Consider the following 72,089-nt stretch of genomic DNA (forward strand, 5'->3'; position numbering starts at 1 on the left):
ACCCGAATGGTGATTGGCTTCGGGAGCATTACTAGGGGTATTGTGTGCTGTCGGGTGAAGGTGGAAGACAGAAAGTTGCCCTCGGCCCAGGAATCCATGCAAGCCTCAGTGATGTGTGGAGTTGATCCATAAGGCAGAGTCACCTTAAAGGGTGATTTGAAGGACACATCTGCTGTGTCTAGCCAGCCTCCTCAGATAGCCACTAGACGAGTTCATTTCCCTGCCACCTGGGGCACTTGTTGGTATTATGACCTGCCTGCCCACAAACAAAGCAGATTGACCTCGGACGAACGAAACATGACCTGCGTTCTGATTGAGAAACCTCCATGGCCTTCACTGGCTCTGTGGTCAGAGCTGGAGACTCCAAAGGATTGATAAAACTTGGAGCCACCCGAATCCTTTGTCTACACTGCGCTTCCTCCATTCTTCGTTCAACATGCTGAAGATTGATGCAAGTGGACACCGTTATCAAGTCCTCCAGTGTAGTGGGAATCTCCCTAGAGCAGAGGTCCCCAACTCCAGTCCTCAAGGCCCACCAACAGGTCATGTTTTCAGGATTTCCTTTGCATTGCACAGGTGATGCAATTATTACCTGGGCAAGACTAAGGAAATCCTGAAAACATGACATGTTGGTGGGCCTTGAGGACTGGAGTTGGGGACCCCTGCCCTAGAGGACAGGGCATGTTTTACGTGGTCAGAAAGACCCCGCCAGAACACGGGAATCAGGACTTTATCTGGCCACTCCAGCTTGGATGCTAAAGTCCGAATCTGGAGAGCAAATTGGCTGAGCAAAGAAAAGTCCTGGGTTAACGTCAGGTGTTGAAGCACGATGTCATGAGTCACTTGAAGACCCAGAAAGACCTGTTTCAGGGCATTGTAGGGATTTCACTCACTCAGGTGCGACGGCTGACACTTAGGAGGCACGTTCCTTTAAAATTTCACAGGGTTTATTACTTCATAAACCACATGGCAAAATAACAGCAAACAAATAGCCTTTAGTTCAGGAAAAGAAAACAAAGTGTCCGGTCCACCAGGCTCAGTCCTGGAGCCTTAGCACACTCAGGAGGGTTTCACCTCCACACATATCTGCTGTGTTAAGCATTAGCCTGTCTTATATAGTAACCCATCACATGATTAGCCATGTGGTCTGACATCACCACAGGTCCTGAAACACATATATATACATGGTTATGTACAACAAAGAAATACTCCAGGCTACATTACAGCAACAAGGCACTTATGTGGCACATACCTCCCATCGACTACACACCCTTTTGCCATGCTACAGCATCCAGAAAATAAGAGGCACTCTGAAGCAGCTGGTCATTACGCTCCCACAGCAGCGTAGCCCACTCCAACGCTCTGCCCGTCAATAGAGATACTGTGGCCCATTCAGACAGGAAACATGAGACCAACTGAATAGCGCACTGGTTCACGAATCCCCTGCAAGCCTTGCTATTCCCGAGAACTTATCAGGGGAGGGACACGTGGGAAAGACAGGACAGATGTTGCAGCAGCCCTGGTAGCGGCCTCGCTGGCAGCTTGTGCCACAACTGCGGTAAAATCCACTGCTGAAGTTGTCCTCTCAAGAGCAGACAACCTGCCCTCCAGCTGCTGGATGTACCGCTGTAGACGCTGCTCATCCACCATTGCTAGCCAGACCCTGGTGCTAGTATACTGTTAGGGTTGGCGGATTGCACTAAATAAATTTAATAAAGAAGTGCAATGGCAACCCGGGGTCCACCGTGCAGAGGTGTAAAACAGCAGCTAATGTGAACAATAGCGGAACACACAGCAAGCGATTGCTAGCTCGCACTGAGTTCCACATCACTCAGTGAACAGTACACGAAGCTGTGTCACTCACACACAGTAACAGAAAAGATGCTCTGCTATAGAGCTGTATCACTCGCACACAGTAACGAGAAAGATGCTTTGCTATAGAGCTGTGTCAGTCTCACACAGTAATGGAATAGAAATGACGCTAGATACGATCACTGTTAAAGGGAACCTGTCACCTGAATTCGGCGGGACAGGTTTGCGGTCATATGGGCGGGGTTTTCGGGTGTTTGATTCACCCTTTCCTTACCCGCTGGCCGCATTATTGGGTTGAAGTTCATGCTGTGTCCTCCAAAGTACACGCCTTGCGCAGGCATGTACTTCGGAGGACACAGCATGAACTTCAACCCAATATTGCAGCCAGCATGCAGCCAGCCCATATGACCGCAAACCTGTCCCGCCAAATTCAGGTGACAGGTTCCCTTTAACCTCACAGGAGATCGAAGCCTGAACAAGGGGTATATAGTAAACAGTGGTCACACAGCCAGAAAAACAACTCAGCCAATTTCTCTCCGGAGGTGCCGGAATTCTAATGGCTTACCGTAGACCCTGAGCACATGCTGACATAGACCACACTGTTGCAATGTCAAAAACACCCTTGTAAAATGGTTGATACTAGCGCACCGGCTTGCGTCTCTGAGAGCCTTTTATACGTAAGCTCAAGTCCAGTAGGACAGGACCTTTCCCGTGGTCCAACCCTTAGCTGCCACATCAGCAGAGCAGCTGATGACCAACCACCAATGAGATGTCGCCATATTACAAACATGCTCAGTAGGGTGATTTCTGGACTTAATCTCCAGAGCGTTCGCTCGTCCCTGGCTACCGCTGGTTATGATAGACTTGGCTGAAGAGCCAACAGTAACCAGATGAATAGCATGAGCCTGAGCAAGACACTGGGACCAATGTTTATGATCAGCAGCGGCCAAAGCTGGATGGGAGGCTGCAGATGCAGGCAAGGCTTGGGATCTACCCCATGCAGCGGGAGAACCCTGGTACCTAACAGGTGGCCTGTAGGTAACTATTTTTAACAGCAAACTGGTGTCAATAACTTTGCTAACACACTGCAACAAAATTTAAATGAAGGCCAGAAATGGCAGAATTTTGAGTGCACTTATATGTGAACAAAAACCAGCAATTCAGGAATTTATTTTTTGGAGGGGTTTATGCCGTTCCGTGTGTGGTAAAATTGATAAGGCAGTTTTATTTTTCGGGTTAGTACGATTACAGCAATAACTCATTTATATTTTTTTGTTTTGGAACTTTTATACAATAAAAACTGTTTATAGAAAAGATAATTATTTTTGCATCGCTTTATTGTGAGAGCTATACATTTTTTATTTTTCCGCTGATGGAGCTGTATGATTTTTTTTTTGTGGGACAAAGTTACGTTTTCAGCAGTACCATGTTTATTTATATCTGTCTTTTTTATCACGTTTCATGCCATTTTTAGTTTGGCAGAATGATGATATAAGCATTGTTTTTGCCATGTTTGTTATTAAATTTTTTTATGGTGTTCACTAACGGGGTTAACTAGTAGGACAGTTTATAGGTCGGGTCATTGCGGACATTGTGATACCAAATATGTGTACTTTTATTGTTTTTTCATTCAAATATTTATTTAGAGATAGAATATCTTTTTGTTTTTTTATTATTACCTTTTTTAAAAAAAAATATTTTTACAATTATTTAAATTTTTTTTTTTTACTTTTTTTTTTACTTTTTTGCTTTGTCCCAATATGGGATTATCATTTTTTGCAGGCTGATCGCGTCTACAGCATCCCCATACTGTATAAACTGTCAGCTCTGCACTGACAGACAACCTTGGTCATCATGCACTGGGTATGATCAGTAAGTTTGCTAGGTCTGGTGAACCAGATGTCTCATGATGACATTGGGTCACCATGGCAACGATCAGGAGCCCGTGTCACGCTGCGAGATCTCTGATCCAAAGGCAGAGGGGCTGTCAGCCCTCTGCCAGCTCCCGGAATGCTGCGATCGTGTTCAATCGCAGCATTTCTGGGGTTAAAGTGCCGGGAGAGGTCTATGACCGCTCCTGGTACTTAGTGCTGGGTATCAGCTGTCAGTATCAGCTGACACTCGGCAGCAATTGCCCACCCCTGTGGCCCCACCCCTTCTACTAAGCCCCACCCACTTAAAGGGAAAGTGCCATAGGCTGTACAGAAACGCCCAAAAAGCCACAAATTATGGACTATATATGGCAAGCTTCATTATTTTCATTTTTTATGCCAGAAAACTGGCATAGCCACATTTCTAATCCCCCTCCTCCTGTCTAAATGAACAGTTTGCAGTTCACAGCAAAACTACTGAAATGGGCAGCCTGGTTTAGCAAACCGGCATATTCTTCATTTGGTGTGGGTTACAGAAATGTGACTTCACTAAGACGTATATTTACAAGCTAGTAAAAATGCTCATGTTTTATATTTCATTATGCAAAAATGTGCTTAGTTGTCAGCCAGGTCCGAACGAAAGTGCTTGCCTCACACTTAGTTTTGGAACTTTTCCTAGAAATTTACTCTGCAACTATTTTTGGGTTTCTGGTTTTCAGCTGGCTTTAAGAGTGGTGATATTAATAAAATTAATTACTTAAAGCTCCTGCTTAGTAGCAATTTTATTAATTCCAGCTTTTACACTTTACTCTCCTCTACTGCCCTATTGAGATCCACTTGTGTGTGAAATTTATCATCAGTTTCAGAAAACAATGAAATGACATTTCTAGCGAGAGTCAGACTGCTATATATGTGTGTGTGAGTATATATAATATATATTAACACATATATATTAAAAATATGTTTTTTCTGAAATGCTGTCAGTACTACTTTAATGTTTCCTTTTGTCGTATTTACAAATGTTTTATAATGTGCGTGTGTGTGTGTGCGTGTGTGTATATATATATATATATATACATGTATATATATAAATTATAGAGCATCTATAAATAAGGCAAAAGGAAAAAATATTAATGTAGTGCTGACAGCATTTCAGAGAAAACATCATTTTAAAATCCGTCAGGGGACCATGCGTTTTGAATGACTCGGGAGAGACCTGTCTGTCTAGTCGGGGTGGGAGAAGTCGCCAGGGAGCTGCCGCTTGAACGAGTCATCCGAGGCACATAGTCCCCAGATGGCTTTTCAAAATGCAGTAGGTGTTCTCGGAAACAATGGAGTGATTCACAATAAGACATGCACGGCAGAGATAGTGCAGGCAGTGACTGATTCATGCTGCCTGTATTTCGTGCAGCAAGGATTCCCTGTGGGTTTCCTTTCAGCCAGAAAAAGTAAAAAACACATACATAAATGTTATTTTCTGAGAAGAAATATACTAATAAATATGAATTTGCAACATATTTAGCATTTTACATCAGGCACATTTTCACTATAATTTTCTAAATTGATCATAACACAAAAGCTATTATTTGTGCATGCATTTCATTGAAAAATGTTAAAATGAATCTGTCAGCAGTTTTTTTAATGTAATCTGAGAGCAACATTTAGACTGCCAGCTATGAAAGGTCAAACTACTGACTGGTCTGATACCCCTGCTGAAACCATGGTACAAGTGAGTTTTCTGGGAGTTTTACATGTCATCTGAGTAGGGTTGAGCGAAACGGGTCGAACATTTTCAAAAGTCGCCGACTTTTGGCGAAGTCGAGTTTCATGAAACCCGATCCGACCCCTGTGCGTTGTCGGCCATGCGGTACGCGACTTTCGCGCCAAAGTCGCGTTTCAATGACGCGAAAAGCGCCATTTCTCAGCCAATGAAGGTGAACGCAGAGTGTGGGCAGCGTGATGACATAGGTCCTGGTCCCCACCATCTTAGAGAAGGGCATTGCAGTGATTGGCTTGCTGTCTGCGGCGTCACAGGGGCTATAAAGAGGCGTTCCCGCCGACCGCCATCTTACTACTGCTGATCTGAGCTTAGGGAGAGGTTGCTGCCGCTTCGTCAGAAGCAGGGATAGCGTTAGGCAGGGTCCATTAACCACCAGGGACAGTGGAAGCTACATTTTTTTTTTCTCAGCGCTGTAGCTCATTGGGCTGCCCTAGAAGGCTCCCTGATAGCTGCATTGCTGTGTGTACGCCGCTGTGCAAACCAACTGCTTTTTTCAAAGCACAAATCCTCTTGTTCCTTCCTTTCTGCACAGCTATCTTGTTTGTTTGTCCACACTTTTTATTTAATTTGTGCATCAGTCCACTCCTTATTGCTGCTTGCCATACCTGGCTGAGATTACTGCAGGGAGATAGTAATTGAAGGACAGTTCCTTTTTTTTTTTTTTTTTTTGTGGGAGATTAAGATTGGCATTTCTGCTAGAGTGCCATCCCTGTGTGTGCCATCTCTCAGTCAGTGGGCCATAGAAAGCCTATTTATTTTTTTGCTTGATTTGGGTTCTAAAATCTACCTGAAAAAATCACTACATCAATCAGTGGGAGAAAAATATTGGCCTCAGGGCTTGTGTGCCACTCCTGACTCCTGTGTGTGCCATCTCTGTCAGTGGGCCATAGAAAGCCTATTTATTTTTTTGCTTGATTTGGGTTCTAAAATCTACCTGAAAAAATCACTACATCAATCAGTGGGAGAAAAATATTGGCCTCAGGGCTTGTGTGCCACTCCTGACTCCTGTGTGTGCCATCTCTCACTCAGTGGCGCATAGAAAGCCTTTTTTTATTTTTTTTTAATTTGGTTACTAAATTGTCATTGAAAAAATCATTTTATTTTATTTGGTTTCTAAATTATTCCTGAAAAAATCATTTTATTTTATATTGTTTATAAAGTCTCCCTGAAAAAAAAAAATAGGTGGGAGATTAATATTGCCCTTTCTGCTTGTGTGCCAGTCTTGACTCCTGGGTGTGCCATCTCTCTCTCTCTCTCTCTCTCTCTCTCAAATTGTGGGCCATAGAAAGCCTATTAATTTTTTTGCTTGATTTGGGTTCCAAAATCTACCTGAAAAAATCACAACTTCAATCAGTGGGAGAAAAATATTGGCCTCTGGGCTTGTGGGCAAACTCCTGACTCCTGTGTGTGCCATCTCTCAGTCAGTGGGCCATAGAAAGCCTATTTATTTTTTTGCTTGATTTGGGTTCTAAAATCTACCTGAAAAAATCACTACGTCAATCAGTGGGAGAATAATATTGGCCTCAGGGCTTGTGTGCCACTCCTGACTCCTGTGTGTGCCATCTCTCAGTCAGTGGGCCATAGAAAGCCTATTTATTTTTTTGCTTGATTTGGGTTCTAAAATCTACCTGAAAAAATCACTACATCAATCAGTGGGATAAAAATATTGGCCTCAGGGCTTGTGTGCCACTCCTGACTCCTGTGTGTGCCATCTCTCACTCAGTGGGGCATAGAAAGCCTTTTTTTATTTTTTTTATTTGGTTTCTAAATTGTCATTGAAAAAATCATTTTATTTTATTTGGTTTCTAAATTATTCCTGAAAAAATCATTTTATTTTATTTTGTTTATAAAGTCTCCCTGAAAAAAAAAAAATAGGTGGGAGATTAATATTGCCCTTTCTGCTTGTGTGCCAGTCTTGACTCCTGGGTGTGCCATCTCTCTCTCTCTCAAATTGTGGGCCATAGAAAGCCTATTAATTTTTTTGCTTGATTTGGGTTCCAAAATCTACCTGAAAAAATCACAACATTAATCAGTGGGAGAAAAATATTGGCCTCTGGGCTTGTGGGCCACTCCTGACTCCTGTGTGTGCCATCTCTCAGTCAGTGGGCCATAGAAAGCCTATTTATTTTTTTGCTTGATTTTGGTTCTAAAATCTACCTGTAAAAATCACTACATCAATCAGTGGGAGAAAAATATTGGCCTCAGGGCTTGTGTGCCACTCCTGACTCCTGTGTGTGCCATCTCTCAGTCAGTGGGCCATAGAAAGCCTATTTATTTTTTTGCTTGATTTGGGTTCTAAAATCTACCTGAAAAAATCACTACATCAATCAGTGTGAGAAAAATATTGGCCTCAGGGCTTGTGTGCCACTCCTGACTCCTGTGTGTGCCATCTCTCACTCAGTGGGGCATAGAAAGCCTTTTTTTATTTTTTTTTATTTGGTTTCTAAATTGTCATTGAAAAAATCATTTTATTTTATTTGGTTTCTAAATTATTCCTGAAAAAATCATTTTATTTTATTTTGTTTATAAAGTCTCCCTGAAGAAAAAAAATAGGAGGGAGATTAATATTGCCCTTTCTGCTTGTGTGCCAGTCTTGACTCCTGGGTGTGCCATCTCTCTCTCTCTCTCTCAAATTGTGGGCCATAGAAAGCCTATTAATTTTTTTGCTTGATTTGGGTTCCAAATTCTACCTGAAAAAATTACAACATCAATCAGTGGGAGAAAAATATTGGCCTCTGGGCTTGTGGGCCACTCCTGACTCCTGTGTGTGCCATCTCTCAGTCAGTGGGCCATAGAAAGCCTATTTATTTTTTTGCTTGATTTGGGTTCTAAAATCTACCTGTAAAAATCACTACATCAATCAGTGGGAGAAAAATATTGGCCTCAGGGCTTGTGTGCCACTCCTGACTCCTGTGTGTGCCATCTCTCAGTCAGTGGGCCATAGAAAGCCTATTTATTTTTTTGCTTGATTTGGGTTCTAAAATCTACCTGAAAAAATCACTACATCAATCAGTGGGATAAAAATATTGGCCTCAGGGCTTGTGTGCCACTCCTGACTCCTGTGTGTGCCATCTCTCACTCAGTGGGGCATAGAAAGCCTTTTTTTATTTTTTTTTATTTGGTTTCTAAATTGTCATTGAAAAAATCATTTTATTTTATTTGGTTTCTAAATTATTCCTGAAAAAATCATTTTATTTTATTTTGTTTATAAAGTCTACTTGAAAAAAAAAATAGGTGGGAGATTAATATTGCCCTTTCTGCTTGTGTGCCAGTCTTGACTCCTTGGTGTGCCATCTCTCTCTCTCTCTCTCTCTCTCTCTCAAATTGTGGGCCATAGAAAGCCTATTAATTTTTTTGGCTTGATTTGGGTTCCAAAATGTACCTGAAAAAATCACAACATCAATCAGTGGGAGAAAAATATTGGCCTCTGGGCTTGTGGGCCACTCCTGACTCCTGTGTGTGCCATCTCTCACTCAGTGGGGCATAGAAAGCCTTTTTTTTTTTTTTTTTTATTTGATTTCTAAATTGTCATTGAAAAAATCATTTTATTTTATTTGGTTTCTAAATTATTCCTGAAAAAATCATTTTATTTTATTTTGTTTATAAAGTCTCCCTGAAAAAAAAAAATAGGTGGGAGATTAATATTGCCCTTTCTGCTTGTGTGCCAGTCTTGACTCCTGGGTGTGCCATCTCTCTCTCTCTCTCTCTCTCTCTCTCTCTCTCTCTCTCTCAAATTGTGGGCCATAGAAAGCCTTTTTTTATTTTTTTTTATTTGGTTTCTAAATTGTCCCTGAAAAATCATTTTATTTTATTTGGTTTCTAAATTCTTCCTGAAAAAATCATTTTATTTTATTTTGTTTATAAAGTCTCCCTGAAAAAAAAAAACAGTGGGAGATTTATATTGACATTTGTGCTTGAGTGACAGTCCTGCGTGTGTGGCATCTCTGTGATTTGGTGCCACAGAAAACAGAGTGTGTAACATTGTGCCTGATTTTCCTTGTGGTCTCACCAACCTGTAAAGGGATATTGAAATCAAACTGAAGTTATAGCTCACCGTGTAAGTTGTTTGACAGCAACAAATAAAGTTACTTTGGTTAAGTTTTTAAAACAATGAGGAAGTCTGGTGCATGAGGTCGTGGCCGTGGGCGTTCATTGTCAGCTGGTAATGATGGTAGTGGTAGTGGAGCATCAGGTGGTCGTGGGAAAAAAAATATTCCACCTAAGTCTGGAGCTGTGGAGCCAGGTTCGTCGTCTGGCTACACAAGGCCTCGAACGCTCTCTTTTCTGGGAGTAGGAAAACCGCTTTTAAAGCCGGAGCAGCAACAGCAAGTTTTGGCTTACCTTGCAGACTCAGCCTCTAGCTCTTTTGCCTCCTCTTCTGAAACTGGTAAATGTAAAAGCAGCGCGTCGTTTGTGGATGTTCACGGTCAGGGACAAGTCGCTTCCTTGTCCTCTTCAGCAAAAACAACAACAAGAGAGAAGGATGCAGCAGGCGACACAATGGGTTACTCCATGGAGCTCTTTACACATACCGTCCCTGGCTTAGAAAGTGAAGCAGTTAACAGGCCATGCCCATTACAAGTAGATTCTGACATGGAGTGCACTGATGCACAGCCACAGCCAGACTACTATGCTGGTCCTTTGACTCAGACCACAACATTGCCCTCTCAGGGTACTGATCCACAATCAGACCCTGATGAGACTATGTTGCCCCATCATGAACGCTATACCACCGACCGACATGGTGACACAGACGAAGTTGCACACGAGGTAGAAGAGGAGGTAATAGATGATCCTGTTGTTGACCCCGATTGGCAGCCATTGGGGGAACAGGGTGCAGGCGGCAGTAGTTCAGAAGCGGAGGAGGAGGGGCCGCAGCAGGCATCAACATCGCAACAGGTTCCATCTGCCAGGCCCGTATCTGGCCCAAAACGCGTGGCAAAGCAAAAAACTGTAGGAGGACAGCGTGTCCATCCGGTTAAAGCTCAGTCTGCAATTCCTGAAAAGGGATCCGATGCTAGGAAGAGTGCAGTCTGGCATTTTTTTAAACAACATCCAATTGATCAGCGCAAAGTCATCTGTCAAAAATGTTCAACTAGCTTAAGTCAGAATCTGAAAAGTCTCAATACAAGTTGCATGCATAGACATTTAACCACCATGCATTTGCAAGCCTGGACTAACTACCAAACATCCCTTAAGGTTGTAGCACCCTCGGCCAATGAAGCTAGTCAGCAACGCAACATCCCTTCCGTCACTGTAAGGCCACCATTTTCCGCACCACCGGTAGTATCTGTGCAGGTTTCTTTGCCAGCCCAAAGCAGTCAGGGTCAGGGAATCACCAGTTTTGCAGGAGGAAATACTGCATCTAGGGCACCGGCGGAAACAATACCGTCTCCAACAGTCTCTCAGTCTGCCATGGCCACCGGCACACCCGCTGGTTCCACGATCTCCAGCTCTCCAGTCCAGCTCACCCTACATGAGACTCTGGTTAGAAAAAGGAAGTACTTATCCTCGCATCCGCGTACACAGGGTTTGAACGCCCACATAGCTAGACTAATCTCGTTAGAGATGATGCCCTACCGGTTAGTTGAAAGCGAAGCTTTCAAAGCCCGGATGGAGTACGCTGAACCACGCTACGAGCTACCCAGTCGACACTTTTTTTCCAGAAAAGCCATCCCAGCCCTGCACCAGCATGTTAAACAGCGCATCATCCATGCACTCAGGCAATCTGTGAGTACAAAGGTGCACCTGACTACAGATGCATGGACCAGTAGGCATGGCCAGGGACGTTACGTGTCCATCACGGCACACTGGGTGAATGTGGTGGATGCAGGGTCCACAGGGGACATCAATTTCGGGATAGTTGTGCTTAGCCCACGGTCTAGGAAACAGTTGGCTGTAGGCGTTCGCACCCCCTCCTCCTCCTCCTCGTCCTCCTGCAGAAGCGAGAGCTCTTCCACAGACCGCAGTCGCCAAACCACTCCATCGTCAGCTGTCACTGTTGCACACCAGTTGTCCCATTATGGGGCAGCTACTGGCAAGCGTCAGCAGGCTGTATTGGCTATGAAGTGTTTGGGCGACAACAGACACACCGCGGAAGTTCTGTCCGAGTTCTTGCAGGAAGAAACGCAGTCGTGGCTGGGCACAGTAGATCTTGAGGCAGGCAAGGTAGTGAGTGATAATGGAAGGAATTTCATGGCTGCCATCTCCCTTTCCCAACTGAAACACATTCCTTGCCTGGCTCACACCTTAAACCTGGTGGTGCAGTGCTTATTGAAAACTTATCCTGGTTTCTCCGACCTGCTCCTCAAAGTGCGTGGACTTTGCTCACATATCCGCCGTTCGCCTGTACACTCCAGCCGTATGCAGACCTATCAGCGGTCTTTGAACCTTCCCCAGTATCGCCTAATCATAGACGTTGCAACAAGGTGGAACTCAACACTGCACATGCTTCAGAGACTGTGCGAACAGAGGCGGGCTGTTATGTTTTTGTGGGAGGATACACATACACGGGCAGGCAGTAGGATGGCAGACATGGAGTTTTCGGGTGTGCAGTGGTCGAAGATTCAAGACATGTGTCAAGTCCTTCAGTGTTTTGAGGAATGCACACGGCTGGTTAGTGCAGACAACGCCATAATAAGCATGAGCATCCCCCTAATGCGTCTGCTGATGCAAAGTTTGATGCACATAAAGGATCAGGAGTCTGCACCAGAGGAAGAGGAAAGCCTTGATGACAGTCAGCTATTGTCTGGTCAGGGCAGTGTACAGGACGAGGTAGCGGGCGAAGAGGAGGTGGAGGACGAGGAGGATGATGGGGATGAGTATATTTTTAATGAGGAAGCTTTCCCGGGGGCACTGGAAATTGGTGGCGTGGCAAGGCCGGGTTCTGGTTTTTTGAGGGACACAAGTGACGTAGATTTGCCTGCAACTGCACCTCAACCAAGCACAACCGCAGATTTGACAACTGGAACTTTGGCCCACATGGCGGATTATGCCTTGCATATCCTCAAAAGGGACACACGCATTACTAAAATGATGAACGATGACGATTACTGGTTGGCCTGCCTCCTTGATCCTCGCTATAAAGGCAAATTGCAAAATATTATGCCACATGAGAACTTGGAACTAATATTAGCAACAAAACAATCAACTCTTGTTGACCGTTTGCTTCAGGCATTCCCAGCACACAGCGCCCGTGATCGTTCTCACACGAGCTCCAGGGGGCAGCAGACCAGGAGTGTTAGGGGTGAACACATCAGAAGTGGCGTTGGACAGAGGGGTTTTCTGACCAGGTTGTGGAGTGATTTTGCTATGACCGCAGACAGGACAGGTACTGCTGCATCAATTGAAAGTGACAGGAGACAACATTTGTCCAGTATGGTTACAAACTATTTTTCATCCCTTATCGATGTTCTCCCTCAACCGTCATTCCCATTTGATTACTGGGCATCAAAATTAGACACCTGGCCAGAATTGGCTGAATATGCATTGCAGAAGCTTGCTTGCCCGGCAGCTAGTGTCCTATCAGAAAGAGTATTCAGTGCTGCAGGTTCAATATTAACCGAAAAAAGGACTCGTCTGGCTACACAAAATGTTGATGATCTAACATTCATTAAAATGAACCACAACTGGATTTCGAATTCTTTTGCCCCACCTTGCCCGGGCGACACCTAGCTTTCCTATGAAAAGCTCTTGCCTGTGGACTACTGTGAATGACTTTTCAAATGTCTTAATTTGCAGCAGCTGATTGTCCAGCATACGACATGTTTACACCTCCCTAAATGGCCAAACTCCCCACACGGGGCCGTGGTATCGCGACTTGGCGCAAGCACCCGTGAGAGTGCTGTTTGTCTGAAGAGGTGGGTGTGCCCGCTTTTGGTCGACAGCACTGCCACTGGGTCCCTCATAGTACAATAAACTGTCTCTGGCGGTGGTGGTGCGCACCCAACGTCAGACACACTGTTGTAACATGAGGGGCCCTGGGCCTGTACCGCCGTCCACAAGAGAGTTCACCCACCCCCAGGTCAAACATTGCTCTGCCACTTCCACAATTATCTCTCACACTTCCACCAATGTTTAGACTATGCGCTGACATCCTTCCATTCCTGCCACTGACAATACCATTGTGTTGACATGTATAATGGTACTTAACCAAAGTAAAAACTTTGCGCCAAATTAGTAGGTCAGAAACAACGCAGAGGATCCCACCCCTGTACCTAAAGATTGCACCCTTTAGTGTTTTCGCTGGATTTTAATGTGAGACATTCACATTTATGTATTGTTTTGGACTACTAACTGGCAGACACTCATTACAATCATCCTCCGCTGACCAGGCCACTGCTGGCCGTGTTCACATGGAACCAATTTATAATTGCCTACAGCCATATGTTATTATGTTAGGCCTTTGATGCCTGTCTGCGGTCACTTCTTCCACTAAGCCTCCACTGACCACACCACTGCTGCCCGTGTTCCCCTGGAACCAATTTAAAATTGCCTACAGCCAGCCCAATTTTTTTATGTTAGGCCTTCGAAGCCTGTCTGCGGTCCGTTCTTTCTACTACTACTACACTGACCAGGCCACTGCTGCCCGTGTTCCCCTGGAACCAATTTAAAATTGCCTACAGCCATCTGTTATTATGTTAGGCCTTCGATGCCTGTCTGCGGTCACTCCTTCCACTAGGCCTCCACTGACCACACCACTGCTTCCCGTGTACCCCTGGAAACAATTTAAAATTGCCTACAGCCAGCCCAATTTTTTTATGTTAGGCCTTCGAAGCCTGTCTGTGGTCCGTTCTTTCAACTACTACTACACTGACCAGGCCACTGCTGCCCGTGTTCCCCTGGAACCAATTTAAAATTGCCTACAGCCAGCCCAATTTTTTTATGTTAGGCCTTCGAAGCCTGTCTGCGGTCCGTTCTTTCTACTACTACTACACTGACCAGGCCACTGCTGCCCGTGTTCCCCTGGAACCAATTTAAAATTGCCTACAGCCATCTGTTATTATGTTAGGCCTTCGATGCCTGTCTGCGGTCACTCCTTCCACTAGGCCTCCACTGACCACACCACTGCTGCCCGTGTACCCCTGGAACCAATTTAAAATTGCCTACAGCCAGCCCAATTTTTTTATGTTAGGCCTTCGAAGCCTGTCTGCGGTCCGTTCTTTCAACTACTACTACACTGACCAGGCCACTGCTGCCCGTGTTCCCCTGGAACCAATTTAAAATTGCCTACAGCCAGCCCAATTTTTTTATGTTAGGCCTTCGAAGCCTGTCTGCGGTCCTTTCTTTCTACTGCTACTACACTGACCAGGCCACTGCTGCCCGTGTTCCCCTGGAACCAATTTAAAATTGCCTACAGCCATCTGTTATTATGTTAGGCCTTCGATGCCTGTCTGCGGTCACTCCTTCCACTAGGCCTCCACTGACCACACCACTGCTGCCCGTGTACCCCTGGAACCAATTTAAAATTGCCTACAGCCAGCCCAATTTTTTTATGTTAGGCCTTCGAAGCCTGTCTGCGGTCCGTTCTTTCAACTACTACTACACTGACCAGGCCACTGCTGCCCGTGTTCCCCTGGAACCAATTTAAAATTGCCTACAGCCAGCCCAATTTTTTTATGTTAGGCCTTTGAAGCCTGTCTGCGGTCCGTTCTTTCTACTACTACTACACTGACCAGGCCACTGCTGCCCGTGTTCCCCTGGAACCAATTTAAAATTGCCTACAGCCATCTGTTATTATGTTAGGCCTTCGATGCCTGTCTGCGGTCACTCCTTCCACTAGGCCTCCACTGACCACACCACTGCTGCCCGTGTTCCCCTGGAACCAATTTAAAATTGCCTACAGCCAGCCCAATTTTTTTATGTTAGGCCTTCGAAGCCTGTCTGCGGTCCGTTCTTTCTACTACTACTACACTGACCAGGCCACTGCTGCCCGTGTTCCCCTGGAACCAATTTAAAATTGCCTACAGCCATCTGTTATTATGTTAGGCCTTCGATGCCTGTCTGCGGTCACTCCTTCCACTAGGCCTCCACTGACCACACCACTGCTTCCCGTGTACCCCTGGAACCAATTTAAAATTGCCTACAGCCAGCCCAATTTTTTTATGTTAGGCCTTCGAAGCCTGTCTGTGGTCCGTTCTTTCAACTACTACTACACTGACCAGGCCACTGCTGCCCGTGTTCCCCTGGAACCAATTTAAAATTGCCTACAGCCAGCCCAATTTTTTATGTTAGGCCTTCGAAGCCTGTCTGCGGTCCGTTCTTTCTACTACTACTACACTGACCAGGCCACTGCTGCCCGTGTTCCCCTGGAACCAATTTAAAATTGCCTACAGCCATCTGTTATTATGTTAGGCCTTCGATGCCTGTCTGCGGTCACTCCTTCCACTAGGCCTCCACTGACCACACCACTGCTGCCCGTGTACCCCTGGAACCAATTTAAAATTGCCTACAGCCAGCCCAATTTTTTTATGTTAGGCCTTCGAAGCCTGTCTGCGGTCCGTTCTTTCAACTACTACTACACTGACCAGGCCACTGCTGCCCGTGTTCCCCTGGAACCAATTTAAAATTGCCTACAGCCATCTGTTATTATGTTAGGCCTTCGATGCCTGTCTGCGGTCACTCCTTCCACTAGGCCTCCACTGACCACACCACTGCTGCCCGTGTACCCCTGGAACCAATTTAAAATTGCCTACAGCCAGCCCAATTTTTTTATGTTAGGCCTTCGAAGCCTGTCTGCGGTCCGTTCTTTCAACTACTACTACACTGACCAGGCCACTGCTGCCCGTGTTCCCCTGGAACCAATTTAAAATTGCCTACAGCCAGCCCAATTTTTTTATGTTAGGCCTTCGAAGCCTGTCTGCGGTCCTTTCTTTCTACTACTACTACACTGACCAGGCCACTGCTGCCCGTGTTCCCCTGGAACCAATTTAAAATTGCCTACAGCCATCTGTTATTATGTTAGGCCTTCGATGCCTGTCTGCGGTCACTCCTTCCACTAGGCCTCCACTGACCACACCACTGCTGCCCGTGTTCCCCTGGAACCAATTTAAAATTGCCTACAGCCAGCCCAATTTTTTTATGTTAGGCCTTAGAAGCCTCTCTGCGGTCCGTTCTTTCTACTACTACTACACTGACCAGGCCACTGCTGCCCGTGTTCCCCTGGAACCAATTTAAAATTGCCTACAGCCATCTGTTATTATGTTAGGCCTTCGATGCCTGTCTGCGGTCACTCCTTCCACTAGGCCTCCACTGACCACACCACTGCTGCCCGTGTACCCCTGGAACCAATTTAAAATTGCCTACAGCCAGCCCAATTTTTTTATGTTAGGCCTTCGAAGCCTCTCCGCGGTCCGTTCTTTCTACTACTACTACACTGACCAGGCCACTGCTGCCCGTGTTCCCCTGGAACCAATTATAAAGTGCCTACAGCCCAATTTTTTTATGTTAGGCCTTCGAAGCCTGTCTGCGGTCCTTCCTTCCAATAGTTCTCCACTGACCAGACCAATGCTGGCCGTGTACCCCTGGAACCCAGCTGAAAGTGCATGGAGCCTCCTTTTTTTCTTTGCTTTATATTTAGAAAGCCCAGATGAACTACGCTGTACCACAGTTCAAGCTACCCAGTCGACATTTCTTTTGCGAGAAAAGCCATCCCAGCCCTCCAGCGGCATGAAAAAGTCATAGCACTCAGGCAATCAAACACTAGAAAGGTGCACCTGACAAGAGACGCATGGACCAGTAGGCATGTCCACAAAAAGAAACGTGTCCATTACGGCGCACTGGGTTAATGTGTTGGATGCATGGTCCACAGGGGACAGCCTACAAAGTCTGTCTGCAGTCCCTAATTCAAATTTTCCTCCGCTAACCACACCACTGCTGCCCGTGTACCCCTGGAACCAATTTTAAAGTGTCTACAGCCTAATTTTGTTATGTTAGGCCTACTACGCCTGTCTGCGGTCCCTCCTTCCAATACTTGTCCACTGACCAGACCACTGCTGCCCGTGGACCCCTGGAACCTATTTTTAATAGCATAGAGCATCCTTTTTTTAATAGTAGGCGTACAAAGTCTGTCTGCGGTCCACTATTGAAATTGTCCTCCACTGCTCAGAGCAATGCTGCCTGTGTACCCCTGTAACTTTTTTAAGCTGCAGTGAGCCACATTTTTGGTTTAAGGCCTACTACCTGTGTCTGTCTGCGCCACTCAATTCAGCTGTGTTCCTTTGAAAAAAGTTGAGCGTCAATAGTCTTGTTTTCAGCCTCTAGGAATTTTAAAACTGCATTGGGGGTACAACTTTGGTAGGGCCTACTAATGGTGTCTGCCGCCCCAAGGTGTGCCCCAGGTTTCGTCCACATTGCTTCGGTCTTCCAACTCTCGTTTAGTAGTTGTAGAAAACTACACTGCATTAGGCCTACAAATTGGGTATGGGGTGTAGAGAGATGGTGTGTTCCACTCCAAGGTGTTCCCCAGGTTTCCTCTCCATTGCTTCGATCTTCATGCTCTCGTTTAGTAGTTGTTGGAAACTACGCAGCATTAGGCCTACAAATTGGGTATGGGGTGTAGAGAGATGGTGTGTTGCACTCCAAGGTGTTCCCCAGGTTTCCCCTCCATTGCTTCGATCTTAATGCTCTCGTTTAGTAGTTGTTGGAAACTACACTGCATTAGGCCTACAAATTGGGTATGGGGTGTAGAGAGATGGTGTGTTGCACTCCAAGGTGTTCCCCAGGTTTCCCCTCCATTGCTTCGATCTTAATGCTCTCGTTTAGTAGTTGTTGGAAACTACACTGCATGAGGCCTACAAATTGGGTATGGGGTGTAGAGAGATGGTGTGTTACACTCCAAGGTGTTCTCCAGGTTGCCTTTCCTGAGCTTCTATCTTCAGGCTCTCGTTTAGTAGTTGTTGGGAACTACACTGCATTAGGCCTACAAAATGGGTATGGGGTGTAGAGAGATGGTGTGTTGCACTCCAAGGTGTTCCCCAGGTTTCCTCTCCATTGCTTCGATCTTCATGCTCTCGTTTAGTAGTTGTTGGAAACTACACTGCATTAGGCCTACAAAATGGGTATGGGGTGTAGAGAGATGGTGTGTTCCACTCCAAGGTGTTCCCCAGGTTTCCTCTCCATTGCTTCGATCTTCATGCTCTCGTTTAGTAGTTGTTGGAAACTACGCTGCATTAGGCCTACAAATTGGGTATGGGGTGTAGAGAGATGGTGTGTTGCACTCCAAGGTGTTCCCCAGGTTTCCTCTCCATTGCTTCGATCTTAATGCTCTCGTTTAGTAGTTGTTGGAAACTACACTGCATTAGGCCTACAAAATGGGTATGGGGTGTAGAGAGATGGTGTGTTCCACTCCAAGGTGTTCCCCAGGTTTCCTCGCCATTGCTTCGATCTTCATGCTCTCGTTTAGTAGTTGTTGGAAACTACACTGCATTAGGCCTACAAATTGGGTATGGGGTGTAGAGAGATGGTGTGTTACACTCCAAGGTGTTCTCCAGGTTGCCTTTCCTGAGCTTCTATCTTCAGGCTCTCGTTTAGTAGTTGTTGGGAACTACACTGCATTAGGCCTACAAAATGGGTATGGGGTGTAGAGAGATGGTGTGTTGCACTCCAAGGTGTTCCCCAGGTTTCCTCTCCATTGCTTCGATCTTCATGCTCTCGTTTAGTAGTTGTTGGAAACTACACTGCATTAGGCCTACAAAATGGGTATGGGGTGTAGAGAGATGGTGTGTTCCACTCCAAGGTGTTCCCCAGGTTTCCTCGCCATTGCTTCGATCTTCATGCTCTCGTTTAGTAGTTGTTGGAAACTACACTGCATTAGGCCTACAAATTGGGTATGGGGTGTAGAGAGATGGTGTGTTCCACTCCAAGGTGTTCCCCAGGTTTCCTCTCCATTGCTTCGATCTTCATGCTCTCGTTTAGTAGTTGTTGGAAACTACGCTGCATTAGGCCTACAAATTGGGTATGGGGTGTAGAGAGATGGTGTGTTACACTCCAAGGTGTTCTCCAGGTTGCCTTTCCTGAGCTTCTATCTTCAGGCTCTCGTTTAGTAGTTGTTGGGAACTACACTGCATTAGGCCTACAAAATGGGTATGGGGTGTAGAGAGATGGTGTGTTCCACTCCAAGGTGTTCCCCAGGTTTCCTCTCCATTGCTTCGATCTTCATGCTCTCGTTTAGTAGTTGTTGGAAACTACACTGCATTAGGCCTACAAAATGGGTATGGGGTGTAGAGAGATGGTGTGTTCCACTCCAAGGTGTTCCCCAGGTTTCCTCGCCATTGCTTCGATCTTCATGCTCTCGTTTAGTAGTTGTTGGAAACTACACTGCATTAGGCCTGCAAATTGGGTATGGGGTGTAGAGAGATGGTGTGTTCCACTCCAAGGTGTTTCCCAGGTTTCCTCTCCATTGTTTCGATCTTCATGCTCTCGTTTAGTAGTTGTTGGAAACTACACGCTGCATTAGGCCTACAAATTGGGTATGGGGTGTAGAGAGATGGTGTGTTACACTCCAAGGTGTTCTCCAGGTTGCCTTTCCTGAGCTTCTATCTTCAGGCTCTCGTTTAGTAGTTGTTGGGAACTACACTGCATTAGGCCTACAAAATGGGCATGGGGTGTAGAGAGATGGTGTGTTCCACTCCAAGGTGTTCTCCAGGTTTCCTCTCCATTGCTTCGATCTTCATGCTCTCGTTTAGTAGTTGTTGGAAACTACACTGCATTAGGCCTACAAAATGGGTATGGGGTGTAGAGAGATGGTGTGTTCCACTCCAAGGTGTTCCCCAGGTTTCCTCTCCATTGCTTCGATCTTCATGCTCTCGTTTAGTAGTTGTTGGAAACTACACTGCATTAGGCCTACAAATTGGGTATGGGGTGTAGAGACGGTGTGTTCCACTCCAAGGTGTTCTCCAGGTTGCCTTTCCTGAGCTTCTATCTTCAGGCTCTTGTTAAATAGTGGTTAAATGGAACAACTGCATTTGGCGTACTAGTTGGTTTGGGGCCTACTAACAGTGTCTGCCGCTCCTTGCTGTTCTCCTGGTTTCCTGTCCTGAAATTCCATTTTCAGGCTCTCGTTAAGTAGTTGTTAATGTTAGACTGCATTTGCCCTACTAGTTGGGTTGGGGCCTACTATCGGTGTCTGCCACTCCTTGCTGTTCTCCTCCACTGAACAAAGCTGTGCCGCCTGTTTACTACGGTTGCCAATTTTGAACTGCATTTCGACTACTTACTGATTTGGGCCTACTCTCTGTGTCAGCCTCTCATTCCAGTTGTCCTCCACTGCAATGCCCCCTGGTTAGTCCTGTGTTACCAATTTTGAACTGCATTTAGCCCACTTTATTCTTTGGGCCTATATCTGTGTTTCCTCCTCATCCTGCCCATTGCCCAGCCAGTGATAGATGAGTCTGCTGGTACATTGACCCATAACGCAAAATTACCCGTGCACGCTACACAGTAAGATTGTGACCCTGCTGAAAGTCAGGTTCCTCTTCCCGCATACCATGCCACCTTACACGGGGACAAAGAGGAAGGTGCAGATGAAAGTGCAGGTTCCTTCATCAGGTGGGGGGAGGAATACTAGTTGGCGACGTCACTGGCACAGGGCCTCTCATAGTATGCAAAAGTGTTGCTGCCGGTGGGAGGCGCCCCCGCCGTGCAAACACACCGCTGTACTTTGAGGGGCCCTGTGCCAGTGCCAATGCCAACTAGTGGGCCCCCCCTGCTTGCTCAGGATCACAGCACTTGCAAAGTTTAAATACTTACCTCTCCCTGCTCCACTGCCGTGACGTGTTCCAGATTTCCTGGGCCCACTAATTACTTGAACCAGCCCTACCCCCCACAACTTTAGCCAAATGACCCCCAATTTCAAATGCCTTCCAATTATTATAAGCTAAATTACGATTGACAAGCTTCAGTAACAAGAATGGATGTTTTTGCCATTAAAATGGGCAGTGTAGATGTTTTCCTGGCCTCCACTCACTGCCGACTATGCTCCCCCATTGACTTGCATTGGGTTTCGTGTTTCGGGCGATACCCGACTTTTCGCGATAATTGGCCGATTCCACTCGACTCGACTTCTAAGATAGTCGGGTTTCGCGAAACACGGCTCGACTCCAAAAAGGTCAAGGTCGCTCAACCCTAGATCTGAGGTATATTTCATAGTACGGTCCCTTGTTCCTTTATAGGACAAAAAAGCCTCTAAAAAGTCCATGACACCATCCGCACCTAAAACGAAAGGAAAGAGATGTGCCATGTGTATTGCTAAACTGCCGGACACATTTGGGAAACAGTTAAGCAGAGAATGTATTGCCAAGGTGGTTAAAGATGAACACCCTTCATTTATGACCGATATATGGACCATAATAAGAGAGGAGGTTCAGAATGCTCTCACAGAGTTAGTTACCCTGCAATCTTCCCGGATGGCTCCCAGACAAAAAAGACCATGATGGGAGATGGAATCCAGTTCAGAGGGGGTGGAGTTATCAGGTTATACTGACCCTAAACAAGAGGAAAGGGAAAAAAAATTGTTGCAATTCTCCTGGAAGAAAAGAAGTCCCTTTTCTTGGGAAGATACTGATGCACTATTATCAGCCATCAGGAATACTGTGTGCAAGAAGTGGGGAGAAAAGGGATTCTGCTAGTCCCTGAGCCTATCAAAGAAGATGTGCCTGTAGTACTGGGAATGAATATCCTACGTGAACTCGATCAGATTAGGTTTACCAAACGGGGACCCGGATATTGGAAGACGGCTACAACACATAAGCCTAGCCTTTCAATGACTGATCTGCGTCTGTGGGATGCAGAAGAGTATGCCATCTTATCAGACAGTAGGGGTCATCAGGGCTCCTGGTAAAGAGCTTTGTAGTCCTGCCTCCTGAGCGAGAAACTATATTACACCTTCCAGTGGGAACCCATCACAGATGGGTTGGAAGTGATTGTTCAGCCTGTGGCAGGCGGAGGTGTGGACCAAAAAGTCATGATAGCTCGTACGATAGCTGTGGTCCAGCAACGACACGTCCCCCTTACCAACCTCAAGGCAACGGAGCATGTGAACGCTTCAACCGAACCCTACTTCAATTGCTGAGAACGTTGGAGGAGGATAAGAAGGCATGTTGGCCAGACTACCTGGCAGAGTTGGTCTGGACCTACAACAATTGGGTCCACTCCACCATGGGTGATACCCACTATCTACTGCTGTTTGGAAGAGTTGGACAAGAGATCATTGAGCTGAATTTGGAACAGCCAGAGGAGCTGATGGAGCAAACTATCACTTCATGGGTGAAAGAGCATCGGCAATGATTACAAACAATATGGCAGTTGGCGGGTCAGCAGCTCCAGGAAAAGAACATGTGGGCCGTAAACCGACTCAAGAGATACCGCTCCAACCCAAAGACCAAGAATTAGTCAGAGAGAAATGCCCCAAGGGAAAACTAAGTGAGAGATAGGAAGTCCAGCCATACAGAGTAATGGAATGAATGTATGCTGATGGCATGGTCTACAAGGTGTAGATTGAGAGTGGGGCATCCACCCCTAGAGTACTTCCCAGAAATATGCTGTTGCTCTGCTGGTCTGAGGTCTGTTCTGCGCCATTGCCACCTGAAGGTGCTACTCCATTTCCTGAAGCTGTCATGCCTGATGGTGAAATTGATGATGAGTGGTGGACTGTCCCTGACATAGCAGAAGGTCCTCAGCCATACAGAGATGGTAATCCCATGGATTTACTACTACCGCCACGCAAGGACGAGACCCGACAAGAGCCCACTATGACTACTGCAGCAAGTGTTCCTCTGGAGGATAGTCAAACATTGCCTGCCAGCCTAGACCTCCGGAGATCCCTGAGGTCTACTGCAGGGGTTCCACCAGTCCGATACGTAGAACAGTGTACTCTGTCTGTTTTTCCAACTTTGTTGCCTCCTCTATAGGTGCTGTTTCCGCACTGGACGTTCCTTAAATACACTGTGACCTTGATGCTGTGATAGCCGAGGACGACTATCATTAAGTAGGGAGGCATGTAGGGGGGTGGTGCCGTTATGGACAGTAAGGAACTTACCACTTTAAGAGACTGCACCCCCTTGTCTGGTGTGATGGAATGTTCTGCCATCCCCTGTAATAGACTGTGTATAGGCTAGTTTTAGAAGCCACAAAGATACTGAGAAAGGGATTTACCGTTTCCAAGAGCACCTCCAGGACCCAGAAGTAAGGAGGACCCAGAAGCAAGGAGAAGACCATGTTTTCACAGAGCTGGCAGAGAGCTGTGCGCACCACCATACTAGACTGTTGGGGATCCCTGGGACTGGATCTGAGTCCCCAACATCACCGTGAGTTTGTTCCTATTTTGTGCATGTCAGGGCCTAGTGTAGGCTTCATCAGACAGCACACAGCAGCCATGTGGCCTGCTTAGTAGAGGCCAGGGAGGCTATACGTAGAGTAGCATCATTCGTTGTTTATTGTTTGCATTTGCTTGTGTCCGTATATTGATTCTGTAATAGTTGGAGCACCATGCTATTTGACAGCCCAGCTAAAGAATACAACTCTTGTAAATTATCTTTTGCGATTCCATACCCCTGTTTGCACAATCCTCTTCCACTTCATTCCTTGCCTTCCAATAAATTTACCCTTTGTTGTTTGCACCTCATCTTGTGTACGGTAGTCTCCCTGCACCTTGGTGGTTCCCCGGCCATCGCTTCATATATACGAAAATATGGAGAACATTTTGTGCGCAATAGAGGTGACAATAGAATTATCTAGGCATTATATTCTCTAAATCTTAGAATTCCTTCAAGCAGGGTTTGAAAAAGGCACAAGATTCAGCACTCTGAAAGTGCAGATCTTGGCTCTGAGTTTTTTATGGACTATCCACTAGCATGGCATCCATGGATTGAGCAATTTGTTTAGGCCACAGGCAGAATAAAACCCACGGTTAGAGCATATGCCCCACCTTGGGATTTGAACACAGTCTTAAATGGATTATGCAGATCACCATATGAACCACTTGAGGATTCAAATATAAAATCTCTCTCCCTTAAAACTGCATTCCTGGTTGCCATGACAACAGCCAGATGGATTGGGGAAAGATTTTCTATAAGAAGCCCATACCTGAGAATCTTAGATGATTGCATTTTTCTTAGGTTAAACCCTCATTCCTACCAAAAGTAGCAACATCCTTTAATATGGGCCAAGAGGTACTGTAGTCTTGCCTTGCTTCTACCAGAACCATAAAAATAGTCAGGAATGGTCATTACATTCCTTAGATGTCAGAAGAGTAGTCCTCTGGTACTTGGAAGCCACAAAGGACTGGCGAATATATCCCAATCTGTTCATACAGTTTTGGGGGAAAAATAGGAGGAAAAAGATGTCAAAAGTAATGTTGCCACGATAGGTTAGGTGAGTGATCAGCCTGACCTATGCATCAGGAGGTAAGTCTCCTCCAGTCCTTGGTGGCCGAAATTTGCAGTGCTGGAACATGGACAAACCTTAATTCCTTTTGCAGACACTATAAACTGGACTTTTTATCTGGCCAAGATAGTGAGGATGGCCTTCGGAAGGAAGATCATCCAAGCAGTTGTCCCTCCCTGGATGTATCCCTGGCATTCCCCTGATGTTGCTGTCAGGAGGGACATCCTGGAAAGTAGACATTAGTCCTACCGGTAATATGTTTTCCAGGAGTCCATCATGACAGCAAATATTACATTCCCTCCCATAAATTACTATCTAATATGTGATGGTAATGTATGTAGAAGGAAAGCTAAATAAAATAGAGTTGCATCCATCCTTGTATGGTACTTGTGACATGCCCACCAGGGCCGTGGGGTACTCGGAACCGAGTCAGACAGTTCTTTAGGGAAGTCACGGGGCCATGACTCCACTCCGTGGCCCTGGCTGTGCCGTAAAATGGGGAATATGTATATGGGATTTAACGTGATGCCACCTGTGGTGTTTGGCAGCAGATGACTGACGCTGCTAAAGGAGATCGCTGGGGCTGATGGTGACACAGCTAGGATGGTTCTGCTCCCCACAGGTGGAGCGGGGCCCCAGGGCTACCGTTCCCATTTATGTCAGGCTTCGTGTACCTTTATGGTGCAGGACTCAGGGCGCAAGAGATCACTGAATGACACAAGGGCTGTAGTTTTCTTTTCTGTTACTTGATGGTTGATAGTACTGGTCACAGATCGTAATGGAGAGCCGGGCAGCCTGGAAGCAATTTTTGGATACACCTAGTCAGGTAGGTAAGGAGGCCTTCCTTCTGCGCTGTCCTCCCTTTTTCCTTGCTGCCTAACAGCTCACCCTCCTGCTGCTCACCGTCTCTCTCTGTTTTTTTAAAAAAAAAAACTAACCGTTGCCCCCATGGCAGGCAGCATGAGCCTATCTCAGGTGCCGCTCCTTTGTGTCGGCTCCAGGCTCTGGTATTCTGCTGTGCCACCAGGTATTAGATCGGGCCAGGAAATCTGCAGTCCCCTGCCCTCTGGATTTAGCTGCTGGGCCTTCAGTACCCATGCAACCATGGACTCCGTTATCCAGTTCCTAGCGCTCAGCTCTAGGGTGAGTTTAATCGCAGCTCCTCTCCCCAGGTTCTGTTCTATTTCTCTCCTACTGACAGCTGGTCAATGACTTCCAGGCTTAACATTCTCCTCACGTCCTTGGAGATCACCTTGCGGCGGGCTTCGAGAATCCGATACAGCTTTTGGTTCACCCTCACATGTGGTTCAGTCAGGATTTTGTGCTTCACACTCCTGCGTACATCCTGGTAACTCTGTAAACAGGTCCCTATTCTGCTGAAGCAACTCAAATCACTGTTTCTGGGCCTGTGACAGTGTCTCTGCCACGGTAACATCCTTGACCCTGGCTTCAGGATGGGCCCCTGGGCACGTTGCCTCTACCGGATCCCTATCTCACCACGGTTTCAGCAAGTTAATGTTGTGGACCGACCTGGTTTGGAGTAGTGATATTGCAACCACTAGGGGCAGCACTGGCAGGTAGCATAGTCAGGGATAGCCAAGGAGTTGGTACACAGGAACAGCAATGCAGTTTAAAGTAATAAGCAGGAATCGTAGTCATGGAAGCCAGAGGTCGTTATCAGGAGCAGCAATGTTGTTTGAAGGAAAAAGCAGGAATCGTAGTCAGGGAAGCCAAAGGTCGATTTCAGGAGCAGCAATGTCATTTAACGAAGCAGCAGGTGGAAGGAAGCTTGACTAGAGGATGGTAGCTCAATAATTACACAAGGAAAGGAGAGCAAGGCCAGGTTTAAATAGTGTGTTCAATCAGGATGGAGCTAATCAGGAACTTAGGGTGTTGACCAACAACAACTCAGGGTTGAGACATCAAATACAACAACGTAGGTTGTTATGACCTGGTGGCAGGACAATAATGGACCTGGTGGTTAAGAGCACACGGAATGACCTGATAGTTACTGATAATATAGGACGAGCTCTGGGACGTGGGAACTCTGCTGACCGCAATCCCTAATCCTATCACACACACTAGAAATAGCCGTGGATTGCTCCTAACGCTCCCTATGCAACTCGGCACAGCCTAAGGAACTAGCTAGCCCTGAAGATAGAAAAATAAAGCCTACCTTGCCTCAGAGAAATTCCCCAAAGGAAAAGGCAGCCCCCCACATATAATGACTGTGAATAAAGATGAAAATATAAACACAGAGATGAAATAGATTTAGCAAAGTGAGGCCCGACTTACTGAACAGACTGAGGATAGGAAAGGTAGCTTTGCGGTCAGCACAAAAACCTACAAAAGACCACGCAGAGGGCGCAAATAGACCCTCCGCACCGACTCACGGTGCGGAGGCGCTCCCTCTGCGTCCCAGAGCTTCCAGCAAGCAAGACAACAATCAAAATAGCAAGCTGGACAGAAAAATAGCAAACCAGAGAAATACAAGCAGGAACTTAGCTTCTGCTGGGAAAACAGGTCACAGGAACGATCCAGGAGTGAACTAGACCAATACTGGAACATTGACAGGTGGCATGGAGCAAAGATCTAGGTGGAGTTAAATAGAGCAGCCAGCTAACGAATTAAGCTCGTCACCTGTGGAAGGAACCTCAGAAGCCGCAACTCCACTCACAACCACCAGAGGAAGCCCATGGACAGAACCAGCCGAAGTACCATTCATGACCACAGGAGGGAGCTTGACAACAGAATTCACAACAGTAGGTACAAGTATTTGGGTTAGCACGGAACTGATCAACACGCTGAATAGCTCAGGGTTAAGAGCTGCAGTCTGGTGCAGAGGAGCTGCTGGGTTAGAATCCTGAGAGTTAATGTAGTAGACCTGGTACGGCTTTCTTCTCCCTAGTTGGTGGACCTTATAGTTGACGTCACAACATTTTGACCATCTTGTATGGCCCTTGCCACTTGGCCAGAAACTTACTTTCAAACATAGGGATCAACACTAACACCCGGTCTCCAGGGCTAAACTGTCTCAGTATTGCCGACCGATTGTAGACCCTTTCCCAGGTCTCTTGTGCTTGAAGGAGGCTTTCTCTCACAATTGGCATAACCCTTGTGATCCTGTCTTGCATCTGGGCCACATGTTTGATAATGCTTCAGTGGGGTATTACCTCTACTACCCAGGTCTCCTTTGCAATGTCCAGAAATCCCAGAGGGTGCCGTCCATATAACAGCTCGAATGGTGAGGACCCTTTAGAGACCTTTGGGTCTTCTCTAATGGAGAACAGTAGGTATAGTAACAGGCAATCCCAGTTCTGGCCATCCTTCTCCATGACCTTCTTCAGCATAGACTTCAAGGTCTTGTCAACCCTTTCCATGAGGCCATCCATCTGCGGATGGTACACAGATGTCCATTGTTGTCCATTGTTGGGTAATCTGGAGGGCCTACACATAACTCTATCATTACCTTTTCATTATCTTGGTCCATCAGAATCTCTCTGGTCAGACTCGTCCGGATGAAAATATGGACTAGTTCTCAGGCTATACTCCTGGCGGGGGAGTTACTTAGTGGTACCGCCTCTGGGTACCGTGTCGCATAGTCCATGATCACCAAGATATATTGATGGCCTCTGGCGAACTTAACTAGGGGTTCTACCAGGTCCATGGCAAGCCAGTCAAAGAGGACTTCTATAATGGGTAACTGAACTAGGGGACTGTGGAAGTGGGATATGGGAGCAGTTAGCTGATAGTTAAGGCAGGATTGGCAGAAATTAACAATGTCCCTGTGACACCCAGGCCAGTATAACCTCTGAAGGACTCACTCTTGGGTTTTATCTAGATGCCCCCAAGACATGAGAATGGGCCAGATCTAGTACCCTATGTCTATAGGGTCCCGGGACTAACAGCTGCTCTAATACTTCCCCTCCCTGTTTAGTGACTCAATAGAGCAACTCCCCATTAACTGCAAAGTACAGGAACCTGGTGATGGCCCTGAGATTTTGGACAACAACATTTATTACAGACACATTTTCAAATGCCCCTTTAGAGTAAGATCCCGCATTTGAGCAGTATCAAATTTCCTCCCAGAAACCCCCAGTTCAGGAATCTCGGCCTCACTGATCACCGTCTCGTCTTCATCACCAGCCAGGGCATCGAGGCGTTTGTCCCCATAATATATCCAATGGTGAACCCTTAGTGCTCTGACCGACATGGTCACTCCCGCATGTGTCAAAATTTCAGTTTTTAATTTGGCATACTCATGCGCATCCTGTAGCACAAAATCATAATATGCCTTTTGGGGATCACCAGTTAGGTAGGGGGCCAGCACCTCCGCCCACTGCTCTGCTACCCACTCAAACACAGTAAAAAATGCTTCCACATCATCACCCGGGGTCATTTTTTGCATCGCTTGTCTTACTGACTTCTGGACATATGTGTCGTCACCTGGACTTGGGGGAAGAGCTGCTGACCTTTCAAGAATCGCCTCTGCGGGCAAGTAATTCTGCTGCTGGTGCTGCTGTTGCATAAGCAGCTTACTTGTCTCTTGTTGTGCCATCTGTTGCTGCTGTAATTGCTGCTGATGTAGTTGGTGCTGTTGCTGCTGTTCTTGCACCAGATGTTTGAGCAGGTCCTCCATTTTTCCTGATGTTGTACGCTGTCTTCTGGCCTCCTTCTCTCAAGACATGCAGTACCTCTTATAGCCATCACACCTGATCGCTGGGAACACTGCCCGCACTTCTAAGACACCTTGTGGTAGATCGGCTCACTCAGCGATACACAGAGGTAGACATGGGAACACTGTCCCTTTATGAATTTCCTTTGTTTTTTTATGGCAGCATAAATCAAGGTGAAGTAAAACAAGCACAGCCCTCTGGGCAAAACAGGAAAACAAAACAAAATGGTAGCACAAAGCACTGTCCTTCTGAGAGCAGGGTTATTTCCACTCACCATTAGAAGAACACACACCTTTCAGGTTCATTCCAGCACAATCACTTCTCTGGAATGTTCCTCTCCAGACACTGAAAACCAACTGCCTATGGAAGCGAGTTGTTTAAACCCCAGACCACACCCTAGGCACTCAATTATTGCAAGTATTTATTAGTATTGGTCTTTTCATTTGGATCAGAGGCTCCAGGGCCCAAGTGTGACTGCAACCTCAGCATCCATTAAAATAACCCCCCTGGCTCTCCACCATCTGACCAAGGTTAGTCTCCCTGTTAACTTAAGGCACTGAGAATCATTAGACATCCCCATTGCCTTAACCCATTCATCCCCAAATGTGTTTACACCTGAATAACCAGGCCAATTTTACAATTCTCACAAGTGTCAATTTATGAGTTAATAACTCTGGAACGGTTCAATGGATCCAACTGATTATGAAAATGTTTTTTTTCATGACATATTGTACTTCATGATAGTGGTAAAATTTCTTCGACTTGACTTGCGTCTATTTATGGAAAAAAATGAAATTTGGAGAAAATGTGAAAATGTTGCAATTTTCAAAATATTTTTATACCCTTAAATCAGAAAGTTATGTCACACAAAAAAATTCTAAAAACTGCACCCCTCAAAACCACAATCACGAAGCTTATTAACCCTACAGGTGCTTGACAGGAATTTTTAGAATGTGGAAGGAAAAAATGAACATTTACCGTATATACTCGAGTATAAGCCGACCCGAGTATAAGCCGACCCCCCTAATTTTGCCACAAAAAACTGGGAAAACTTATTGACTCGAGTATAAGCCTAGGGTGGAAATGCAGCATTTACCGGTGAATTTCAAAAATAAAAATAGATCATTCTTGCCCCATAGCTGTGCCATATAGTGCTCTGCACCGTTCATATTTCCCCATAGCTGTGCCATATAGTGCTCTGCACCGTTCATTATTGCCCCATAGCTGCCATATAGTGCTCTGCACCGTTCATTATTGCCCCATAGCTGTGCCATATAGTGCTCTGCACCGTTCAGATTTCCCCATAGCTGTGCCATATAGTGCTCTGCACCGTTCATATTTCCCTATAGCTGTGCCATATAGTGCCCTGCACCGTTCATTATTTCCCCATAGCTGTGCCATATAGTCAGGGCCGGCTCCAGGTTTTTGTGGGCCCCGGGCGAAAGAGCCTCAGTGGGCCCCCCTCTTTAACACATACCACGATTCATGATGCACAGATACAGCAGAGAAATATACCACAGCCAGGTAGCATATAACACAGCCCACGTAGCATATAACACAGCCCACGTAGCATATAGCACAGCCATGTAGCATATAACAGCCACGTAGCATATAGCACAGCCATGTAGTATATAGCACAGCCACGTAGTATATAGCACAGCCCACATAGTATACAGCACAGCCCACGCAGTGTATAACACAGCCCACGTAGTATATAGCACAGCCCATGCACTGTATAACACAGCCCACGTATTATATAGCACAGCCCACGCAGTGTATAGCACAGCCCACCCAGTGTATAGCCCAGCCCACGCAGTATATAGCCCAGCCCACGTATTATATAACACAGGCCACGTAGTATATAACACAGCCCACATAGTATATAACAGAGCCACGTAGTATATTGCCAAGCCACGTAGTATATAGCACATCTATGTAGTATATAGGACAGCCACATAGTATATAGCACAGCCACGTAGTATATTGCACAGCTACGTAGTATATTGCACAGCTACGTAGTATATAGCACATCCCACGTAGTATATAGCACAGCTCAATAGTATATAGCACAGCTCACGCAGTATATAACAAAGCCACGTAGTATATTGCACAGCTATGTAGTATATAGCACATCCCACGTAGTATATAGCACAGCTCAATAGTATATAGCACAGCTCACGCAGTATATAACAAAGCCACGTAGTATATTGCCCAGCCACGTAATATATTGCACAGCTACGTAGTATATAGGACAGCTCACGTAGTGTATAGCACAGCCCACGCAGACGCAGTATATAGCACAACCCACGTAGTATATAGCACAGACTGCCAGCCATTTAGTATATCACGATGAGGAAGGTGCTTCACTAGTCGGAGGTGCTCAGGAGAAAAAACAATCAAATATACAAGAAACTCCGGCACACTAAGAGTCCAAAAAGAATTCATATATTTCATATATTTTATTGATCAAAATGGGATTTCCAAAAGCAAAAAAGAAATCATTCTGTACACTCTGATGGGACATATATAATTTTTCTCAACGTTTCGGCTAAAGAACCTTTCTCAAGAGATGTCCGTTTGCTGGTACGCAGAACTAGGCAGGGAAACCCACTTGCCAAAATGTCACCAATGAATACCGCATCTAATACAGATGGCCAAAGAACTGTGACCGCTGTGAGAGAGGCACAAATGTCTCACAGCGGTCACATTTCTTTTTTGCTTTTGGAAATCCCATTTTGATCAATAAAATATATGAAATATATGAATTCTTTTTGGACTCTTAGTGTGCCGGAGTTTCTTGTATATTAGCCATTTAGTATAGACAGTCTAGGCTAGGACTAGTCAACCAGGCCTGGCTCACAGCAGGCTGCCATAAAGACCCCCCCACCGCCGCAATGCATTGGGACCGGGTCCATGAACTTGGAGGAAGACTCACTCACTCGCCGTTGTTTCCATTGGGGACACATCCTGCGCCTGGGACCGGGTGCACCGTCCGTGCACCTGACTGCTGCTCCTGCCTCCTGCTCCGCTCGTCTTTCTTCTTGGCGCTGCCACTGCACCTGCGCTGCCGCTGGACTCCTGGATGGTGGACGCGTGGATTACAGCAGCCGGAAGTGTCAGGACAGAGCGACCGCCGCCGCCGGCCCGGAAGTGACTCGTATCCATGGTGATGGCGGCGCCGGCGGTGACTGGTGAGTATTGCAGGCAGCTGTGTGAAACTCAGTCCCAGCAGCAGGCACGGCCCGGTAGTGACTCTGGCTGCGTATCCATGGTGACAGACGGTCCCGACTCCCAGAGGTGAGTATTCCGGCTGCAGCTGCGCACCGTAAATGGGCCCCCCCATCTTGCCAGGGCCCCGGCATTTGCCCGGGTACGCCGGGTGCTGACGCCGGCCCTGCATATAGTGCTCTGCACCGTTCATTATTGCCCCATAGCTGTGCCATATAGTGCTCTGCACCATTCATACTGCCCCATAGCTGTGCCATATAGTGCTCTGCACCGTTCATTATTGCCCCATAGCTCTGCCACATAGTGCTCTGCACCGTTCATACTTCCCCATAGCTCTGCCATATAGTGCTCTGCACCATTCATATTTCCCCATAGCTCTGCCCCATATAGTGCTCTGCACCGTTCATATTTCCCCATAGAGCTCCATATATATCTGTGCCATATAGTGCTCTGCACCTTTCATATTATCCCATAGCTGTGCCCCATATAGTAACATACATAGTAACATAGTTAGTAAGGCCGAAAAAAGACATTTGTCCATCCAGTTCAGCCTATATTCCATCATAATAAATACCCAGATCTACGTCCTTCTACAGAACCTAATAATTGTATGATACAATATTGTTCTGCTCCAGGAAGACATCCAGGCCTCTCTTGAACCCCTCGACTGAGTTCGCCATCACCACCTCCTCAGGCAAGCAATTCCAGATTCTCACTGCCCTAACAGTAAAGAATCCTCTTCTATGTTGGTGGAAAAACCTTCTCTCCTCCAGACGCAAAGAATGCCCCCTTGTGCCCGTCACCTTCCTTGGTATAAACAGATCCTCAGCGAGATATTTGTATTGTCCCCTTATATACTTATACATGGTTATTAGATCGCCCCTCAGTCGTCTTTTTTCTAGACTAAATAATCCTAATTTCGCTAATCTATCTGGGTATTGTAGTTCTCCCATCCCCTTTATTAATTTTGTTGCCCTCCTTTGTACTCTCTCTAGTTCCATTATATCCTTCCTGAGCACCGGTGCCCAAAACTGGACACAGTACTCCATGTGCGGTCTAACTAGGGATTTGTACAGAGGCAGTATAATGCTCTCATCATGTGTATCCAGACCTCTTTTAATGCACCCCATGATCCTGTTTGCCTTGGCAGCTGCTGCCTGGCACTGGCTGCTCCAGGTAAGTTTATCATTAACTAGGATCCCCAAGTCCTTCTCCCTGTCAGATTTACCCAGTGGTTTCCCGTTCAGTGTGTAATGGTGATATTGATTCCCTCTTCCCATGTGTATAACCTTACATTTATCATTGTTAAACCTCATCTGCCACCTTTCAGCCCAAGTTTCCAACTTATCCAGATCCATCTGTAGCAGAATACTATCTTCTCTTGTATTAACTGCTTTACATAGTTTTGTATCATCTGCAAATATCGATATTTTACTGTGTAAACCTTCTACCAGATCATTAATGAATATGTTGAAGAGAACAGGTCCCAATACTGACCCCTGCGGTACCCCACTGGTCACAGCGACCCAGTTAGAGACTATACCATTTATAACCACCCTCTGCTTTCTATCACTAAGCCAGTTACTAACCCATTTACACACATTTTCCCCCAGACCAAGCATTCTCATTTTGTGTACCAACCTCTTGTGCGGCACGGTATCAAATGCTTTGGAAAAATCGAGATATACCACGTCCAATGACTCACCGTGGTCCAGTCTATAGCTTACCTCTTCATAAAAACTGATTAGATTGGTTTGACAGGAGCGATTTCTCATAAACCCATGCTGATATGGAGTTAAACAGTTATTCTCATTGAGATAATCCAGAATAACATCCCTCAGAAACCCTTCAAATATTTTACCAACAATAGAGGTTAGACTTACTGGCCTATAATTTCCAGGTTCACTTTTAGAGCCCTTTTTGAATATTGGCACCACATTTGCTATGCGCCAGTCCTGCGGAACAGACCCTGTCGCTATAGAGTCACTAAAAATAAGAAATAATGGTTTATCTATTACATTACTTAGTTCTCTTAGTACTCGTGGGTGTATGCCATCCGGACCCGGAGATTTATCTATTTTAATCTTATTTAGCCGGTTTCGCACCTCTTCTTGGGTTAGATTGGTGACCCTTAATATAGGGTTTTCATTGTTTCTTGGGATTTCACCTAGCATTTCATTTTCCACCGTGAATACCGTGGAGAAGAAGGTGTTTAATATGTTAGCTTTTTCCTCGTCATCTACAACCCTTCTTTCCTCACTATTTTTTAAGGGGCCTACATTTTCAGTTTTTATTCTTTTACTATTGATATAGTTGAAGAACAGTTTGGGATTAGTTTTACTCTCCTTAGCAATGTGCTTCTCTGTTTCCTTTTTGGCAGCTTTAATTAGTTTTTTAGATAAAGTATTTTTCTCCCTATAGTTTTTTAGAGCTTCAATGGTGCCATCCTGCTTTAGTAGTGCAAATGCTTTCTTTTTACTGTTAATTGCCTGTCTTACTTCTTTGTTTAGCCACATTGGGTTTTTCCTATTTCTAGTCCTTTTATTCCCACAAGGTATAAACCGCTTACACTGCCTATTTAGGATGTTCTTAAACATTTCCCATTTATTATCTGTATTCTCATTTCTGAGGATATTGTCCCAGTCTACCAGATTAAGGGCATCTCTAAGCTGTTCAAACTTTGCCTTCCTAAAGTTCAATGTTTTTGTGACTCCCTGACAAGTCCCCCTAGTGAAAGACAGGTGAAACTGCACAATATTGTGGTCGCTATTTCCTAAATGCCCAACCACCTGCAGATTTGTTATTCTGTCAGGTCTATTAGATAGTATTAGGTCTAAAAGTGCTGCTCCTCTGGTTGGATTCTGCACCAATTGTGAAAGATAATTTTTCTTGGTTATTAGCAGAAACCTGTTGCCTTTATGGGTTTCACAGGTTTCTGTTTCCCAGTTAATATCCGGGTAGTTAAAGTCCCCCATAACCAGGACCTCATTATGGGTTGCAGCTTCATCTATCTGCTTTAGAAGTAGACTTTCCATGCTTTCTGTTATATTTGGGGGTTTGTAACAGACCCCAATGAGAATTTTGTTACCATTTTTCCCTCCATGAATTTCAACCCATATGGACTCGACATCCTCATTCCCTTCGCTAATATCCTCCCTTAAAGTGGACTTTAGACAAGACTTTACATAGAGACAAACCCCTCCTCCTCTCCGATTTTTATGATCCTTTCTAAACAGACTGTAACCCTGTAAGTTAACTGCCCAGTCATAGCTTTCATCTAACCATGTCTCGGTTATTCCCACTATGTCAAAGTTACCTGTAGATATTTCTGCTTCTAGTTCTTCCATCTTGTTTGTCAGGCTTCTGGCGTTTGCGAGCATGCAGTTTAGAGGATTTTGTTTTGTTCCAATCTCCTCACTGTGGATTGTTTTAGAAATGTTCTTACCTCCCTTCTGAGTATGTTTTCCTGGGTCGTCTTTGTTCGAGTCTAATGTTTTTCTTCCCGTCCCCTCTTCTTCTAGTTTAACGCCCTCCTGATGAGTGTAGCGAGTCTTCTGGCGAATGTGTGTTTCCCAGGTTTGTTGAGGTGTAGTCCGTCTCTGGCGAGGAGTCCATCATACCAGTAATTCACACCGTGGTCCAGGAATCCAAATCCTTGTTGTCTGCACCATCGTCTTAGCCAGTTGTTTGCATCAAGGATCCTGTTCCATCTCCTGGTGCCATGCCCGTCTACTGGAAGGATAGAAGAAAAAACTACCTGTGCATCCAGTTCCTTTACTTTCTTCCCCAACTCTTCAAAGTCCTTGCAGATTGTCGGTAGGTCCTTCCTTGCCGTGTCATTGGTGCCAACATGTATCAGAAGAAATGGGTGGACGTCCTTGGAGCTGAAGAGCTTTGGTATCCTATCGGTCACATCCTTGATCATCGCACCTGGAAGGCAGCATACTTCTCTTGCAGTTATGTCCGGTCTGCAGATGGCTGCTTCGGTGCCTCTCAGTAGTGAGTCTCCCACCACCACCACTCTTCGTTGCTTCTTGGCTGTACTTTTTGCTGTCACTTGTTGCTGTGTGCCCTTTTCTTTTTTGCTTGCTGGTATTGCTTCATTCTTAGGTGTGCCATCTTCATCCTCTACAAAGATTTGATATCGGTTCTTCAGTTGTGTGGTTGGTGATTTCTCCATGGTCTTCTTGCTTCTTTTGGTCACATGCTTCCACTCATCTGCTTTTGGAGGTTCTCTGACACTTTTTGCACCTTCTGTGACCAGTAGAGATGCTTCTGTTCTGTCTAGAAAGTCTTCATTCTCTTTGATGAGTTTCAAAGTTGCTATTCTTTCTTCCAGACCCCGCACCTTTTCTTCTAAAAGGGCCACTAGTCTACACTTCTGACAGGTGAAATTGGATTCTTCTTCTGGTCGATCTGTGAACATGTAGCACATGCTGCAGCTCACCATGTAGGTTGTCACATCTGCCATGTTGCTCCTAGATCCTGCTGACTTGCTGTGTGTTTTCCTTCTTGTGTAATCTACTCAGCCAAGCTCTCTTGCAATAATGTCCTACAGGCAAAAATTTGCGCGCCGTAAGGCGCGCGGTTTGGTGATGCTTTTGAAGCAGCTGGTCCCGGCTGTACCCAACGATCTTCTAGCTTAGGGAGACTTCGCTTCTCCCAGAAGGCACCTGGAATATGCAAATTAGCCTCCTGAAGCTTGAATCCCTGGTTTGGTGATGCTTTCGAAGCAGCTGGTCCCGGCTGTACCCAACGATCTTCTAGCTTAGGGAGACTTCGCTTCTCCCAGAAGGCACCTGGAATATGCAAATTAGCCTCCTGAAGCTTGAATCCCTGGTTTGGTGATGCTTTCGAAGCAGCTGGTCCCGGCTGTACCCAACGATCTTCTAGCTTAGGGAGACTTCGCTTCTCCCAGAAGGCACCTGGAATATGCAAATTAGCCTCCTGAAGCTTGAATCCCTGGTTTGGTGATGCTTTCGAAGCAGCTGGTCCCGGCTGTACCCAACGATCTTCTAGCTTAGGGAGACTTCGCTTCTCCCAGAAGGCACCTGGAATATGCAAATTAGCCTCCTGAAGCTTGAATCCCTGGTTTGGTGATGCTTTCGAAGCAGCTGGTCCCGGCTGTACCCAACGATCTTCTAGCTTAGGGAGACTTCGCTTCTCCCAGAAGGCACCTGGAATATGCAAATTAGCCTCCTGAAGCTTGAATCCCTGGTTTGGTGATGCTTTCGAAGCAGCTGGTCCCGGCTGTACCCAACGATCTTCTAGCTTAGGGAGACTTCGCTTCTCCCAGAAGGCACCTGGAATATGCAAATTAGCCTCCTGAAGCTTGAATCCCTGGTTTGGTGATGCTTTCGAAGCAGCTGGTCCCGGCTGTACCCAACGATCTTCTAGCTTAGGGAGACTTCGCTTCTCCCAGAAGGCACCTGGAATATGCAAATTAGCCTCCTGAAGCTTGAATCCCTGGTTTGGTGATGCTTTCGAAGCAGCTGGTCCCGGCTGTACCCAACGATCTTCTAGCTTAGGGAGACTTCGCTTCTCCCAGAAGGCACCTGGAATATGCAAATTAGCCTCCTGAAGCTTGAATCCCTGGTTTGGTGATGCTTTCGAAGCAGCTGGTCCCGGCTGTACCCAACGATCTTCTAGCTTAGGGAGACTTCGCTTCTCCCAGAAGGCACCTGGAATATGCAAATTAGCCTCCTGAAGCTTGAATCCCTGGTTTGGTGATGCTTTCGAAGCAGCTGGTCCCGGCTGTACCCAACGATCTTCTAGCTTAGGGAGACTTCGCTTCTCCCAGAAGGCACCTGGAATATGCAAATTAGCCTCCTGAAGCTTGAATCCCTGGTTTGGTGATGCTTTCGAAGCAGCTGGTCCCGGCTGTACCCAACGATCTTCTAGCTTAGGGAGACTTCGCTTCTCCCAGAAGGCACCTGGAATATGCAAATTAGCCTCCTGAAGCTTGAATCCCTGGTTTGGTGATGCTTTCGAAGCAGCTGGTCCCGGCTGTACCCAACGATCTTCTAGCTTAGGGAGACTTCGCTTCTCCCAGAAGGCACCTGGAATATGCAAATTAGCCTCCTGAAGCTTGAATCCCTGGTTTGGTGATGCTTTCGAAGCAGCTGGTCCCGGCTGTACCCAACGATCTTCTAGCTTAGGGAGACTTCGCTTCTCCCAGAAGGCACCTGGAATATGCAAATTAGCCTCCTGAAGCTTGAATCCCTGGTTTGGTGATGCTTTCGAAGCAGCTGGTCCCGGCTGTACCCAACGATCTTCTAGCTTAGGGAGACTTCGCTTCTCCCAGAAGGCACCTGGAATATGCAAATTAGCCTCCTGAAGCTTGAATCCCTGGTTTGGTGATGCTTTCGAAGCAGCTGGTCCCGGCTGTACCCAACGATCTTCTAGCTTAGGGAGACTTCGCTTCTCCCAGAAGGCACCTGGAATATGCAAATTAGCCTCCTGAAGCTTGAATCCCTGGTTTGGTGATGCTTTCGAAGCAGCTGGTCCCGGCTGTACCCAACGATCTTCTAGCTTAGGGAGACTTCACTTCTCCCAGAAGGCACCTGGAATATGCAAATTAGCCTCCTGAAGCTTGAATCCCTGGTTTGGTGATGCTTTCGAAGCAGCTGGTCCCGGCTGTACCCAACGATCTTCTAGCTTAGGGAGACTTCGCTTCTCCCAGAAGGCACCTGGAATATGCAAATTAGCCTCCTGAAGCTTGAATCCCTGGTTTGGTGATGCTTTCGAAGCAGCTGGTCCCGGCTGTACCCAACGATCTTCTAGCTTAGGGAGACTTCGCTTCTCCCAGAAGGCACCTGGAATATGCAAATTAGCCTCCTGAAGCTTGAATCCCTGGTTTGGTGATGCTTTCGAAGCAGCTGGTCCCGGCTGTACCCAACGATCTTCTAGCTTAGGGAGACTTCGCTTCTCCCAGAAGGCACCTGGAATATGCAAATTAGCCTCCTGAAGCTTGAATCCCTGGTTTGGTGATGCTTTCGAAGCAGCTGGTCCCGGCTGTACCCAACGATCTTCTAGCTTAGGGAGACTTCGCTTCTCCCAGAAGGCACCTGGAATATGCAAATTAGCCTCCTGAAGCTTGAATCCCTGGTTTGGTGATGCTTTCGAAGCAGCTGGTCCCGGCTGTACCCAACGATCTTCTAGCTTAGGGAGACTTCGCTTCTCCCAGAAGGCACCTGGAATATGCAAATTAGCCTCCTGAAGCTTGAATCCCTGGTTTGGTGATGCTTTCGAAGCAGCTGGTCCCGGCTGTACCCAAATATAGTGCTCTGCACTGTTCATATTGTCCCATATCTGTGCCCCATATAGTGCTCTGCACCATTCATATTTCCCCATAGCTGTGCCCCATATAGTGCTCTGCACTGTTCATATTGTCCCATATCTGTGCCCCATATAATGCTCTGCACTGTTCATATTGTCCCATATCTGTGCCCCATATAGTGCTCTGCACCGTTCATATTTCCCCATATCTGTGCCCCATATAGTGCTCTGCACTGTTCATATTGTCCCATATCTGTGCCCCATATAGTGCTCTGCACCATTCATATTTCCCCATAGAGCTCCACATATATCTGTGCCATTGCTGCTGCTGCTGCTGCAATAAAAAAAAAAACACATACTCACCTTTCTTGCTTGCAGCTCCCAGCGTCCGGTCCCGGAGTCTCTCTGCTCTGACTGATCAGGCAGAGGGCGCCGCACACACTATATGCGTCATCGAGCCCTCTGACCTGAACAGTCAGAGCAAAAGGACGCGAAGACAGAGCGGCGCTGGGAAGATGGAGTGGCGCCTGGCGGCTGGAACGCGGACAGGTGAATATGACATACTTACCTGGTCCCGGCGTCCGGCTCCCTCTGCCTGTCACAGCTGTCTTCGGTGCCGCAGCCTCTTCCTCTATCAGCAGTCACCGGCACCGCTGATTAGAGAAATGAATAGGCGGCTCCACCCCTATGGGAGGTGGAGCCGCTTATTCATTTCTCTAATGAGCGGTCCCACGTGACCGCTGAAGAGGGGAAGAAGCTGCAGCACAGAAGACCGTGGGACGGCAGGGGGAGCGCCAGGATCACTGGAAGCAGGTAAGTATGCCTCAGCGCCCTCTCCCCCTCACCCGCCGACCCTGCCACCCACCTTGAGTCGAGTATAAGCCGAGAGGGGCACTTTCAGCCCAAAAATTTGGGCTGAAAATCTCGGCTTATACTCGAGTATATACGGTAACTTTTTTCACAAAAATCTTAACTTAGACCCAATTTTTTTATTTTCACAAGGGTAACAGGAAAAAAATTGACCACAAAATTTTTTGTGCAATTTATCTTGAGTACGCCGATACCCCATATATTTGGAAAAACTACTGTTTGGGCACAAGGCAGGGATAGGAAGGAAAGGAACGCCATTTGACTTTTGAATACAAAATATGCTGTAATAATTAGTGGACACCATGTTGCGTTTGGAGAGCCCCTGTTGTGCTTAAACAATGGAAACACCCAGAAAGTGATACCATTTTGGAAACTAGACCACTCAGGAAACCTATATAGATGTGTGCTGAGCACCTTGAACCGCCAGGTGCTTCACAGAAGTTTATAATGTAGAGACATGAAAATAAAAAAAAATCACATTTTTCCCACAAAAATTTTCCATGGTCCCAATATTTTTCTACTGTTTGGGTGCACGACAGGGCTCAGAAAGGAAGGAGTGACGTTTTGGAACTTTTGGAACTCAGATTTTGATGGAATGGTGTGCAGATGTCATGTTGCATTTGGAGAGCCCCTGATGTGCCTAAGCAGTAGAAACCCACTGGAAATGAACCCATTTTGGAAACTAGACACCTCAAGGAATGTATCTAGATGTGTGGTGAGCACCTTAAACCCCAAGGTGCTTAACGCAGAATCATGAAAATAAAAAAAAATCATATTTTTCCCACAAAATGTTATTTTAGCCTCAAATTTATAAATATTTAATATAATAAAATAGTTAAAAAGTTAAGGGGGTGAATATTTTTGCAAGCCACTGTAGATAAATTTGTATTTTCTTAGATTTAAGATAGCTGCAACTAGCAACAACTACAAGGTGGACACAAGTACATCCATAATTTCCCATGAATCCACGTTTTGATGTTAATGGTTTGCATTATTAATTATAGAGGTTTCATCTCTAAATAACATTTCACAACACAGAAGAACCATATACAATTTGCTGTATTAAAATAACCATTATCGTACACATTTAGCAAGTGTGAGCTTCAGAGCTACTGACATCTCTTTAGCAAATGCCCAGGGAACAGCAATGTGCTTCACACATTGTCTTTTTAGTTTCAGGTAACAGATGGTGCCATTTTGACCCAAAGCTTTGCCATTTTATGATCAACTATGAGCATCTCACAGAAGATAAATACAGATGTATATTGTATACAGTTGCCATTTAACACTTTGATTATTGTCTATTTTCCATCCTTACTACATCATAATTGCAAATATTGATGGTGTTTCTGGTCAGAAGGTAAATGCAAAATAAAATGTTTCAGTTTATGATTTATTAGTTAACTCATAAAGTTCGGATACTTTTTAACCTCCTTTCAATTGCAGACACAGACAAGCACATGCGCTGTGTAATAACAACCCATTGGCTTCTAAAGGGTGCTCCTCAATCCTGTGGCTTCACCCTACTCTTTACGGTCGGTGGACGAGTTTTTTGCGGCATTCGTGCTGGTGTATGGGGATCCTGATGGAGTCTCCCTGGCTGAGTTTCGACTCCATAAAATCAAGCAGGGGAGCCGACTGGCTGAGGAGTACTGGTCAGAGTTTAGGAGGTGGGCCACTGACACGCAATGGAATGACCCTGCCCTTAGGAGCCATTTTTGACAGGGTCTGTCACCTAGGTTACAAGATACTCTGGTGCAGTACGCTGCTCCCTGGTCATTGGAAGCCACCATTTTCCCTTGCTATCTGGGTGGATAGACGCCACAGGGAGATACATACTCTTACTGTCGCTCTCATTCATTCCCGTCTGGACTACTGCAACTCTCTTCTGATCGGTCTCCCTCTTTCCAAACTTTCTCCTCTCCAATCCATCTTAAATGCGGCAGCCAGGGTCATATTTCTGTCCAGCCGCTTCACTGATGCCTCCATCTTGTGCCAGTCATTACATTGGCTACCCATTCACTACAGGGTCCAGTATAAACTCATCTCTCTCACCCACAAAGCTCTCCACAGTTCTGCACCGCCTTATATCTCCTCTCTCATCTCCGTCTATCGCCCTACACGTGCCCTCCGTTCTACAAATGACCTAAGACTAACATCCCCCGTAATCCGAACCTCGCACCTCCGTCTCCAAGACTTCTCTCGTGCTGTGCCAGCTCTCTGGAATGCACTTCCCCAGACGATCAGACTGATACCTAGCCCCGACCTATTCAAGCGCGCTTTAAAAACCCATCTCTTCAAACAAGCCTACCACATCAACTACTCAGTAAACTAACTTTGTCCTGTTCCCTCCTTCCAAATATTATCTGCATGTGAATCTGCACCCTACTATTCATCTGTCTCCACACCCTCCATACACATAACTGCACTTGATACTTAACTATTGCACTTAAACACACGTGCTGATGACCGGATCATGCAGCTTTATATGAAAATCCCTATTTATTATAATTGCCAGACCTGAAATAACAAGCACTTTTCACCTATTGTGTCCCCCCATTTCCTTGTAGATTGTAAGCTTGCGAGCAGGGACCTCACCCCTAATGTCACTGTTTAAATTGTCTTAACTTGTACTGAATTTATTGTCTGTACATGTCCCCGCTTAATTGTAAAGTGCTGCGGAATTTGTTGGCGCTATATAAATAAAAATTATTATTATTATACATACACCAAATCTGCCCCCTGTTGTCCTTTCTAGGGAGGAGGACACAGCGGTGCACATAGACAAACCTATGCAGGTGGGAGGAGTGTCATCTCAACTGGGTTGCCTGTGTTTCGCCGTGGTATGGGGGCATGTTTTTACTGTGTTCAGACTTGTCATTTTATCATTGTCTGCCCAGCTCATGTCAAAGTATCATCACCATCTCAAAAGTCATGTCCCCCTGGTTGTGTGGAGGGAGGTGGCCAGGGAATGTATATTTCCTCCATCTTCTCATCTCAGTGTACCATACCTGCTGAAGTGGTGGTGGGCGGTTTAACTGATACTGTACCATTGCTTGTGGACAGTGGAGCAGGAGTCAATTTGGTGGATGCTCGCTTTGCTCAAACTTATGGTCTGCGTGGTAGGATGCTAGTGAGACCCTAAGCGATCAGTCCATTGACTCAGTCCCACTCAGCCAGGGGAGGGTGAGCCAAGTCATAGACGATATACACCTGCGTATAGGGACTCACATGAAGAGTTCCTGTTGTGCTATGTCTTGGAAGGTATGCCAACTCCTATCATTTTAAGCCTCCCTTGGTTGAAGAGACACAACCCGGTCATAGATTGGCAGTCAAGGGAAGTAGTCAACTGGCACCAGTCGTGTAAGGGCTGCAGGCCTGGAGTTATGATCTTTGCCATCTTTCTGCAATCCACCCCAGCTTCTCCGTTTGGGGGCACAGAGGTGCTGCCAGGGAGTAGAGGCAAGGCTCAACCCTCACCACTAGTTAACCCTGAGTGTCGGAGTCCTCTTAGGAGGAGGGGTCAGGTGAGGGTGGTGGTTCCCTCTGTGCGTAGTGGGGGAGGGAGTTTGGTGACACAGGGGGGCGCCTCTGTTGTCACTTCTGTAAAGAGTTAACCATCTTGTGGCAAACATATGCGTGGAAATAAATGTTCAGGTCCGGAGCTGTGTGTGAATGAGTACGTGTGGGTGTCTACCAAAAACATCAGGTGGAAGTGTGCTGCTGGAACCTAGAGTTCTTGGGTAATCGGGCCGTATCGGGTGTCAGCCATTCTCAGCCCGGGGACTTTCTAGCTGGAGATACCCCCAGTAATGTACATACACAACTCATTCCACAGGTCGGCACTCTGGAGATTTGTGGCGCCTCCGGAGCCTACATTATCATCACCTCCATCAGGCTGCGTTTACCGTAAATCTGAGAGTCCACTGGTGGATTGAGGCATCCTCATCATGTGTCATTTTCTGGTGAGGTCCAGTGTTGAGGGTCCAGAGGCCACTCAATGAAAGGGGGGTACTGTCACGATCCATTTTTAGATTTGTGGCAGCTCTGGTTCCACTCAGTTTAAAACTTTTTTCCTTTTTGACCATCGGGTTAATGTCAGTTTCTTTCCCCACTGGCAATCTGATGTTACTGCAGTGCTGCTGGGTCAGCAGATGCAGGTGGGGACCACTCCCACCATCCTTTAAAAGGTCACCTGATGCATCAACTGATTGTTGGTGATGCAGTTTCTTTCTGGAGACCAGCCTAGCAAGAGCATCGCTCTGGTGTTAGTCACGTCTGGTTACTGGAATCCAGTTGCTGTTGTTATCTGCAGTGCGAAGCTTAGCAGCGGTGTTCATAAGCTAAGTGTGGTGTTTTTATTACCTTGTCCCTTTGGTGTTTGTCATTTCCCCCTGTGTGTATTATCTGCAGAGGTGAGGCTACTGCTCCTTGCTGGCCAGTCCACTACCCAGGGCAGTGATAGGTGACTACAAGGGACAAGGTATCCTGATGGCGGCAGGGGGGGGAGGACCCACATAGGGCGATAGAGGAGTGCAGGGACAGGCTCAGATTTGAGCTCAGGTGGTGACCATTCCCCATTCCCTATGTGTATGGCTTTACTCTCACTTTTTCCATCCCATTGTTTGTGAGTTTTGCTGTCCGTTGACCCGTTGGGTCGGGTCACACCGTGACAATTTTGCTGTAGAGATAGTGAATTTTCAAGAATGGCAGAAGCTTGTTGAATCATGCCAGAAAGGGTGCAGGCTTTTATTTTATAAACATCTGGGCATGGCACAAGTTGTCAAAGGGGTAAAGAGTCTTTAACACCAGCAAAAAATCTGAATATAGGCAGACCCTGACTTACCAACATCCAACTTATGAACATCAACTAGCTATGAATGTAATATATTAAAAGAAAAGACAAAACTAATACTCACCTAGGCACCTCTCTGACTGCCCTGCTGCTCGCTTCCCACCATCCGGTCATTTTCCTTCCGCTGTCATGAGTCATATCTATGGTCTCATCACTATAGGCCTCAGATGCCACTCTGTATTGTAAAGTTGTGATATCAAGCCATGCACCATACCCTTATAATGCACAATGACCCCTGTGGCCTTGATCCAGCAAGAGTCCTGGCCTTTAGTGAAGAGGCTGGAGATGCAGCGCAATGTCGGAAAGAAAAGGGCCAGAAAGCTGGCAACAGTGCTTGTTGCATAGTGCAGATAAGGACCAAAATGGCTCTCATAATGATAAAATGTGGTGATCAGTAAGGGCCTTAACACGTAAATTGGTTTATAGCATACTTTAAAGGTGATTCGTAAATGGTACAAGAATAATATAATAAAAAGGAAGGCAAAGTCATTATATTTCTGCACCTCATCCGACCACAATGTGGCAGGGTAACTGCAGGAGGAGGCACTCCGCTCACCATCATCATGAAAGAAATGACGCAAGCCCTTTGTCATTTATTCACAAAATAATGCCAGGGGAATAATAATTAATATGAACATCCGCATGTCAACTGAGAATGCTGACATGATGATTTGTTTTTAAATAATAATAATAATAATAATAATTTTTATTTATATAGCGCCAACATATTCCGCAGCGCTTTACAAATTATAGAGGGGACTTGTACAGACAATAGACATTACAGCATAACAGAGATCACAGTTCAAAACAGATACCAAGAGGAATGAGGGCCCTGCTCGCAAGCTTACAAACTATGAGGAAAAGGGGAGACACGAGAGTTGGATGGTAACAATTGCTTTAGTTATTCGGACCAGCTATAGTGTAAGGCTCGGGTGTTCATGTAAAGCTGCATGAACCAGTTATCAGCCTAAGTATGTAGCAGTACAGACACAGAGGGCTATTAACTGCATGAAGTGAATGAGAACATGATGCGAGGAACCTGATTGTTTTTTTTTTTTTTAAATAGGCCACACAGGGATCGTTAGGTTAATGCATTGAGGCGGTAGGCCAGTCTGAACAAATGAGTTTTTAGGGTACGCTTAAAACTGTGGGGATTGGGGATTAATCGTATTAACCTAGGTAGTGCATTCCAATGGAACCTGTCAGCAGTTTTGGCCCATATAAGATTTGGCCATCACCTTTCAGGGCTGATATACAGCATTCTATTATGCTGTATATATAAGCCTACAACCCGACCTGGAAGAACTGAAAAATAACTTTCATTATACTCACCTGCGGGGTGGTCCGGTCCGAGGGCTGTCGCTCTTCTTGGTCCAGCACCCCCCAGCTTGTTGCAATGCCATCCTCCTGTTTGCTTCGTGTGGATGATGCGTCCCTGCATTATCCACAATCTCCTCGACACTGCGCTCCTGCACACTTCTCTGTCCTTTTGGGGGTAGAGCAAAGTACTGCAGTGCGCAGGTGCTGGAAAAGTTCAAAGAGCCCCGGCACCTGCGCACTGCAGTACTTTGCTCTGCCCTCAAAATACGCCTGTGCAGGAGCGCATTGCCAGAAAGACTGTGTGGATGATGCAGAGACATTCATCATTCACAAAAAGGAATCAGCAGGGTGGCGATCGTAAGAAGAAGGGAGGCGCAGGACCAAGACCAGCGACGCCCCTCGGACCGAACCTGCCCACAGGTGAGTAGAATAAAAGTTCTTTTTTTCTCATGTAGGTCGGATTGGGGACAGATACACAGCATTATGGAATACTGTATATCAGTCCTGAAAGATGATGGCCAAATCTAGTGATGAGCGAGCACTAAAATGCTCAGGTGCTCATTGTTTGGGTCAAGCAGATTGGAATACTCGGGTACTTGGCCAGAACAACGAGCCCAATGTAAGTCTATGGGAGACCCGAGTATTTTTACCGCGATTTCCCCTGGGGGTCCTTTTAAGGTCTAAAAACGTCTGAAAATGATGGAAACACTGCTCAAATGACACAGGAACATGATGGGGATCGCCCCTGGAAGCATTCCTGACTCCTAGTTCACAGCTGTAAATATTTTTCCTGGTGCCACCAAAAACACACTAAAACTAAACTAAAACGGATTTTGCTGGGAAATATGTTAAGGTACATCCTTTGCAGGTTAATGACTTGCCTGTAAGGCCAAATATTTAACCCCAGACCAAAAATTTCCTCCCCCACTTGGGCTTAGTTCAGATGCAGCGTTTTGGAAGCATTTTTCAACTTTAACATTGCTTTCAACCACTACAAATGCATTCACTTTTAAAAAAAATTAAAATAGTGCCATCACAGTCCCCTTGCCCAAAATGCACTGTACAGAGCGTGTTCACCCTGGTGATCCAGTGGCAGTTAAAGGACACATTTCAGAAGACAGAATGAAGAAGTAGGCCAATGTAATGTCATACCCAATTCCCCAATGTGGGGTTCTTTTTTTACAAAATAAGAGTGCCATCACAGACCCCTTGCCCAAAATGCACCGTACAGAGCACGTTCACCCTGGTGATCTAGTGGCAGTTAAAGGACACATTGCAGGACACAGAATGAAGAAGTAGGAACAATGTAATGTCATACCCAATTCCCTAATGTGGGGTCCTTTTTTTTACAAAATAAAAGAGTGCCATCACAGCCCCCTTGCCCAAAATGCACCGTACAGAGCACGTTCACCCTGGTCATCTAGTGGTTCTGGATGATGAGGATGAGGATAAGGATGAGGATAACAGCAAACTGACCAAATCTGGAAGCGTATACCCATGTGTGGTTGTGAAGAGGTGCATGAGAATACACCTCCCCAAAGAGAGAATGTATTTGAGGTTATGTTTCGCTGTTTTCACTTGGTGGTATACAGAAGTCTTTTCCAATCCACCCCTTGTTCATTTTTATAAGAGTCAGCCTGCCAGCATTTTCAGTTGACAGGCGGATGCGCTTATCTGTTATAATTCCACCAGCGGCACTAAAAACCCGCTCGGACAGAACGCTAGCAGCAGGGCAGGCCAGGACCTCCAAGGCGCAGAGAGCCAGTTTATGCCACGTGTCCAGCTTGGATACCCAATAATTAAAAGGCACAGAGGAATCACAGAGGACGTTTGTACGATCTGCAAGGTACTCCCTCACATCTTCATAAACATTGCACTTTTTGTGACAGCACCCCTTGCCTCTGTGCCATCACAATGGGAGGGTCTGAGAAAACTGTCCCAGAACTTTGCCATTGTTTCCCTGCCTGAGCTGGATTGTACTTCTGTCTCTCTCGCTTGGACTCCTTGGTTGTACAACAAACTCTGACGTCTGCTGCCAGTGTTCTCACATGGGAATTTTCTAAGTAATTCTGCTACAAGGGCCCTCTGGTACTGCAACATTTTAGTACACCTCTCTGCCTCTGGCAGAAGAGATTGAAAGTTCTCCTTGTAGCGTGGGTCTAGAAGTGTCCCCAACCAGTAACGAGTGTCACCAAAAATTTTTATAATGCGAGGGTCACATGAAACATAAAGTCAGCCATGCATGCCAGACTGCTAACAGGAAAGACTTCCGTGACCTCAGCAACAGAACGACTGACCATGTTGTCCTCCTCCTCGTCATCCTCATCCTCCTCCCTGTCCTCAGGCCATCCCCACTGAACAGACTGTATAACAGCTGTGTTTGTAGTACTATCTATAGTGCATGAAAGTAGCTCCTGTTCTTCCTCCTCTTCTTCCTCCTCCACCTCAATGACTACCAATCCACGTTGAGAAGACATGAGGCTGGGCTGAGTGTAATCCCCTTCTATGGTTCCTTGCTCCATGTCCTCGTGCCTGCAATGCATCCTTTTTAATTGTGAGCAGAGAGGTTTTCAGAATGCTAAGAAGCGGGATGGTAACACTAATTATGGAGTCATCGCCACTCACCATCTTGATGCAGTCCTCAAAGTTTTGGAGGATGGTGCATATGTCGACATCCATGACCACTCCTGAGGTCTTATGTGTGGAGTCTGAACTGAATATTGACGGCCTTGTTGATGTTGGTAGTCAACAGCTGCCGTCTTCTGCTCACAAATCCTTTCCAACATATGCAGCGTAGAGTTCCAGCACATGGGGAAATCACACACCAGCCAGTGAACTGGAAGCTGCAAACGATGCTGAAGCACGGCAAGGGCGGCTGAAGCTGTAGCTGACTTTCTAAAATGGGCAGACAGATGGCGTGCTTTCACTAGCAGATCCGGCAGCTCCAGGTAGTTTTTCAGAAAACGTTGAACCATGAGGTTAAGCACATGGGCCAAGCAAGGTACATGTGTGGGCTCACCTTGCCTCAGAGCCGCCACCAGGTTACGGCCATTGTCACACATGACCATGCCTGGTTGTAGGTTCAGCCATGTCATCCAAACATCTGACTGCTCTTTCAGCATTGTCCACAACTCTTCTGCATTGTGCGGTATGTCACCTATGCAGATTAGCTTCAGCACAGCCTGTTGCCGCTTGGCTGAGGCAGTGCTGCAGTGTTGATTTCAGAGATCGAGGATGAAGAGGAGATGCAGGAGCTGTAGAATGTGGGGGCAATCCTGATTGACGTAGGGCCAGCAATCTTCGGCGTGGGGAGCATGTGTTCCATCCCAAGGTCCGACTGGGTCCCGGCTTCCACTATGGTACCCCAGTGTGCCGTCAGTGAGATGTACCGTCCCTGCCCACAAGCACTTTTCCATGTGTCCGTGGTTAGGTGGACTTTCCCAGTAACAGCATTATTGAGGGCACGGGTAATGTTGTGGGACACATGCTGGTGTAATGCCAGTAGAGCACACCGGGAGAAATAGTGGCAACTGGGGATCGAGTACCTTGGGACTGCCTCCGCCATCAGGTTGCGGAAAGCTTCCATCTCAATGAGCTTAAATGGCAGCATTTCTAGCGCAAGCAGAAGAGAAATATTAGAATTTAGGACTGTGGCCTGTGGGGCATTGGCTGGGTATTTCTGCTTGCATTCCAAAGACTGGGTTATAGACAACTGAAGGCTGTGCTGGGACAAGGGCGTGGACGGGCTTGATGATGGTGCAGCTTGACTGTGGGCCACAACAGGTGCAGGGTTAGATGCATCTTCACATGCACGGTGTACTGGGGATTGGCTTCTATGCAAACCAGTGGAAGAAGCAGTGGTGTGACCTGCAGACAGTGGTCCTGGAGCCTGGGGTTCGGCCCACAAAATCGGGTGCTTTGCTGCCATGTGCCTGATCATGCTGGTGGTGGTCAGGCTGGTTGTTTTGCTACTCCTGCTGATGTAGGCATGGCAGGTGCTGTAAATGGCCGGTTTGGGGTTATCGGCAGAGTCTTTAAAAAATAACCAGATTCGGGAAGATCTAACAGTTGGAATGGCTACTTCCCTCATGTTGGTGTTTCGAGGAACAGATGCACACCTTCTGTCTGTGGCCACCACACTGCTTCTTCCTGTCTTTTGGGGTGATATGCCTCTTTTCCCATGTGTGCTGCTGCCCTCGCTCTGCAGATCCTCCTGCCAGGTTGGGTCAGTCACATAGTCATCCACCACCTTGTCTTCCACATCTGCACCCTGCTCCTCCTCGTGACTTTCTGGTAATTGTGTCTCATCATCATCCACCTCTTCTGACACTTTCCCACCATCGCCTTCGCGTGACCGGGGCTGGTCAAAGGTTTTGTCATCTCTACATGTGATCTCATCTGTCCCCACTTCAAGTTGACCAGCTGAGAGTTCTGAATCTTGAAATGGAAAACTGAACAGCTCTTCAGAGTGTGCAAGTGTGGGATCAGTTGTCTCAGGGCACTTGGCATGGTGGGAGGAAGGATGATCAGGGTGTGGAATATCTGGGCCACACTCACAGCTACTCAGACTTGACCGTGTGGAAGACATGGTGGTGGTGGTGGCTAAGTGACTGGAAACATTATCCGCTATCCAACCAACAACCATTTCACACTGCTCTGGCATCAATAGTGGTGTGCTGCAGTCCCCTAGAAACTGGGACAGGAAGGTTTAGCAAGAAGATGTGGGTCTTTGTTGTTACCCACTTTCACCTTGGCCACAACCTCACCCTCTGCATGCGCCATCATCACGTTCACTTCCCCATCCCTTGCTCCTTGCCTTGCCCATTTTAAATGGACTACTGCACTATTTCAAATGCTCAACACAAATATATTTATTAGTAGCGAAATAATATCTGATCAGTATGCCTGCAAATCTACTATTTTTCAAACCCAAACACCAGGCAGGCCTCAGCCTGACATAACAGACTGTATTAAATTTTTGGGGGCTTTTTTGTGAAGTTAATTTATTCAAAATAGTGCTGTATATAAGTAGAGTAACAGACAGCAAAAAAAGTGGTACATCGGCCTACAATGACCAAACTTGGAGCACGCAGATATATGAGGACTCTCACAGAAATACCACACTGGCTCTTTTCATATTTTTTTATGCTAAATAGTGCTGTATATAATTTCAGTAACAGACAGCCATAAAAGTGGTCCTCTTGCCTACAATGACCAAATTTGGTGCACGCAGATATATGAGGGCTGTCACCGAAATACCACATTGGCAAAAATGTGGCCTTTTTTTTTAGAAATGTCAAATAGCTAGTTAAATGGTGCAATATAGGAAACTCATGTCAGGGCGGGAGCTTTTGGGGAATCAGTCTAGCGCAGCTCCTATAGGGATCTATAGGGCTACACTGCATCACTGTAACGGCAGACCAGGTAGAGGCAATAAAGTGCTGACTTAAGAATTTAGTAAATAGATGCAGCAATGGCTGTGATAATTTGGGCATTGATATGTGTTTATAATAAAGGGAATAACCACGTAATTGCACATTTTCAGGATTTGTTACACACTGTTTACAGTGGCCCACTGTTGGCATTGAGATCTGTGCAAGAGAGTTACTAAATTTCTACACATTGATAAATTGTTTATGGCTACTTTTTTGCCCATTGTTGGCACTGAGATTTTTTGCAAGGGTTAGATACTACTGTATAGATTAATATTCTTTTGAATGCTGGTGCTCTATATATATGATTCCCTTATTTACTTTATACACTATACTTTAACCACTGCCCCCTTTTTTTTGCCCAGCGTCCCCTACGGTATTACTGCTTTATATGTCATGTGCTTTTTTACCTTGTGTTTTTAATAATTATTATATTTAAAATGTAAATATTTTAATACTACTGATGGATATCTTCTCTTTTCCTTGTTCATAGTTACATGGGTATTTGTTGTTTATATATTTATGAAGTGCCTCTCCTTATCTGGGATTTTGTTGTGAATCATTATAATTAGTATAGTTTCAGAAATGTAGCGGAAATTACTGTATTAATTATTACACTAGATTGTTTTTCTAATAATCCAAAAAATTATGGATAGCATCAGTTAGTAGCAGGCATTCAATGTTTTTTTTTACTGACGTCCACTAGCACATTATTATTATTATTTAGTTTAGAAATGTACTGGAAAATTATTGTAGTAATTATTTTACTACAATTTTTTTTTCTAATCCATGGGTTATGGTTAGGACAGGTTAGTTGTTGGCATTTAGAAACTGTCTTCACTTATGTTTTATTATATTTTACATTTTTATATTTTATATTTTGTTCTTTTCTTTTACTCTTCTTTGTCTGTTCTTTATTTTTTCTACGTTTTTCTCTTTTCTTCTCATCCAATAAAGTTTACACAAAACACATCTGAATAAAATTTGCACGTGAAAACACTACAGACTTACACACACCCATGAAAAAATAATCAATAAAACGTCCCATTTGTCCCAAAGAGTGTATTCAGTTGAGGATGCATACACCTTCTTTGCTTCTGATGAGTGATGGTGAGGATGCAACATTCCTCTATTTTTCCTCTTCCTCTATCTTTCCTAGTGAGAATGAACCCCAAAATGATTGTTTCTACTGTTTTGGCACACTAGTAGCTTTGCAAATGCCACATAGTGTCTGCTATCTATCACAGCCAGTTTGGGACCCCAAAAGTCCAATGGTGCTCCTTCCCTTTTGAGCCCTTCTATGTGCCCAAACAGTAGTTTTACACCACAAATGGAGTATCTGTGTACTGAGGAGAAAGGTCACGATTCCACCACTCACTGTGTCCTAACGATACAGTGAAGGAAAACTCAGCCACCCTATAGATTTCAGGGGCCTGCTAGTCTTTCAGTTTTGTAAATGGGATAGCCCAACTTCCCAATAAAGGACTGAGGCATGCTGTCCCCATGCTAATTAATGACTGTCCAGCAGCCGAATCAATCTGAGCCTGCTGAGTTTCCTCCAAGTGTCACCGTTTCTGGGTGACTGCCTGGCAATTTAGGTTGCTGACAATGTTCAGACCATTGCGAGTCGTAACTTTGCTCGGTGGTGTGTGTTCCTTTTGCTCTTTATTCTGCTATTTGTTGCCTGACCTCAGACTTTGCCATGCGACTATTCATTTCTCTTTTCCCCTTGCCTTTGATGCACACTCCTGGTATTTGACCCTGAACTCCATAACTCCGCTGTCTCACAGCTTGTCCGTAAGACGTGACAGCGTCACAAGAATTTGCACAATAAATTTGATAGTCCATTTTGCCCTGTTACTCTAGTCTAAATAAAAAATTTGGGACTAAAGCAACATTCTGTGTTGAAAAATTAAAGTTTTCATTTTTTTCTTCCATTTCGATTTATTTCTGGTGATGCACCTAAAGGATTAGTAAACTTCTTGAATGCGATTTTGAGAACATTGAGGGACGCAGTTTTTAAAATGGTATCACTTTTGAGTATTTTCTGTCACATATGCCCTTTAACCCCTTAACGACCGCCGATATGCCTTTTAACGGCGGCAGTTAAGGGTACTTAAACCACAGCGCCGTTAATTAACGGCGCTGTCGAAAAAGTAAATAGTGCCCCCAGAGTCCGATTTTCCGGGGTCTCGGCTGCCGGGGGTAGCCGAGACCCCAGAGAACATGATTCGGGGTTTTTTTTACCGACCCCGCTTTTGCGATCGCCGGTAGTTTACAGTTTACCGGCGATCGCAAAAAAAAACACCGCGATTTCCCTTTTAATTTCTCTGTCCTTCGATGTGATCGCACATCAGAGGACAGAGAAATGGGGACCAAGATAGCCCCCCAATGCTCACCTGTCTCCCCCGGTGCTCCTTGTGGCTCCCGATGGGCGCCGCCAACTTTTTCCGGCGGGTGCATGCGCAGTGCGCCCGCCGGCCGGCAGCGGGAGGATCTTTGGGGTCTTGGCTGCCGGCGGTAGCCAAGACCCCAAAGAACATGATCGGGGTCGGTTATACCGACCCCTGTTTTGCGATCGCCGGTAATTAACTGTTTACCGGCGATCGCAAAAAAAAAAAAAAGTGGTGTGTAATTCTCTGTCCTCTGATGTGATCGCACATCAGCGGACAGAGAAATAGGTGGATTCGGGGACCCTATTATACTTACCGGTGTCCATGGGTCCTCCTGCATCCTCTCCTGCCTGCCGGCATCTTCTTTGGGAAACAAAATGGCGGGCGCATGCGCAGTGCGCCCGCCATCTGTCGCCATCTGCCGGCCGGTAGGAGAAAGCAGTTGGGGCTAAAATTAGGGTTAGGGTTAGGGTTAGGGCTAGGGTTAGGGTTAAGGTTAGGGTTAGGGCTAGGGATAGGGTTAGGGTTAGGGCTAGGGTTAGGGCTAGGGTTAGGGCTAAATTTAGGGTTAGGGTTAGGGTTGGGGCTAAATAAAAGGGTTAGGCTTCTTTCACACTTGCGTCGGACGTTGTGAAAATTGTGCACAACATGGGCAGCGGATGCAGTTTTTCTACGCATCCGCTGCCCAATCTATGTCCTGGGGAGAAGGGGGCAGAGTTACGGCCACGAATGCGATGTCAGAAATGGTTGACGCGACGTACAAAAAAACGTTACATTGAACGATTTTTTGTGCCGAAGGTCTGCCAAAACACAACTGATCCAGTGCACGTCGCGATCCGTCGGCAATACAAGTCTATGGGCAAAAAACGCATCCTGCGGGCACATTTGCAGGATCCGTTTTTTGTCCAAAACGACGGATTGCGACAGATGCCAAACGACGTAAGTGTGAAAGTAGCCTTAGGGTTAGGGTTGGGGCTAAAGTTAGGGCTAGGGTTGCGGCTAAAGTTAGGGCTAGGGTTGCGGCTAAAGTTAGGGTTAGAGTTGGGATTAGGGTTAGGGTTTGGATTAGGGTTGGCATTAGGGTTACGCTTGGGATTAGGGTTAGGTTTGGGATTAGGGTTAAGGTTAGGGTTGTGATTAGGGGTGTATTGGGATTAGGGTTAGGTTTGAGGTTAGGGTTGAGATTAGGATTAGGGGTGTGTTGGATTTAGGGTTTTGATTAGGGTTATGGTTAGGGTTGACATTAGGGTTGTTTTGGGGTAAGGGTTGTGATTATTGTTAGGGTTGTGATTAGGATTATGGATCGGGTTGGGATTAGGGTTAGGGGTGTGTTGGGGTTAGGGTTGGAGTTAGAATTGGGGAGTTTCCACTGTTTAGGTACATCAGGGGGTCTCCAAACACGATAGCCAATTTTGTGCTCAAAAAGTCAAATGGTGCTCCCTCCCTTCTGAGCTCTGCCGTGCGTCAAAACAGTGGGATACGCCCACATATGGGGCATCAGAGTACTCGGGATAAATTGGAAAACAACTTTTGGGGTCCAATTTCTCCTGTTACCCTTGTAAAAATAAAAACTTGGGGGCTACAAAATCTTTTTTGTGGAAAAAAAAATATTTTTTATTTTCACGACGGCATTTTAAACTTCTGTGAAGCACTTGGGCATTCAAAGTTCTCACCACACATCTATATAAGTTCCATGGGGGGTCTAGTAACTTATCTAGATGTGTGGTGAGCACCTTGAACCCACAGGTGCTTCACAGAATATTATATTGAGCTGAAAAAATGAAGAAAAAAAAATACATTTTTCCTGCAAAAATGTTGGTTTTGCCCCACATTTTTCATTTTCACAAGGGTAACAGGAGAAAATGGACCATATAATTTGTTGTTCAATTTCTTTTGAGTACACAGGTGCCTCATATGTGGTGAAAAACTACTGTTTAGACACATGGCAGAGCTCGAAATAGAAAAAGTGCCAACTGAACTACGGAGCTCAATTTAGGCTTTAATACATTGAGGATGCAATGTCATATTTGAAGAGCCCTGACATGCTAAAATAGCAGAAGTTCTCACAAGTGACCACATTTTAGAAAATAAAGCTCTCTAAGAACTTATCTAGGAGTGTAGTGAGTATTTCTAACCTTCAGGCGGTTCACAGAATTTTCAAACAATATGTTGATGAATAATGAAAAAGATGAAATAAATCGGAGGCAATCGGTCTTATGTTGCCAGAAGGAGAAATAGATGTATAAATAACCACTATATATACAATATATGAGAAGAGTACCCAGTCCCTCAACCCCGACACGCGTTTTGTCCACACTTCTTCAGGGGGCGTGAACGGACTGGGTTCTGGGCACTCTTCTCATATATTGTAAGCATAGTGGTTATTTATTCATCTATTTCTCCTTCTGGCAACATAAGACTGATTGCCTCCGATTTGTAGGAGGCTAATATGGGAGTTTAATATGTTGCGATATTAGGAATTAATTCCGTACAGGCTAGAGTATTATGTATATCACCTATGGATGCATTTGACTGTGGTATGACACAACACTATTAGAGGGATGTGGAAGCATTCTACTGTTTAGCCAAGATATTAGTAAACTGAACATACTATGTATACTTTGTGATAAATGAGATTAGTAGCTAGTCAGTCCCTCACATCTGAGGTATTTGGTTTTTATATTGATTTTTGTATAGAAGTTCTTATTTTAAAAATTACTTAAAGGGACTCTGTCACCTGAATTTGGCGGGACTGGTTTTGGGTCATATGAGCGGAGTTTTTGGGTGTTTGATTCACCCTTTCCTTACCCGCTGGCTGCATGCTGGCTGCAATATTGGATTGAAGTTAATTCTCTGTCCTCCATAGTACACACCTGTGCAAAGCAATCTTGCCTTGCTCAGGCGTGTACTATGGAGGACAGAGAATGAACTTCAATCCAATATTGCAGCAAGCATGCAGCCAGCGGGTAAGGAAAGGGTGAATCAAACACCCAAAAACTCCGCCCATATGACCCAAAACCAGTCCCGCCAAATTCAGGTGACAGGTTCCCTTTAATAAAAAATGATTTTATTGGATTAATGAGGTTTTTTTGTGCTTTCTCTGTTCACTGCTCAAGGGAGCAATAAGTTGTACAGATGGATTTTCAGGTAAGCATCTCTGCCTGTTTTTGGTTTGTTTGAGTGAATCTGGGGAATGATGAGGATGCACCCAATGACTCATGCATTAGAGGTGGAGGTTGCCATGATGGCTTTAGCTGGAGAGGCGAGGGATTCTGCTATGCTATGCCCCCTCAAGAACAGGACACTTTTAATAATGTATTACAGACACTGGAAGAAACACACGGAGAACCCACGGACATTGGGGAGGTTACACATGCGTTTATTTTGCCGCGTGCAAAGGGAGGGGAGAAGGTGACCCAGTACATGAATGCGCTACAGGAGATCCATACTGCCATTACTAGAAAAGATGACATGGTCATAGGGTCTACTGACATAGTACTGCAAAATCAGTTGGTGACAGGCTTACGAAATGTACTGCTCAAACAGGTCTTGCGCGTGCGCTTGTCGGTAAATCCACGCATGACCTTTTCTGAAGTGGGGAGCGAAGAACGCACAAGCGAGCAGGAGCAGGGGGTTACAGTCCCGGCAGGGAAGGGCCGAAGCGGTGAGGTATCTGTTACAATGGCCACCGAACAGAGATGGGTGGAAGAGTTGCGGAAAGAAATCCAGGGAATACAAAAAGAATTGTCTGATTCAAAGAAGAAACCAGTCGCATCAAACTCACCCGAAGGTAGAACTGGTCCTGAACCTCGTTGCCAAGTGAGAACGTCCCACAGAGAAGAGCTCCCTACATGCTACAACTGTGGTGAGATTGGTTATTTGGCTCGGGGTTGTATACGATGAGGCCAATCACTGCAGTGCCGTCCGTAAAACTATGAGGCTCCGAGTCTAGGGGACGCCGTCTGGAGTCTGAACAGTCAAGAAGGAGAATCAGAAGTCCCAAAAGCCTAGTTTCCATGTGCCCTCTTGTTTGAGCCAAAATGGATGGTCGGGCCGTCCGATGTTTGGTTGACACCGGCTCACAGGTGACCACAATGCCTGAAATCTATTTCCAATGACATTTCCGTGAAGCGATGCAGCCTGAATGGGACCCGGTGATAAAGTTGATGGCTGCTAATCACTTACCCATCCCGGTCGCAGTGGTGGTCTGGATGCAAATCACCGTCTGAGGTAAAGACCTGAGCCGAAAGGGAGTGGTGCTGACTGCCGGAGACATAGATAATGGACATGTTGTCACTCTAGGGATGAATATATTTAAGGAATTCGGAAGTCTTCTCATCAAGGAGTCCCTAGATGTGTTCCTAAAGCAGTGGAGCCCTCACACTACCCAGAGGAGAGTGTTCCAACAGCTAATCCATACTATTCCAAGCTCAAGAAACCTCTAGTGATGGGATGATGTTGGGGAAAGTGATTGTTCAAGCCACAGCCAACCTGGTTCTGCCACAAGGGCAGACCATGCTTACTCTGCTCATCCGAGCTTGTACCTGGGTCGCCCACCAGGGCAATGGGGATACTCGGTACTGGGTACGGTCACAATTAAAGGGGATGTCAGAGTGGCTGCGACCCGGTCCATGACCCTGGGCACTCAAGTAAAAGGGGAAAGGTCTCTTAAAGCGTTTAATGAAATTTGTATTCGTGACACCACCTGTAGTTCTCGGTCAGAGGGAACTGACGCTGCTAAATGGGGTCCTCTGGGGTGATGTTACTGCAGCATAGATGGTGACGCTTCCCACAGGTGAAGCAGGGTCCCCAGTGCTCCCAGTGCAGTGGGCAAGGATGGTGGGTTGCCGGTAAATAAACGGAGGACACAGGGTTGCAGTCTTTATCTGGTTAACTGTTGTTGTAGTCAGCCTCAGTTCAGAGTACTGGCAACAGGTGTAGATGGAGTCCAGGCAGCCTGAAGACAGGTGGAAACCCCTTTAACAGGTCATGTTGGGAGCCTTCCACTTTGCGCTGACAATTAGTCCCTTGTTGCCTGTAGTGTCCTAACAAGGTCCTCGTTCTCTCTTGTCCTGGGACAGTACCTGCACGGTAGGCAACTTGAGTCATTTCTCTGGGGTCTCTTTATATGGTGACTCCTGGCTCTGGGATGCTGCTGTACCTCAGGTTTAATGTGGGCAGGTTACTTTCAGCTCTCTGTCCTCCGGTTTTGCTCTGGGATCTGCAGTTGCCCATAACCTCGGGCTCCCAGTGCCTGACCTCTGCGCTCTGCTTAGAGGGGCATAGTCACAGCCCTCCTCTAGCTCCTAATCACTCCTCTGCTCCTTCCCTGTCTCTTGTCTGCACCAGACTGACTAACTCCTCCTCCAGACCAGGATGTTTATTAGGGAAGTCAGCCCTTCTGGCCTGGAGTCAGAATGTGTTGAATGTGAGATTACCTGCCAAAGGGATCCCTCTTGTTTCCAGGCATGGCATTACCCTCCCCGAGAGGAAGGCAGCACCACTGTGGTACCTGAACTCCTGGGGTGCCACATACCCCTCTGGAAGGAGTCGAGATACAGATAGACCCAGCTTGTACAGAGCAGCGCTGGGTGGCTCAGATGGTGAAGTTTTGATATAAAATGAACTGCAAGAGGGGAGTTGAGAATATTCACGCCAATGAATTATCCAGAGTGATGCACGAAAAGCCTGGGCCCAACCATGATGAAGAGCTGGAGGCTGAAGAGGTCCCTGAGTTCCGGGATTCTGCCAGGAGATTGGCAGCTATGCAGAAACAGGTACAGACAGTGACTCAGGAATGCATACTGGGATGGTCCCATGATGAGTGGGTCCGGTTACAAATGAGAGAGTGAGTACCACTGAAACAACTTCCCAGTCAAAGAGAGAGAGAGAGAGAGACGCCCTGTCCCCAGAGACTCTGCAGATCCTTCGACAGTGGGAAGGGTCCAACTGAAGAATGAGCTATTGTACCAAAAGATTCAGTTGCAGTAGTAACTGGGTGTCACCTGGCAGGTGGTGACCCCCAAGGCATTGCTGCTTAAGGTAGCCAAGGGAGCACACAAAAGAGGAGCTCACTTCGGTCAAGAGAAGACCTTTCAGTGGCTGCAAAAGCTAGTTTACCATCCTCGTTCAAGGTCTACTACAATGTCAGTGCAAACTACAAGAACTCTCGCCCGTCTAATGATGAGCATAAGGAGAGGGGGAGTGTAAGAAGAAGGACCGGACCGGGGGTACCTGTTATGACCTGGTGGTTAGGAGCACCCGGAACGACCTGATGGTTAAACTCACACAGGACAAGCTCTGGGAAATGGGAGCTCTGCTGACCGCAACCCCTAATCCTATCACACAACTAGAAATAGCCGTGGAGCGTACCTAACACGACCTAGACGCCTCTTCACAGCCTAAGAGCTAACTAGCCCTAAAGATAGAAAATAAAGCCTACCTTGCCTCAGAGAAATTCCCCAAAGGAAAAGGCAGCCCCCCACATATATTGACTGTGACTTAAGATGAAAGTCACAAACACAGAAATGAAACAGGTTTTAGCAAAGGGAGGCCAGACTTACTAAACAGACTGAGGATAGGAAAGGTATCTTTGCGGTCAGCACAAAACCCTACAAAAAGACCACGCAGAGTGTGCAAAAAGACCTCCGCACCGACTCGCGGTGCGGAGGCGCCACTCTGCATCCCCGAGCTTCCAGCTAGCAGGGCAAGATCATGATAGCCAGCTGGACAAGGAAACAATGAACAAATAAATAACTAGCAGGGACTTAGCTTCTGCTGGAGTAGACAGGTCACCAGAAAGATCCAAGAGCGAACTGAACCAGTACAAGAACATTGACAGCTGGTATCGAGTAACGATCTGAGTGGAGTTAAATAGAAACGCCAGCCAAAGAATAAACTACGTCACCTGTGGAAGGAACCTCAGAAGCAGCAGCTCCAGTCACAGCCACCAGAGGGAGTCCATGGACAGAACTCGCCGAAGTACCATTCATGACCACAGGAGGGAGTTTGATAACAGAATTCACAACAGTACCCCCCCACTTAAGGAGGGGTCACCGAACCCTCACCAGAGCCCCCAGGCCGATCAGGACGAGCCAAATGAAAGGCACGAACTAGATCGGCAGCATGAACATCAGAGGCAAAAACCCAGGAATTATCTTCTTGACCATAACCCTTCCACTTGACCAGGTACTGGAGTTTCCGTCTCGAAATACGAGAATCTAAAATCTTCTCCACCACATACTCCAACTCCCCCTCGACCAACACCGGGGCAGGAGGATCAATGGAGGGAACCATAGGCGCCACGTATCTCCGCAACAACGACCTATGGAACACATTATGGATGGCAAAAGAAGCTGGAAGGGCCAAACGAAATGACACAGGATTGAGAACTTCAGAAATCTTATACGGAACAATGAAACGAGGCTTAAACTTAGGAGAGGAAACCTTCATAGGAACATGACGAGATGACAACCAAACCAAATCCCCAACACGAAGTCGGGGACCAACACAGCGCCGGCGGTTAGCGAAACGTTGAGCCTTCTCTTGGGACAATGTCAAATTGTCCACCACATGAGTCCAAATCTGCTGCAACCTGTCCACCACCGTATCCACACCAGGACAGTCCGAAGGCTCAACTTGCCCTGAAGAGAAACGAGGATGGAAACCAGAATTACAGAAAAAAGGCGAAACCAAAGTAGCCGAGCTGGCCCGATTATTAAGGGCGAACTCAGCCAAAGGCAAGAAGGACACCCAATCATCCTGATCAGCAGAAACAAAGCATCTCAGATATGTTTCCAAAGTCTGATTAGTTCGTTCGGTTTGGCCATTTGTCTGAGGATGGAAAGCCGAAGAAAAAGACAAATCAATGCCCATCTTAGCACAAAAGGACCGCCAAAACCTCGAAACAAACTGGGAACCTCTGTCCGAGACGATGTTCTCCGGAACGCCATGCAAACGAACCACATGCTGGAAAAACAATGGCACCAAATCAGAGGAGGAAGGCAATTTAGACAAGGGTACCAAATGGACCATCTTAGAGAAGCGATCACAAACCACCCAAATGACCGACATCCTTTGAGAGACAGGGAGATCCGAAATAAAATCCATGGAAATATGCGTCCAGGGCCTCTTCGGGACCGGCAAGGGCAAAAGCAACCCACTTTCATGAGAACAGCAGGGCTTAGCCCGAGCACAAGTCCCACAGGACAGCACAAAAGAACACACATCCCGTGACAAAGAAGGCCACCAAAAGGATCTAGCCACCAAATCTCTGGTACCAAAGATTCCAGGATGACCCGCCAACACCGAACAATGAACCTCAGAGATAACTCTACTAGTCCATCTATCAGGGACAAACAGTTTCTCCGCTGGACAACGGTCCGGTCTATCAGCCTGAAACTTCTGCAGCACGCGCCGCAAATCAGGGGAGATGGCAGACAAAATTACCCCCTCTTTGAGAATACCCGCCGGCTCAGGAACACCCGGAGAGTCAGGCACAAAACTCCTTGACAGGGCATCAGCCTTCACATTCTTAGAGCCCGGAAGGTACGAAACCACAAAATCAAAACGGGAGAAAAACAGCGACCATTGAGCCTGTCTGGGATTCAACCGTTTGGCAGACTCGAGATAAGTCAAATTCTTGTGATCCGTCAAGAACACCACACAATGCTTGGCTCCTTCAAGCCAATGTCGCCACTCCTCGAATGCCCACTTCATGGCCAACAACTCTCCATTGCCAGCATCATAATTGCGCTCAGCAGGCGAGAATTTTCTAGAAAAGAAGGCACATGGTTTCATCACCGAGCCATCAGAACTTCTTTGCGACAAAACAGCCCCTGCTCCAATCTCAGAAGCATCAACCTCGACCTGAAACGGGAGCAAAACATCTGGCTGGCACAACACAGGGGCAGAAGAAAAACGACGTTTCAACTCCTGAAAAGCCTCTACAGCCGCAGAGGACCAATTAACCACATCAGCACCTTTCTTGGTCAAATCAGTCAACGGTTTAGCAACACTAGAAAAATTAGCGATGAAGCGACGGTAAAAATTAGCAAAGCCCAGGAACTTCTGCAGGCTCTTCACAGATGTCGGCTGAGTCCAATCATAAATGGCCTGAACTTTAACAGGGTCCATCTCGATAGTAGAAGGGGAAAAAATGACACCCAAAAATGAAACCTTCTGAACCCCAAAGAGACATTTCGACCCCTTCACAAACAAGGAATTCGCACGAAGGACCTGGAACACCATTCTGACCTGCTTCACATGAGACTCCCAATCATTCGAAAAGACCAAAATATCATCCAAATATACAATCATGAATCTATCCAGGTACTCTCGGAAGATGTCATGCATAAAGGACTGAAACACAGATGGAGCATTTGAAAGCCCGAATGGCATAACCAGGGACTCAAAATGGCCCTCGGGCGTATTAAATGCTGTTTTCCATCCATCGCCCTGTTTAATTCGCACAAGATTATACGCCCCTCGAAGATCTATCTTGGTGAACCAACTAGCCCCTTTAATACGAGCAAACAAATCAGACAGCAGCGGCAAAGGGTACTGAAATTTGACTGTGATCTTATTAAGAAGGCGGTAATCAATACAAGGTCTCAAAGAGCCATCCTTCTTGGCCACAAAAAAGAACCCTGCTCCCAACGGTGATGACGACGGGCGAATATGACCCTTCTCCAAGGATTCCTTTATATAACTCCGCAAAGCGGCGTGCTCTGGCACAGATAAATTAAACAGTCGGCCCTTAGGAAACTTACTACCAGGAATCAAATTAATAGCACAATCGCAATCCCTATGAGGAGGTAAGGCACCGGATTTGGGCTCTTCAAATACATCCCGGTAATCTGACAAAAACTCAGGGACTTCAGAAGGAGTGGAAGGCGAAATTGACAGCAATGGAACATCACCATGTACCCCCTGACAACCCCAGCCGGACACAGACATAGATTTCCAATCCAATACTGGATTATGGACCTGTAGCCATGGCTACCCCAAAACGACCACATCATGCAGATTATGCAACACCAAAAAGCGAATATCCTCCTGATGTGCAGGAGCCATGCACATGGTCAATTGAGTCCAGTACTGAGGCTTATTCTTGGCCAAAGGCGTAGCATCAATTCCTCTCAATGGAATAGGATACTGCAAGGGCTCCAAGAAAAAACCACAGCGCCTGGCAAACTCCAAGTCCATCAAATTCAGGGCAGCGCCTGAATCCACAAATGCCATAACAGAATAGGACGACAGAGAGCAAATCAGAGTAACAGACAAAAGAAATTTAGACTGTACCATACTAATGGTGGCAGACCTAGCGAACCGCTTAGTGCGCTTAGGACAATCGGAGATAGCATGAGTGGAATCACCACAGTAAAAACACAGCCCATTCCGACATCTGTGTTCTTGCCGTTCAGCTCTAGTCAAAGTCCTATCACACTGCATAGGCTCAGGCCTATGCTCAGAGAATACCGCCAAATGGTGCACAGCTTTGCGCTCACGCAAACGCCGATTGATCTGAATGGCCAAGGACATAGACTCATTCAGACCAGCAGGCGTGGGAAATCCCACCATGACATCCTTAAGGGCTTCAAAAAGACCCTTTCTGAAAATTGCCGCCAGGGCACACTCATTCCACTGAGTAAGCACAGACCACTTTCTAAACTTCTGACAGTACACCTCCGCTTCATCCTGACCCTGACACAAAGCCAGCAAGATTTTCTCTGCCTGATCCACTGAATTTGGTTCATCATAAAGCAATCCAAGCGCCAGAAAAAAACGCATCTACATCACGCAATGCAGAATCTCCTGGCGCAAGGGAAAATGCCCAGTCTTGAGGGTCACCACGCAACAAAGAAATAATGATTTTTACTTGTTGAACGGGGTCACCAGAGGAGCTGGGTTTCAAAGCTAGAAACAGTTTACAATTATTTTTGAAATTCAGGAACTTAGATCTATCCCCAGAAAACAAATCAGGAATTGGAATTCTAGGCTCTAACATCGGATTCTGAACCACAAAATCTTGAATGTTTTGTACCCTTGCAGTGAGATGATCCACACAAGAGGACAGACCTTGAATGTCCATATCTACACCTGTGTCCTGAACCACCCAGAGGTTTAGGGGAAAAGAAAGACAAAAAACACTGCAGAGGAAAAAAAATGGTCTCAGAACTTCTCTTATCCCTCTATTGAGATGCATTAATACTTTGGGCCAGCTGTACTGTTATGACCTGGTGGTTAGGAGCACCCGGAACGACCTGATGGTTAAACTCACACAGGACAAGCTCTGGGAAATGGGAGCTCTGCTGACCGCAACCCCTAATCCTATCACACAACTAGAAATAGCCGTGGAGCGTACCTAACACGACCTAGATGCCTCTTCACAGCCTAAGAGCTAACTAGCCCTAAAGATAGAAAATAAAGCCTACCTTGCCTCAGAGAAATTCCCCAAAGGAAAAGGCAGCCCCCCACATATATTGACTGTGAGTTAAGATGAAAGTCACAAACACAATGAAACAGGTTTTAGCAAAGGGAGGCCAGACTTACTAAACAGACTGAGGATAGGAAAGGTATCTTTGCGGTCAGCACAAAACCCTACAAAAAGACCACGCAGAGTGTGCAAAAAGACCTCCGCACCGACTCACGGTGCGGAGGTGCCACTCTGCATCCCAGAGCTTCCAGCTAGCAGGGCAAGATCATGATAGCCAGCTGGACAAGGAAACAATGAACAAATAAATAACTAGCAGGGACTTAGCTTCTGCTGGAGTAGACAGGACACCAGAAAGATCCAAGAGCGAATTGAACCAGTACAAGAACATTGACAGCTGGCATGGAGTAACGATCTGAGTGGAGTTAAATAAAAATGCCAGCCAAAGAATAAACTACGTCACCTGTGGAAGGAACCTCAGAAGCAGCAGCTCCACTCACAGCCACCAGAGGGAGTCCATGGACAGAACTCGCCGAAGTACCATTCATGACCACAGGAGGGAGTTCGATAACAGAATTCACAACAGGTACCTTTCTTGTGCTGGGTACGTAACTGTCGAGGCTGTCACCTTTGTTTTCTGGGGAAAGCTTAGAAACACAGACCGACCTTTGCACTCGACAGCAGGGGGTGTAGCTAGGCTAAAAAGAGCAGAGCGTGAGAAAAGACAGACAGACTTGGTGGGAGCATGCAGCGCACAGCAGGGGAAGTTTGGGGCTCCGTCCTCTGATCACCGTGACAGCGCAGGTCCATGCTATAGTATCCCTGCTGCCACTTACAGAGACTGTGATCGGAGAAATGTGCAACACCCCAGGTTCCTGGTTATTACAGTGGCATTGCTTTCCTCACGGGGAGAGTGATGTCATGCTTAGAAGTGAGGAAGGATCCCTTTATCAGATATTCAGCACAATCAACACTGTTCTGACTCCAGGCCCGAAGGGGGAGCTCTGAACCCAGTTTCAGGGTAGCTTCCCTAGATATAGATATATTCTGGTCTGGAGGAGGAGTTAGTCAGTCTGTCGGAGGGAGAGACAAAGAGAGGAGTTCGTGAGAAGAGAGTGAGGAGTGATGAAGGAGTTCTGGAGCCGTGCAGCCACGTGAGGTGCTGCAGCTCCTGGGAAGAGTAAAGCGGAAAGCAGAGCAGTCTGTAAAGAGACTGAGGGAGTGGAGCGAAGGTGAATTAAGAGCTGGAGAGAGAAGCTGCGACTGAGTTTCTTCCCTGCTGAATCACAGATACCAGTATCCAGAAGACCAAAGTTATGGGGGTAACTTCATGCTCCATGACAGAAACCAGCGGATAGCTGGATTGCAAGTCACCTGTCCACCATTAACAATGGAAGACACAGTAGCAGATAGAACCCTGGTCATGATAGAGATCCTGTAAAAAGGCTCTAATTACCTGTCATGCGGGTAGTGTCCAAAAGGGGGGACAGAGAAAATGTGAGGACCTTGTGTGAGGCCTAAAGCAGCAAGGGACTACAACGCAGCTCTAGAAGGAAGGCTTCCAAACCCAACTGGTTAGGGGGATTCCGGATTCGCTTCCAAGCTGGCCGGACCATACCAGCACCTGTGATCCTGTACCATAGACTGTGGCTATCTACCATCAGTAAATCAGGTAAAGAGATTGCAACCCTGTGTCCTCTGCTTATTTTCCGGCACTGCACCATCCTTGCCAAACACATCGGGGGCCCTGGAGACCCAGCTTCACCTGTGGGAAGCCATACCATCTCTGCTGTCATAATATCACCCCAGAGGTCAACTTTAAGCAGTGTCAGTCACCCCTGACCGAGTACCACAGGTGGCATCAGAAACTTTTATTATTTCACAAACCCCTTTAAAGACCATCACTTTTACTTTGGCGCCCAGGGCCACAGACCAGGTCACCGCTGCCGTGACACATCTGTTTAAGTACCGGACACGATATCGAGTATCCCAAAGCCCCGTCAAGCGTTCCAAATGCCTTTTGCCCGTTGGCTCCTGCTGCTCGAGGTACCCAATGCTACAGGTCAATAAATACTGCGCTCGTGCCACCTAAGAAAGGCCAGGTGACTCATCAAGAACTGTTCCCTCTCTTACTCACATACTTCTGCCAAGATTCGTCAAGCTCCAGCAGTGTTGGAGACTGCACTTCACTCTGGACCCAGGACCCGGCACAAAAGTCAAGGACTCATCGTCACCGCCAGGAACCGGAACATCAACACATGCAGGATGACACCGGACTCATCACGTGCTAACTGCTAACACCACCGTTTAAACCTAGGACTCTGCAGTCAGGAAGCTGTCAGACAGATAAGTTGACCGTTAGTGAACAGTTGTTATACGTTTTGCCATTGTTACAGCACACCTATTGTGTTCATATCATCTGCCATACCGCTGTCTCTCTTTTCCCCTCCCTGCATGGAGTATTCCCCTTTTCAAGTAAAAATTAACATTAACCCTTGCTCTGCCTCCTGTCCATTACTGCATCCCGCCACGTGCTCAGTTATATGAGAGAGTTTTGAGGAGTTATCTGTGACTGTTGCGGCTGTTGGTGGCTCCAGCATCTTGACCTTCAGAAGTATCCCAGGGAATAGGGTGAGCTAGGGTGCCCTCTAGTGTTAGAGACAGGGAAGGAGCCCTTGGTCCCGGGTCATCGACAGCTGAGTCATGACACATAATATATCACAGGTTTACCATGACAGAGAGGAGACAAAAGACTGTAACATTTGATTTCTCTTACTCCTACACTGATTAAATGCACTTCATCTTCATTTTAAATGGTGTATATGTATTTTCTCAGGGCAGAGGTTAATCTGCTCTGTTGAGAGCTCCTGGAGCATTTACTGTAGGCTCTCAGCTGTGCACTGTTAGCCACTCCCATCTCCTATATTAACTAGGCCCTGGCTAGCACTCATTGTTAGAGTAGCTTATGCTGCATGGCTAGAGGTTGTTGTTGGTTATTATAGGAGAAGGCGTTTTGGTGGGTTTACCTGTGACTGTTGCTAGGTTTTGAGAGTGTGATAATTCCCTTTCTTCTCCTACTTTGGTTTAATCCCATTCTCCACTCCCCGATGCATTCCTCTGTTATATGTGTGAGTATATTTGAATGTTTGGTATTTTTTGTTATCTCTGCTCACATTACTTTGTTAGTCTGGTTGGTGTACTACGGTATACTACTACTCCCCTTTTCCCTGGGTGGGGGAGGGGTACTGACTGAGGGTGGATTCAGGAGCTAAGGCAAGGCATGTGGCCCCAGCATCTTCATAATCCAGGGAACAGGGCGAACTAAGGTGCCTCTAGGGTTACGGTTTCGCTGGGCTAGTCCCCTCTCTTCAAGTGCTGCCACTTTTTAAAAAGTAGGCAGAGCTGTCAAGGTCTAGTGTAACAACGCCAAAAATCGCAACATGTTCGCACACCTATGAGTTACACAAACATTTTTTGTCCAAAAATCCTGGCAAAAACCTCTTGATGAATTTATGCCCTATATCTTTTTAAATGTAATGAAGAATCCACAATAGAAATACCTTTTTTCAGTTATTTTACCAAATGACCAATTGCAAGGCTGTCATATGTGATCTGATTATTATGCTATTAAATATTTGTGGCCATGAAGTGGTTAAACAAGCAATGATAACTGTGGCCAGCATGCTTTATATTCCGCAGATAGTACACTTGTTGTTTGGTTCGCTCTACCCCACGGATTGCAGCTTCTGAAATTAGAATACACTGAACATTTATTGAAAGAACACTGTTATTCCTTTAGGGAAAAATGTAAACAAGACTAGTCTGCATCAAGGTGCGGTGACAACAGCCATCATCTGCATAAGCACGTGCTAAACAACAAGCAGGTGTTCTATTTCACAAGTAACACCACAATGATGCTTTCTGTAGGAATTATGTGCAAACTGTTACAAGTAGTTTGCAGCCAGCTGTGATTACTATAATTAGTTGTTCACTTTACATGACTTGGCATTTTATTACGTACTCAATGCCACTTTTTTCAAATCATCAAACTACACCTCTGTATGTTTGTCGTTTTTCTTTTCTTTAACTGAAATCTTAAACATTGCAAAGTGATGATATGATGGAAATAGATAATTAAGGTTCATCTATTTGCACAAAAATGGCAAAGAATTGACAGAAAGGTAATTACTAGAAACCTTGTATGAAGACCATGGGAGTCACCTACTACAGTATATAATTGACTAAGGTCCACTTCCGTCTTTCTGTCTGTCCTTCTGTCTTTCTTTCTGTCACGGAAATCCCAAGTCGCTGATTGGTCCCGGCAAAAAGGCCACGACCAATCAACGACGAGCACAGTCCGGCAGCAAAATGGCCGCTCCTTAGTCCACGCAGTCAGTGCCCGCAGTCCATACTCCCCCCCAGTCAGCGCTCACACAGGGTTAATGGCAGCATTAACAGACCGCGTTATGCTGAGGTGAAACGTACTCCTATGCGGCATCAATAGTAAAAAGATCTAATGTTAAAAATAATAAAAAATAAAAAATCATTATATACTCACCTTCCGTGGGCCCCTGGATTCAGCCGAGGCCTTTCCAGCTCCTCGCGACGTTCCGGCGACCGGTCCATGCTTTGCGGTCTCGCGAGATGATGACGTAGTGGTCTCGCGAGACCACTACATCATCATCTCGCGAGACCGCAATGCACTCTTGGGACCGGAGCGTCACGAGGAGCATCGGTAACCGCCTCGCCTAGATCCGGGGGCTCCGGAAGGTGAGTTTATAACTATTTTTTATTTTAATTCTTTTTTTTTAACAGGGATATGGTGCCAACATTGCTATATACTACGTGAGCTCTGTTAGATACAGCTTGGGCTGTGTTACATACTGCATGGGCTGTGTTATATACTACATCTCTGTGCTATATACTATATGGGCTGTGCTATATACTATGTGGCTGTGGTATATATTACGTGGCTGGGCAATATACTACATTGCCGTGCTCTATACTACGTGGCCTGGGTTATATACTGCATAGGCAGTGTTATATACTACGTCTCTGTGCTATATACTACGTGGCTGTGCTATATACGTGGCTGTGCAATATACTACGTGGCTGGGCGATATACTACATTGCTGGGCAATATACTACGTGGCTGTGCTATATATTATGTGGCTGTGCTATATACTACGTGGCTGTAAACTACATACATGTTCTAGACTACCCGATGCATTAGAATCGGGCCACCATCTAGTGTATAAAAAATGTTACTTTGTCATTATATTTTTTGAAATTTCTAATCTCAATACAAGATCTATTTGGAACCTAAGATTCTGTCCACACTGGTGTTTTGTTTGTTTTTTGAATGGTTTTTAATAGTCAATGGAAATTTTCAATATTTGGGTGAATTTATTCCTTTTATAATATTAATAAACCGACTATCAGGGCAAATACAATATATGCTCCGCCATAGTACATATACAGAAAACAAAAAAAAAGATGGACACTTGAGTTAAAGATATAGAAATTTATTGAGAATATTCTAAAAAATGTCAAACAGCAATAATAAATAGACAATAATAAAAGATACAAAAATACGTGAAAAGGTAACACACTAGAGCCACATACAGAAGAAAAAAATCAATGGCAAGATGATACAATATAGCCAAAAAAGGGTGTACACAATAAATTACTTTGCAAAATGATAATGAAGACTATTATCACATGAGGTCTATGGAGCCAGTAAATAGACAGCTTAGTATA

Source organism: Ranitomeya imitator, chromosome 5 (assembly GCF_032444005.1).
Source record: "Ranitomeya imitator isolate aRanImi1 chromosome 5, aRanImi1.pri, whole genome shotgun sequence".
Classification (NCBI taxonomy): domain Eukaryota; kingdom Metazoa; phylum Chordata; class Amphibia; order Anura; family Dendrobatidae; genus Ranitomeya; species Ranitomeya imitator.